At 37.5% G+C, this 72,089-nt stretch overlaps 2 protein-coding genes across 2 annotated transcripts; both read left to right on the forward strand.

Annotated features, from left to right (window-relative positions):
• The first annotated feature begins 4,294 nt into the window (after nucleotides 1-4,294).
• On the forward strand, nucleotides 4,295-44,787 carry LOC149142449 (tetraspanin-18-like). Its single transcript, XM_089449987.1, has 6 exons — nucleotides 4,295-4,725; nucleotides 7,289-7,388; nucleotides 7,552-7,626; nucleotides 7,753-7,857; nucleotides 44,387-44,473; nucleotides 44,567-44,787. Exons 1-6 carry the CDS (start codon nucleotides 4,484-4,486, stop codon nucleotides 44,663-44,665), a joined length of 708 nt encoding a protein of 235 aa, XP_089306113.1. The 5' UTR covers nucleotides 4,295-4,483; the 3' UTR covers nucleotides 44,666-44,787.
• Nucleotides 44,788-65,863: 21,076 nt separating this feature from the next.
• On the forward strand, nucleotides 65,864-68,188 carry LOC149142450 (uncharacterized). Its single transcript, XM_089451485.1, has 2 exons — nucleotides 65,864-67,001; nucleotides 67,395-68,188. The coding sequence occupies exons 1-2, from the start codon at nucleotides 65,864-65,866 to the stop codon at nucleotides 68,186-68,188; spliced, it is 1,932 nt and encodes a 643-aa protein (XP_089307611.1).
• The last annotated feature ends 3,901 nt before the right edge of the window (nucleotides 68,189-72,089 follow it).

A 72,089-nucleotide genomic window follows, 5' to 3' on the forward strand; every position in this document is an offset into this window, starting at 1 on the left:
AAACTATCTCATTCTATCTCTTGCTTTTGCGATGAGCAAGCAATACAATACATCCCTGTTTTCAAATTCCTTTCGCACTGTTGTGCATTCAACATTTACCACAAAAATTACATACTCCACTGCTGTGAAAATTACATAATCTTCTGTTTTACAATGGGGGCCAAAAACAATTACATCACCTGTTTCATATCTCGCATTGCTGTGCGTTTACAAAAATTTTGCTCCACCGAGCACAGCCACCACTCTCACTACCTTCGTCGTGCACAGGCACAAATACACCCATACATAAAAAAAACTACAGCCCTCACTTACATAACAATATATAAAAACATATATATATATATATAAATTAAAACGTGCCCATGCCCATATTAAAAGGGCCTTCACCAAACACTACGTAAAACATATATAAAAATATAAATGGGACGTATGCCCATAACGAAATTTAAGGGCCACACCTAATTCACGTAGAAACATTAAAGGCCATGACTTTTCCTCCACGACAGTCAAACCAAAAAGACAAACACTCCACGCAATGTGATTAATTTGCTGCAGGCCCGTATGCACCTTACGCAATCGACGGCTGAGGACGCGCGAGGAGATCGGACGGCGGAGATTGATATCGGACCAGGTAAGATGCGCCAACGATAATTTGACGTTGGCTTATGTCATGCGGGTGACACACGTCGCCTCCATAGTTTATCGGAGCCCAACAATACGGAAACCACCTTTATGCAAAAGCGGTGCGATATGCCTGAGCGGGTTTGTGGTTTTGTTCTGGCGGTTTTGGGTTGCTGCCGTATTGTCCACGTCCGCCTGCACGGTGTTGCGACCTGCAGTTGGAATTACCATTCCAACAATGACCTCTTCTACATATGCAACACCAGGTCTTTCGTGGCCTCTTCAATCCATTTCTTAAGAATTTTATGACAATCGGGGTTTCCATTTGGAAGATAGTTGATCCTGCCCTCAGTGTGATAATGATATCCAATATCCAGAGGATCTAAAAATCTTCCATATATAGTGTCAACATTTATCCATTGGATTTGGGATTGGATATCACTTGGTAACTCATGACAATTCCATTTTCAATAATCACATCCCAAAACTCTACGAGCTTTAACCTCCGCCTCGATATATTTCCTGTCACAAACCTCTTTATACCACACGAGCTCAACCATATCGCATCGCCTCTGTCTTATTTGCGTTACGCTTGCTCTCAGTTTTTGCAACGCTTTTTAAGGCACAAAGTTGTCATCACCAATTTAAGAACCAATCAGCATGTCAAAAAATTTAAGAACCAATCAGCATGTCCAAAAAGCACATAAAAACAATATAAAATTAATAATTACTCGTAAAAACCAATAGTAATCTAGGCCATCTGCATGATCTTTACCGCGCCATGATTCCTTTTGTTTTCCATGAACCACTTGCCTGTTGATCCTAAACACAGTCGGAGTCTCGTTCATTATAATGTGACCTTAAAATTTATCCAATTTAAATTTCCACGCGGGAAGCCTGTTCATTTCAAATTTCAAATTTCAAATTTGGACCACGTCATCAAATGAATTCAATCCGCAAATCGGGATTTTGCACACCATTTGTGGATTGGATTCATGTGATGACGTGGTCCAAATTTGAAATTTGAAATTTGAAATGAGGCAACCCTGTCAAAAGAAATTTTAATGGCAACCTTGTAAAGGCTGCGTGGTAATGTTAATGGAAATAACCAAAAGTAAGTTATATGCTTCTCGTGGCCATGTTTGTTTCAAGAAGAGAAATATGAGATAAAACATAAAGATAAAAGATTGAAATATGAGAGAAAATATAATGCAAAAAATATAAGATAAAATTAAAAAATATAATGCAAAAAAAAACCAAAATATTAGAAAATATTATGATTATTATATATTTTAATAATTTTAAATTTATTTTCTTTCCAAATTTATTAATTTTAAAAATTGAAGTGACCAAGCCTTGTAATATACATTTAAAAGCACCCTGAAATGAATCTTACAGCATACATTGAAAAAAAAAACACCATTGAAATGTTTACCATCAATTTTATCAAATTAGTTGAATCTTTAGGAGTAGAAGTTGGACCAACCTTCTCACATTATATGAAAAGAAAAATATCAAAATAGTTTGAGAAAATTTATGACCAGAAAATGAATTATAATAGATGGCTCATTCCTATTTTAAGAAAGAATTTAAGGATGAATCACAATAATTGATTTAACTCAAAAATTAAGATGTGACTATTTCGAAATATATTTCTAATAAAAATCATCATTAAACTTTATTACACCACACCACACCACATTTGTCTAAAATCATTAAGCCTTATTACATCATATCAAAAGCATGAATTGCTTATACCATCAATTAGATGAAAACCTGAGAAAGGTGATTAAATATGAAAGCGCTTTCGTTTTCATCGATAGCCTGCCTGATATTCCATAATGAGAAAAACTCGAAGGCCCGCTTTCATTTCCATAATAACCAACATTGATCTTGTTCCATTACACTGAGAGACAATTGCAGGCATTATATTCCAGCTAAACAAACTAAATATCTATATATACATTTTCATCATCAGCTAGAAAAATGATGTTTTATCACCGTGCCTTTTTTAATACAGTAAATCCAAAAGCATGAGCTGTAGCAGGAATTAAGGATCTGCGCTACATGGCTACCAAAATTCGTTCTTAAAACCAGCAAACATATGCTAGACATTTCCGATATTTGCTCAGTGCTGTAAACTGTACAATGAAGTATGCTCAGGCGTAACCGTTTTCTCACAAAAAGATAGCACAGATTGGAGCAGCAGGGAAAATTCTCGCAAACAGTTCGAATTTCATTCTACCCTTTGGTAAGTTGCTCACTGATCCTGAAACTGGCAACTGTAGCTTGCTGTCCTGCACCACAGAATCTTGAAGAGACGAGTTGAAACAAGAATTCAGATTCTGTGCTTCTTTACTACGCCCTACTGTTGCTTTTAAATCATAACAGAGTCCATAATTGCCTTCTAACCCAAGTTTTCTGTCCATTTTCTTTATAAAACCAGTAGAGAAGGGAACCAGTCCTGTAAGTTCATTGGCACTCAAATTCATCTCATAAATCTGCGGCGTGCTGCCAAATTCAGCGGGAATGGTGCCCTCCAACTTATTGTTATCCAGGGCCAAATAGTTGAGATCCTTCAGTGAGCCGATAGAGCTTGGAATCCGGCCAACAAGCCCTGCGGATGACAATCCTAGGCTTCTTAATTTTGGAACTGTGCCCCAGATATCTAGTATGATTCCCCCTAGCTCTGGGTTTCCACTAAGATGCAGATATCGCAACTTAGACAGCTCAGCCAAAAACAGGGGAACGGCGCCAGATAAGTTATTAAAGCTCAGATCAATAAATTCTACGGCCTGCAGATGCACCAGCCTGGTGGGAAGTGCCCCTTGGAATTGATTGTAGCTGAGGTCGATCTTGGAAATCTTGACAGGCAACCTCGCCGAATTCCGTCGGCACGCAGCCCTCCAACCGGTTGCGATTCAAATCCAATATGACCAGCTCTTTAAGACCCCCGATGCTCTCGGGAATTCTACCGCTAAAAGAATTCGAACTCAGAACAAGCTGGCGGAGGTTCTTTAAGTTTCCGATCTCGGCAGGCACGGTGCCCCCCATGCTCGTTCCGGATAAAATAAATCGCCGGAGGCCAGTAAGCATCCCTAATTCCGGCGTAAGAAAACCTTGCAGTGCGTGATTGTCCTGGAAAATAAGCTCCTCGACTCCTCCTCCAGCGAGAGCCGCCTGTCCTTCAATGAATCTATAGAGTTGGAAATAGGCCTTGCCTTAGAAATAGGTTTTAGATTAATTGAGGACAGTGGCGGCGGCTCCTGTTCCCTGTTCGTTGTCAGAGCTCGGGGAGGTGCAAACAAAGGATCTACTGGGAAATCAAAAGAGTCGATAATCTTTACCATACCATGTATGACCATCATACATGGCAACGTCACAGCCACCTCCAAAAAGTCACAGTATACCATACTCCTTTTAAAAGTAGGGTCTCAACAGAGTCGATAATCTTTACCATACCATGTATGACCATCATACATGGCAACGTCACAGCCACCTCCAAAATGTCATGGTATACCATACTCCTTTTAAAAGTATGGTCTCAAAAGAATCGATAATCTTTACCATACCATGTATGACCATCATACATGGCAACGTCACAGCCACCTTTAAAAAGTCACAGTATACCATACTCCTTTTAAAAGTATGGTCTCAGATCTATGGACATAGAGCAGTTATCTCTTGGGCTTCTTCCCGTAGAAGCTAAAGCTCTTAAAATACCTTTACCTGCCTCTGTGTGTATAGAGAAATTATCTCTTGGGCTTCTTCCCGTAGAAGCTAAAGCTCTTAAAATACCTTTACCTGTCTCTGTGTGTAGCCATCATCTAGCTGTGTCACTGTGTGTAGCCATCAACCAACCATGTGTCTGTGCATATGCAGTGCATGCAAACTGTCCATATCCCTTGTGTTGTTGATATGGAAGATCATCAACTCACTGTTTGGCTTAGCGGTGATTTTTCACTCCATATGGTTGTTGATCTCCTGGTTCCTTCACGTTCTGCCCCCCACCCCACCTCATGTTTTCCCTGCACCCAACAATGGCAACTACTTGCTGGTTTCTGTGGAACAAACGGCCACATCTGATAAATGGACTGGACCATGGTGAGTCTTTGTCAGTTTAAACATGAACAGTAGATATATATAGATGGGTTTATTTTGGATGCTTGATTTCAGAAATCTCAGTACTTGTTGGAAGAAAACACCTGTTTTGTATTATATAAAACAGTAAATATGCACATTTACATATTAACATCATATACCAGAAAAATCAGCCTAATATCTGGCTGATCAGGATAATAACTATATGCCACTTTTAACAACATCCCCCAATCCATAATATTGACCAAATATGTGTCTCTGAATTACCCAGAAAGTGCTCATTTTCTAACATTGTCTTCTAAAATTATCTCCATGTACAGAAATCATCAATGTATCTTTGTTTACATATAAACTATATACAAAAAGTAGAGCAAAAAGTATGTTAGAAAATACTTATCTGTATTGTTTTGATGCTCAGGAGACAAATTTGTGAAGTGCTCTACCCAGGCATGAGGATACTCCCTGCTTCTACCATCCTTGTCATCATTTTTATCTGAATGTGCATTCCATCTAGTGTATCCAGTAGCCCCTTCTTTGATATCATGTCTGCATTTTTGTTGTAGTCTCGTGTTGTAGGGTGGAATCTTGGAGTGTAGTCCATAAACTTTCTATTGACTTAACCAACCTTGAAGTGAGTTCTGTTGTATATTGTTTTTTCCCATGATATGGTCAATAATACATCAATCTCCATAGATATGCATTTGTGGGATATCCATGAATTTAGTGAACCATATTAACTCCCACAAAGCAATAGCTTCTGCTTTCATACTCAATCCCTCTCCAGTGTATCCAGAACTCTTGGTCTTCAGAATATTTTATCCAAATACCACATCCCATACCAGTGTATTCAGAATTCTTGGTCTTCAGAATATTTTATCCAAATACCACATCCGCATCTCCTTCCTTGTGAAGCCCCATCAAAAAATCATGTTGGGTATGTATTACCCAGAGCCATCCCCTTGTCTTCCTTATTTTTCTGCAAAGTTCCATTTTCCTGACCAAAATTGATCCATCCATCTATGTAGTCACAAATCATAAATTCTCTCCACTTTTTACTTCCAAAGATAAATTGATTGAGCCATTTCCAAATTTCCCAGCATTGTGTACTCCACCATTTTAAACAGTGAATTATGGTATTGAATTGGATATATGAAATCTTCATAATATTAGTAAAATGCTTCCAAATACTAATAGAACTTGGGCATTGTAGAAATAGATGTCTGTTATTCTTCCTTCATTCCTACATAGGTAGGATATCCTTTTATAAATTGTCCCATGTAAAGTTTTTATTGTACCATGTCAGCCACATTATAAGAAGATTTGTATGCCAGAATTTATAGAACCAACACCTAAGAGATCTATAGTTTATACAAATATTAAAGTAGCAGTCCACTACTTCTATCTCCCCCTCTATCTCCTCCACTTTTTTTTTTCGGTCCATGTAATCTGGTCTCCCCTACGGTGGGTTCCAGACAAAGATGCCTTTGCTATTGAGGTAGTTTATTAACTATGCTAAAACAGGTGATTCAGTGTTCGTACCTAGGATACTATCTTTCCCCAATATAATCCTGTGTGCAGTGCCGAAAAGCCAGTAAATTATTTTATTATTTTATTTTGTTGAAACTGCACCAGATCTTCGATCATTTTTTATTTCCAATAAATCCCTGTCTCATCCCGCAAATAAAATCCTTTTTCTTCCTTATTCTTAAGATATTTGAAGCTAATTATCTTACCCCATATGCCTTCACTGAAAACACCCCTCCATAACAATTTAACCAACCGCGCCCAGCCAAGACTTCTAACATTTATAACTCCCATCCTCCAAGATTTTTCGGTCTGGCAATCTTCTCCAATTTGACGAGATGGTATTTGAAACTTTTTCCAGCCCCAAAAATGCAGTTTTTACACTGGTTATATTTATCTAGGTTTCAAATTTCAAAATATTTTTATAAATGGACTGGACCTTCGTAAGTATTTTTCAGTTTAAATATTAAAAGTGGTGATATAGATGGTTTGGTTTTCAGTTTAAATATTAACAGTGGTTATATAGATGGTTTGGTTTTCAGTTTAAATATTAACAGTGGTTATATAGATGGTTTGGTTTTCAGTTTAAATATTAACAGTGGTTATATAGATGGTTTGGTTTGGATGGTTAATTTCAGAAGTATAAGAAATCTTCTTAGCACTGGTTAGGTTGGATTGGCTCGGCTCTTGGGAAACAGCGTTTTTCTCTGTATTTTTTTTAATAATGTTTATAGTCATTTTTATTTTTCTGATAGATTTTGAAATATTTTGGAAAATATATTTTTTTATATATTTTTGCTATACATGTTTTTTTTTTTTTTTCAGATTTTAAAATATTTTAACAAACAAAACAAAATCACTAAGCTCATATTCATTAAATTTCCCAAATATTTAGAAATCTACACTAAAATTGCCTTCTACGCTATACAATTCTGTCTCTCAATTATTATGGAAGAAAAGCAATATGACCTGCTTTTAGTGAATCTCAGTTTTTCTCTAAACTGGTATAAAATTGATACCGTTGGATTGAATTAAACTGCAGGTGCATTTATGGACTTTTGGTGATTGGCGTTATCGGCTGTAGCATTACTCTGCTCATTCACATCGCAACTAAGAATACAAGCAGCCATTGTACTGTATATGTATCCTGATTTGCCATGTCTGTTGTTATAATATAAGTACATGTATCTTAGTGAGTGTAGGGTTTAACAGTTATTCCCAATTAGAAATCCAAAAAGTCATGTATGAATCTTTCAAGTGACAGATAGCTATTATTAGACAATATTAGTCCTTAACTCGCTACAGGTGGTAGCCATAATTCTGATTATTCTGGAAACACTTATGGTTGTGGAGATATTGTTTGATCATCGCTGGAAAAAGGTAAGGCTTTCCTTCTGATTGTATCAGAGAGGGAACTTGATTTCAACTAAATTTTGTTTGGAAAGATTGCAAAATTGGGAATGAAAGATATGTTGGACTTATTTTGCGTACTGGGTGTTGTAACAGGAAATTCCGACTAACGCAGGCACCGTGTTTGAAGGCGCAAGACAATCCACCGAACACAATGTCAAAATTTGCAGGTGGTTTGGGTTAGGATGGGTGGCCATGCAGGTATTCTTTTTACCATAACAATGGATCATTAAATCAGTGGATAACCTTATACATTTCTTTTACCATAACATTAATAACAAATGTTAAGCACCAATTTATTATCTTTTCTGGTTTATTTATTTATGATGTTATATGAAATAAAAATATATAGATTTAGATTTAATAATGTGAAAATATTGTCTTAGATACAATTATGAAATTAAGGATTTCTAAATTATTTTTCCATTTCAAAGTTAAAGTTGTATGTTTGCTTTTCAAAGTTAAAGTTGTATGTTTGCTACTTTTACTTTGTTGTAACTTTAAGTCACATAATTTCAAAGTTAAAGTTGTATGTTTGCTACTTTTACTTTGTTGTGACTTTAAGTCACATAAATTAAATGACAGATAAAATAGCACATAAATATTTTAAATTTTTTTTGGTTGGTTTATCAGAGTTCTCAAATCATTGTATGAGTAATTGTGGTTTGAGCACTGGCAGACCCAAGGGCATCTAAGCCATTAAAATCAAGTTATTATTATACAAATTCCAAATTATTATTTTAATTTATTTATTTTTAATTAGATTTTGTTAAACTAATAACAATAATAATAATAATAATAATAAGAATTTTTAATGTATGATTTTTTATCTATTTGTTGAGTAAATTTAATAAATTTCATGAATATGAATCATCTTTTATATATATACTAGATTCAATTAAAAATTTATATTAACAGGATTTGAAAATAATTTAAATTTATTTATTATTACTTTATAAGTTTATTAGATAATTTATTCAAATTGCAATATAAATTTAACACAACTACAAATCCTTTATTTATTTTTTTATCATTTTTTTATAATTTTCAATATTTAAAAATTATTTAAAATTTTCTTAGATTATTATTGAATTTGAAAATAATTTTGATTATTATTATTAGATTATTTTTAATATTTAAAAATTTCTCAAATTATTATTATTGAATTTGAAAATAATCATAACATTTTGTTTTGAATATGTTGAAATTTCATATTTATGTTATAGTAATTGTTTAAGTGAAATTTTAATCTTATAAGTGAAATTTTACATTTTGAGTTTTAATGACTTAAAGTTTTATTTTTTGTTTTTAAGTTAAACCTTAAATATAAAAAATTATGAGTTTTATTGTAAAGTTGTTTTATAATATGTAATATTAAGTTTTAGTTGGGTTGGTTTCAAGTTCAAATTTCATAGGGAATGGTTAAGGATGGATGTCACTTTTGATTGAATTAAATTATCCCAAGGGGTTTCCTTGGAGAGTTGAACTTTTTATATTAAATTTTTTGGGATAACTCATTAAAATGGAATATTAGTTTATGTTAAGAGTAGTTAAGGCTCTTCATAAAAAGATATAGATTGTATAGGAAATTGTATTTGTTTGGTAGTATTTGATGGGATGTAGGGGATATGGTGTTGAGATTTATTTGGATGTTTCACTTTACCTAGTCAATTTGTTTTCTTGACTATATATGCTATTAAAAAAATGGTTTTGTTGTGCTCTTGGTTGTTCTTCTCCTTCTCACTAAGGGTTTCAATGCCATAGAATAATGTGCATGAACACCTTCCTACACCACTCTATGCTTTCTCTCACTTAAGGTCTCAATATTGGGGCATAATGTGTAGGAGTGCCTTCCTACACCATCATAAGTATTTGAAGGAATATCTGGGCTAGAATGAGAGTACCCTCACTTATTTTAAAGTTATTTGTATTGGATTGTCACACTAGAACAACTTTATGCAATGGATCTTCAATTGGGTTTACTGCAGACAAAAATGGTACATGAAAACAATCCCTACGAGTGATTTATGTTTACTTTATAAGTTGTGAAAAGGAAATTCTTAGGGACTACCAAAAATAATGTTTATTAACCCAAATAGAGGAGTGCCTTAATCATGATTCCATATTCACAAGGCATATTGTTACAAAATCAACAAACATCAACTCATTACTCTCATTTAATGCAAAAATAATCAAATTGGCAAGACAAGCATAGATGCTTACATTCATTCAACATCAAATATAAGACAAATATGGAAGAAATCATGCATGATTTGTTCAAATTTTATGATTTCACCATTGCAATATTCCTTGATCTTCATTACACAATAAAATCAATAACTTTTGAATTGGAATGATTATACTAGATGGGGACTATAAAAACTTAATCTTTGGCCCTTTATTGCATCTTTCCAAAATCTAAAGCTTGCAAAGATGCTTACATAGGGGATGCCAGATGAATGGAAAGAGTATAGAATCAATATGAAAAAGCCTTCTAATAGGGGTTCAATAAAATTATACAAAAATGTTAGGGTTTATTTCTCAAAAATTTAGCAACCTAGTAGTATAGAATTTGTTGGACCTATTGTCATTGTTGAGTACTCTTCTCTCTCTTAGGCTTAACCTGAAATTAAGGACCATCACTCTCTTCTAATCTTTCAAAAGTAGGGACACATGTGAGAGGATAATCGAAAATGGTTGCTTTGTTACTTTGGCTTCTTTATCACTTAGAAGAACTTCTCCTTTTATTTTCAAAATGTGGTTTGTCTTGTGATAAGAAAAAAATTATGAGTATCTACGAAGGTCTCTATTGTTGATGTGACATCTAAGCAAGTGGGGAGATTTCTTGATGTAGACCTTGCTCAAAATCATTTATCTCATAATCATATGCAACGTAAAGTAGTTGACATTATTCTCATTGACTATATTGTTGCCTTTAAGGATTTTGACAGACTTGTCCAAATTAGCTTTATTGGTGTAATCAATTGTACTTGGGGATATAACAAGGAGTGTAATGATGGTTGAGGTGGAAATCACAAGGTGGAATAGATTGTTGTTTGACACATTTGTTAGTCCACCCACTATTGTCTTTAATAACCCCTTGTACTTGTCTAGAGAGTGGATTCTTAATTTTATCATCCCATAGGCATGCAAGACCATGATTAGTCATAATGTCCAAGTTAGTTATGAAGTTTCCAATGTGTTTATTTGGTGTAAGGATTGTCTATCAGTAATCTACTAACTCAATTTTTTTTTGGCATAGGTATCAACGACCATAGGGAGAAACATTCAAGTCCTAACTCCTAAAAATTCCAATGTTGAAGCTAAGATTTTATTGAGGAATTGGTTGAAAGTATTTGCCACCATATCTCTAAGCTCCCATTTCTTTCTTGTTTCATCCAAATAATTTATTACATGCCTACGGAACATGGCTTTTGATTTTGAGAACACCATCAACTACATAACCATAAACTATGATTTTAATGGTTTTCATTATAGTTAGCAATTTATCATATGCTAATGTCTCTTTGTCCCTTATTCTCTAAGTATACCTTTCTTCTATTAATGGTACCACTTGCTTCTTTTCCTTGTGCCATTTCTTTTGATCCTCTTTCATCTTTCAACCTTTTTTTAGATCGTCTTTCCTTAGTTAGGTTTTGGGCATTGGTGGCTTACAACAAGTTATCATTATTCTTTTTTCTTCATTCCAACCTTTTTATTTGAGGAGTTGTTCAATCTTTTGTTGGAGATCTATTGCATTGCCATCTACAATCCCTTGAGCCAAGGAACTATATGTTAAAAATATGCAACTACGATCGAATTCCACTTTGGACTACTCATTTGATGGAGATGATGATGGCATTTAGTTCCTCTTTTCGAGAGGACCAAAATCAACCTAAAGATCACCTTGTTTAGATAAGAAAAAGTTGGTTTTTGATTTTGTGCACTTACTGTAGGAATTTACAGGGTAAGTTCCACAGAAGAATACCAAAAGGACACCGCTCACAACCAGATCTCAAATCAATACACCAGTATTTTTCACGTGGTTAAAACCCTCAGAGTGCAAGGAGGGAAACAGTCCACGGCCTGTCCCAACGTGGGTACAGACAATTTATTAATCAAAGAATGAAAATTTACATAAGCTTCTCTCATGCACGGATTACCCGAACAATGACCCTCCATGCGCTTTAAATAGAACTCATGGACCAATCGGGTGTCAAGCCACGGATCAAGTGTCGGTAATACCGAGGTGAGAGTGAACCGTCGGATCACTACATATCGTGACCGTCGGATTGTAAGTTACAAAATGTACAACGGTAAAGAAACACACTTTACCTAACTCTAACCTAACTCTATACTAGACCAAGTTGAACTTAACTATATCCTATGTGTCGGAATATCCTAACATCCCCCCTTAAGAACAACTTGGGATAGGATTGAAGGATTTACAAATATGACACAATAGGAGAAGGAAGGAGGCACTAGAGCCTATCCCCCCTTAGTGACAACTTCCTGAACTCCAAGCATATATCGAAGTTTAGTGAACTTCGCCTCTGTGAGAGCCTTTGTGAAGATGTCTGCAACCTGATCATCCGTTGGACAATATTGCACTTCAAGAACATGGTCAAGAATGAGCTTTCTGATGAAGTGCATGTGTAGTTCAATGTGTTTGCTGCGCTGATGCTGGACTGGATCTTTGCATAGCTGAATGGCACTTTGATTATCACACCAAAGTGTGGTTGGATGCTGCTGCTCAAAGCCAAACTCTGATAGGATCTGACGAAGCCACAAGGCTTCCTTACTAGCTTCCACGGCACCACGATACTCTGCTTCTGCTGACGAAAGAGAAATGGCAGCCTGTTTCTTACAAGCCCATGTAATAGGTCCTGAACCAAGAGTGAAGACATAACCGGCAGTAGACTTCCGATCATCAAGGTCACCAGCCCAATCAGAATCAGTGAAACCAACTAACAGAGGAGCTGCTTTGGCACTGTAATGAATCCCAAACTGTATTGTACCTCGAACATAACGAAGTATTCTTTTAGCTGCTTTCCAATGACTTTCACGGGGTTTTTGCATAAAACGAGCAACAAGGCCAACAACAAAGGAAAGATCAGGACGAGTATGGGTTAAATACAAGAGTTTTCCGACAAGTTGACGGTATAAGGTAGCATCAACTTCAGGAGAAGTACAAGAGACTGAAAGTTTGACTCCAGACTGAAAGGGAGAAGGGGCTGGCTTACAGTCTTCCATGTGAAAATGACGAAGAATATCACAAGCATACTTGGACTGGGAAAGGAAAATACCCTCTTGGGATTGCAAGACTTGAAGACCGAGAAAATAGTGTAAGTGTCCTAAGTCTGTCATTTCAAATTTCTTTTTAAGGCTGGACTTCACATGGTTTATAAGGTTGGGATCACTACCAGTAAGAATAAGATCATCAACATAAAGAACAAGGATGATGAGAGAGTTGCCCACTTTCTTGGTGTAGACAGTATTGTCAGAATGACACCTAGAAAAGCCAGATTCTAAAAGAAAGCTATCCATTTTGGCATACCAAGCTCGAGGAGCTTGCTTGAGGCCATAAAGGGATTTCTTAAGGCGACAAACGAGGCTGGAGTCTGTTTGTATGAAGCCAATGGGTTGTTCCATATAGATTTCTTCCTGCAAGTCCCCATGCAAGAAGGCAGATTTAACATCCATTTGATGTACTTCCCATTTTAAAGAGGCAGCAAGGGAAAGAACAAGGCGGATAGAGTTCATTTTGGCAACTGGAGAGAAGGTTTCAGTGTAGTCAATGCCTTCAACCTGTGAAAAGCCCTTAGCAACTAGACGAGCTTTATGTTTGTTAACTTTCCCATCTGGTCCATACTTGGTTCTGTAAACCCATTTGCATCTAACAAGTTTGCGTCCCTTTGGTAGAGGAACAAGATCCCATGTATCATTTGTCATCAATGAATGATATTCTTCATTCATAGCTGTTTCCCAATGTGGATGGCCTGAAGCTTCTGCAAAAGTGTCAGGATCATGATTCACTGGAGCTTGAGCCAGTAAAGAAGAGGCTCTTTCAAACTGAGAACGTGTACGTCGCTGATCTGTAGGATCACCGGCAAGATCACCTGCTGCATCCCGAGTAGCACGGACCCATCTTGGAAGTTGAGGATCCTGAGAAGGTGGGGAAGGATTATCATCCTCGCTTTCATCATCAGAAGAAGAAATGTTCTCAAAGATAGAAGAGATGGGAAGAGGTGGCACATCCGCCGGACTAGGCTCGCAGGCCGATTTATTTTCATCAAATTTTACATCTCTTCTAATGATAACATTTTTGGACTTAAATGGAATAAGTCTATAGCCTTTTACATCTTCAGAATATCCAACAAAAGTGCATTTCTCACTCTTAGGTTCTAAGGCTTTATGCTTTTCATCTGGAATATGGGCCCATGCTTCACTTCCAAACACACGAAAGTGACTTACATCTGGTTTAATGGAACTCCAAGCTTCTTCTGGAGTGATATTCTCTAGAACCTTAGTAGGAGTGCGATTGATTATATAATTTGCACAATTAATTGCTTCGGCCCAAAAACTAAGACTGAGTCCTTTAGATTGCAGCATACAATTAGCCATTTCCTTTAAAGTGCGATTTTTCCTTTCAGCTACACCATTTTGTTGTGGAGTGTATGGAACAGTATGTTGCATTTGAATGCCATTTTCGGTGCAAAAGGTGATGAATGCATTTTTAACATATTCTCCACCATTATCAGTTCTTAGCTTAAGAATTTGATGTCCAGATTGTTTTTCAACGAATGCTTTGAAGGCCAAAAAGGTGGTAAATACTTCGCTCTTGAGTTTTAAGAAGTATACCCAAGTGCGTCTAGAGAAATCATCAATGAAAGTTAAGAAGTACTTGCAGCCAGAGAATGAAGCAACAGGAAGAGGACCACATAAATCACTGTGCACAAGCTGTAAAGGGGCTGAGGCGTGCCAAGAGGCACGTTTGTCAAAACTGTCCCGATGATGTTTTCCGAGTACACATCCGGAACAAACACCATCTTTGCAAGATACCATAGGAAGACCTGTCACCATGTTTTCTTTACAGAGATGCTGAAGGGAGCGATAGTTTAAGTGACCATACCGCTCATGCCAAAGTTTGCTCACTTCATCATTATGAGCAACAAATACTGAGGGAAGATGGGATGACCCAAAGTTGTGAAACTTATACAACCTTTTGGAATCATCAGCAAGACCAGTAGCTAGAATCTGTTTAGGATCTTTTAGATCCTTGATTACAACATCATGAGGTGAAAATTCAACGATTTTACCTTCACCTGAATGAGTTATCTGATAGACAGATAGAAGGTTGCAGGATAAGTTTGGAACACATAATACATCATTGAACTGACCATTGTCTAGATGAACAGTTCCAGTCCCTACAACATTAAGAGATCTATCATCACCAACATATATATTTTTGGTGTTACAATCATTTAAAGAAGAAAACATGGCTTGGTTTTTGGCCATGTGACAAGAGGCTCCAGAATCAATGAGCCACTCATGAGAATGAGAAGAAGAAGAAGATACATTTAATGCATAACTAGACTGAGATGATTGACGATGACATGCAGAAAATGCCGTTCCGGAAGTTGAAGTTGAAGTAGGCTCCAGATGGATGTTATGTTTCTTCATTGCGGCTTCCAAGGCTTCCATCTTCTTAAAGCATTTAGATTCTAAGTGGCCATCTCGATTACAAAAGTTACAATGTCTTTCAGTCTTCTTCCATTTGTTTTTATTGGGCTTATCATATTGCTGAAATGATCTTTCATCTTGAGGCTGAGTTGGTTTAGGACCATTCCTTTGAGGATAAGACTTCTTAGGATTCTTTGAATTTGGATACTGCTGGGCGGCTAACGCTTTTGTGGAAGAGTTTCCAAGATTAAGAAGACCAAGGTGTAAGAGTTTTTCTTGTTCTCTTATTAAGGAATCACAAAAGGAGTCAAAGGAAGGGGGCTTGTAGTCTTTGCCTTGACAAATGAAAGCTTCCCTGGTAGAATGGAAAGTGGAAACAAATACAGAGTAGGCTGGCCCTAACTTAGTGAGGATGGAATAAATAAGGTTACCATCATCTTTCTTAACTTTAACACCTTCCAAGAGATATCTAAGGTTCTTGAATTTTGACAAGAAATCTTCAATGCAAGAAAAATTATTAGGATCCAAAGTAAGCAGCTCATTTTCAAGTTGATGGGATCTAATTTCATTTTTAATCCCAAAAACTTTAGCAAGTTTTTCTAATGCTTCATGAGGAGTTTCAATTTCTGCAATGTGGAATCTAAGATCAGGAGAAACAGACATTCCTATCAAGCCACGTGCTTGATCTTGTCGATTTTCCCATTTTTCGGCCTTGTCTTCATCTTTGGGTTTCTTCTCTTGGTCTGTGGCTATTCTGAAGAGACCTTTACTTCTAAGTAAATCTCCCATGTAGGCGACCCATTGGAAGTAGTTAGTGCTGTCAAGAATGACTTGGCATGGACTTTCCATTTTTGAAAAACAACTGAAGCTGAAGATGCTGAAAGTGAGTGGTCCAATGGATAGATCTCGAAAAAATAGGCGGTTTTAAAAAAAACGGCTCTGAAAAAGGCTTCCGGATGAAGAAGTTATGGCTTTTTGAAAAAAAAATTGTTGACGTTGCCGGCAAAGTGCGCGAATGTGCGGGAATGAAAAAATCCGCCCCCACAAAATGGAGACTTGAACCCAAGACCTCTACTCTCTTAAAAGGTCTTTGAACCAATTGATCTATACAAAAGATTTGAGAGAGAGAGAGAGAGAGAGAGAGAGAGAGAGAGAGAGGGGGGGGGGGGGCCTCGATTTGCGTGCTTGCCTTGGGAAGACTCTTTTCCCCTACAAAACACAAAACACAAAACCCAACACGAATATCCAAAGAAAAACGAACCTTACGGCTCGAAGTTAGCTTTAGCCAAAAAACTAGAAATTTTTAAAAAAAATCTCAAAGTTAGCTTTTAGCCGAAAAACTAAATATTTTCCTCAATGTTTCTGATTTTCCGAGATCACACTAAGGTGCAGGGAAAAGAGCATACGCATGAGAAAAATCCTTTCTTTCTGTTTCTGATTTGCCCAGATCGCACAGAGTCGCAGGGCAAAGAGCATACGCAGAAATGAAAGGTATAGATCCGGGAAAAAAAAAGGCTAAATAAACCGAAACCGAAATAAGCAGAGAGAAAATGACAGTAAACTGCAAAAAAAAAACACTGTATACCTCCCGATCTGAAAAATGACGCAGCTAGGGCTACCGGAAACCTTTTCGCGTGAAACGAAAGGGGTTCCTCACTGAAACAGATGCTCCGAATGCAACAGAGCAGTCCTCTCGGCCCGAAAGCAGTCAGAAACAGCAGATCTAGGAAACGACAGCCGCATGCAGTTCTACCGGCTTCAGATTTGGATCACCAACGGACGCGGCCCTCAAATAGCTCTGATACCATGTAGGAATTTACAGGGTAAGTTCCACAGAAGAATACCAAAAGGACACCGCTCACAACCAGATCTCAAATCAATACACCAGTATTTTTCACGTGGTTAAAACCCTCAGAGTGCAAGGAGGGAAACAGTCCACGGCCTGTCCCAACGTGGGTACAGACAATTTATTAATCAAAGAATGAAAATTTACATAAGCTTCTCTCATGCACGGATTACCCGAACAATGACCCTCCATGCGCTTTAAATAGAACTCATGGACCAATCGGGTGTCAAGCCACGGATCAAGTGTCGGTAATACCGAGGTGAGAGTGAACCGTCGGATCACTACATATCGTGACCGTCGGATTGTAAGTTACAAAATGTACAACGGTAAAGAAACACACTTTACCTAACTCTAACCTAACTCTATACTAGACCAAGTTGAACTTAACTATATCCTATGTGTCGGAATATCCTAACACTTACTCATGGATATTGGATCAGGTCGGCTTCACTCTCATGCACACTTAAATAGGCCGGCCTCAACATCAAATGGACATTGTTGGACACCCCTTACAAACCTATATATACAACTCACCTAGAAGCTCATTTGGACATCATCACATTCAAGCATCTTCTTTTCTTCTATCTGATTTGGTTTGACACATTGGCAAAGGAAAAGGTCTTACAAGGGTCCGAAGTCACATATCTAAAGTTCACACAAAATTAGGGTTTCTGTTCTGGACACACAGACAACACAGGGAAATCTCATCCACAGACGCACGCACGCTAAGGCCAAGATAGAGTCGAGGGAGCTATAGAGGCACACACACTAACCTGAAGGGAGCGTTCAGGGGTTTGACTACAATTGACCATCATCTGAAGTTTTTTGACGCTGTCTGAAGTCTGAATCAAGTTGTCTCTGATATATTTTACCACTATAAATTGGTTTCTAAAGTTGTTGGGTTATATTACTGATCATATTGTATTGGGCTCATTGTACTCTTTGTTGAACTTTTTATGACAACCTAATAAAAGAAGGATTTCAAAGGGTTTTCCCACTAGAGGGGTTTTTCCCTGGTCTTTGACCAAATTTGGTGTCTCTTGTTGATGTGCTGATTGTCTTCTTTGTCGTTGCATATATTGTTTTGTCTTTAATTACTATCGATGAATGGAAAGACTAATTGTAATTGGAAATATTATTAATTGAAGTTTGGAATTGGGCTAAAGTAATTGATACAACATAGAACAATCTAAAAATTAACACTATAAGTGTTGGCATTTCTTAATTTCTCTCTTGTAGCCTCATACTTTAGGGACCTAATCCTTTCATAGGCCTCATATAGTTGCAAGGACAAATTAGTTGTCTTGATTTGATCATATTCTATGGTTGATCTTGTTTAATTCATGTTTTTTTTTTCCATTTATGGTAGCATTCTCACTTTTCAAGAAATTGACTACATTAATCAACTTGTCTCTCTTCCACGCTAGAATGAATCAAAGGTAAAATTAGGGATTTTTGAGAATATATCCCAAAGGATTGCAACTATTCTATATCTTGTTATTCTCAACCTTAGGATTTTATTTTGGCATACAAAAATTAGTTTTGGGTCATTGGATTCATTTCTTCTTGAAATCTTTTTGGGTAAGAAACTCACATATTTGCTGTACAAGACACGTTGGATATTTTTTCTATCAAATATCATCCTTAGTAGTTATGTTAATTATTTTGAATTTGACTTGAGAAACCCTCGCCTTGAGGCCCCATTTTTGAATATGGATTTCAGACCAAGGTTCTAGGATAGTGTTGTAGTGGCTACAACCACCCTCCAAAATTTTTTCCTTAGCCTATTTTGGAGCCTTCCTACCAATATTTCACAACACCTTGTCTTGCTTCGTCAAGTACTCAAGCTTCAGTGTTTTCCATGCACACAGGCAACCTGTCGATCACAACTTGATCCATTTCCCTCACAGGTTGTCCACCTGAACTTGGTCCAACTGTAGGCTGGGCAACATCCCCAAGAAAATTGTGCATTTCTGGAGGGAAACCAGCCTTCCCTCTAGAAATTGTGCAAACATGTCTGGCAGCATGTTGGGCTCCAAGATTGCGCAATCTTCCAGTCAACAATCCCAACAGGAATTGTGCAATTTTCCCCAACAGGGCTGCTCAGCCCAGAATTTGCCAAATCTAGGCAGCAGTCAGCTGCTCTTAGAAATTGCGCAAACCTCCTGGGCAGTCAGCCCAACTCCCAGCAAGAAATGCACATTTTTCTCAAGCAGTTGAGCAGTTCAGTTGACCAATTCCACCCAGGACCAAGGAAACTTGACTTGCATGCATGCATGACTTTCTTTTCCTAGAAGAGCAAAAGGAAACATGCAAAAGGCATCCCATGATTCAAGGAGTTATTTTTAGCAGCCAGGGGTTACATGCAAAGTTGTTTTAGAAACTTCCCTCCAAGTGTTGCTTTTTCCTAGATTCGTGGCATGCGCATCATCATCTTAAACTTATTTATTCGACGCATCAGAGCTCATTATTTCAAATTGATCTTGGAGCTTTGACATCCCACAACACATCCAAGACTCTTCGACACATCCAGCTTAGCTATTCACAGGTAAGTGGCCTCAACTTGTCTTTTTTAGCATTTCTGTTGCTTTTTGTGTATTCGCTTGTGTGAGTGTTGTTTTCTTGATTTCTTTGAATGCTTGCTGTCATTTACATGTATACTAGCATGTCCTAGCTCTATTGTAGTTTTCGTTGCTATCTCACTGTTGTCGCATGCATGAAACTATTTTTCATGAACATTTGTCGAACCGGTGAATCGCCTCACCCACATGCATGTTGATTTGTTTGCTGAATCTTTCATTCATGTTTTGCATGCACTGTTAATCACTTCTACTTTCACTTAGTGTCGCCATGTATTCACTGTCTTATTTTCTTTCAGTTGCCCGTCAGCGAGTTGGGCCAACCTTGGCCTAGACTCTGACTTCATTGAGGCTGCATTGCGCAATTTGGGGAAGGAAAGCTTTTCCTTCCTCTCTATAAATGTGCATTTCTGTCTAGCACTGGCCTCCAAGACTATTTTGTGCATTTCTGGAGGACAATGACAGCTGGCCCAGGAGGGCTTGCAGTCCTTCCCAGCTAGAATTGCGCATTGCGCAATCCCAGCAGCCAACAACCGGTCTAGATTGTACATTGTGCAGATCTAGTAGCCAGTTCTGCCTCCTAGAAAACCCAAACTGCCTTTTGTGCAGTTTTGGTAGCGAGTCACCCAGCCTCCTAGAAGAAATTGCACAATCTTGCCCAACCGTTTCCCAAGTATGTGATGTGTCATTCCCCGGAATTTGCTTTGTTTTCACTGACAGATTTCTTGCCATGCATGTTGCTTGTCTCTAGATCTTTCAGGTGTTCATATGTCTCAATGGCTTCCAAGAGAACAAGATCTCAGGACATTGATGGAAATGTAGCTGGAGCAGCAGTTGAGCAAGTGTCCTCTAGTCTGTCGATCTATGAAGATACAAAGTTGTATCTAGACAAGGACATCAAACTGAAGTGGCAAGGTCAATGAAACATTTGCAGGCACTTTTGGGGAACACCTCAAAGACTGTCAAGTGTACATGAACATTCACAAGTCCGGCTTGTACCAGATTGCATGCAGATATCCCGTGTTCCCATGCGCGGACATGATACACTAGATCGTCTCTCACACTGATCCTGAGACGATGACCTTGAGAAGTGTCAGTGGGATGAAGCTTGTGACCTTTTGGGAACATGATTATGATGAGATGTATCAGATGTCAGAGCTCATGACTGTCATGAAGACTCCATTCAATGTACCCAACAGTAGTGCTAACTCCAGAGACATTATGAAGGATTGGGTAAAGGATCTAACTCGTTTGAGGATGACACCCAACAGATATATAGAACAAAGATACCGAGGAAGTCATACCAATACTTGAACATATTCACTTGTCGACTGTATGGCCAAGCAAGCACATAAACCTTCCCACAGAGTTCGGTGGCTGCACTGGACCAATTGGCTAGAGAAGGAAAACCATGTAACTGGTCTGGCATACTGGCTCATCAGCTGAAGGAACAAGTCATGAAGGCTCGACAGTCACCCGAAGGTATGCATGCAGAGATTTACATGTCTGCCTACATCTTAGATGCATTCTGTGCCTGACAGGAGTTCCCAGGCTTGGAGTGGGCATGGTCACCGACGGAGACTGCTGTGAACACATATTTCAAGTTATTGTCTGAATGCAGCTTCAAAGGAGTAATCACATGACTGTCCGATCATTTTGTCACCCCTCTGTACAAGATGATATTCGAGCAAGATCTACTGTGCATGTCAAAGGAAGCAATGGAGGCATTGATAGGCATTGCAGATTGGTATGCCTCACCGTCTGACACTTTCATCCAAATGGTTAGTGCGGAGAAGCCTCTGCATGTTTTGCCAAAATTTTCCTTGGACGTACTTGTCATGCAGGAAGTAGCATATCACATCTCGACATGATTGATAGTTAGACTGCAACGGAAGAAGAAGGCACCTTGGCCTGCTCTTTTGTTTTGGATTGGGTTATATGAGATTCAAAGTATTAAGAAAGCAGATGTTGAAGTAGTCGAAGTAGAACTAATGAAGAAGTACCCATTCGACCTCTGAAGCTACAACCTGTATGACCCACATTGTATTGTGAAGGATCACTGCACGAGAGTTTAGTTCTACTGGATCCATGGGGCATTTCATTGGGTCGAGGAGGACTCATGCATGTATTACTATAGTTCCTCTAGACCCAATGAATAGGTTGGCTTTGCTGTGGAGTGGTTAGCGAAGCAACATGAAGCAGCTTCTTGGAGAGCACCAACAGCAGCAGTAACAGCAGAGGCAGCAGAGCCGAGCATACCAATGTGTGACAAAGGGAAGAGGAAGATTATCGATTGCATGGAGGAGGAGAAAAGATGCAATTTTTGAGCAGATCCACTTGTAGAATAAGTAGCTATGGCTATAGAGGCAAAGAGGCACCACCGCGACAAGCAAAGCACACGAAGGCAGAGGGATAAGAAGAGAATGGAAGAAGCAGAGAAGGAGTTGCATGAACTGAGGGAGAAACTCTGAAAGGAACAAGAGCTACACAAACAGGAGAGAGAAGCGCAACAACAACAGATACAACAGGGAGTGTAACACATGCAGACAGACGAAGAAGCGCCTATACAAGTAGTTGATTCATCTGAATAGATGGCATAAGGTGAATAGGGTGAACCATCGCAGGAGTGAGACTTCAATCGTGAGATAGAAGAAGCACTTCAACAGTTAAATGTAGACATGGAGCAACATGAGTTGGAACATGACACCGACCTCATGCCTCACCACAAAGAGGCTGACTCACCCGCTTCAATGCATCTAGATGATGAGCAAGTCTCAGATGACCAAGGAGGCACTGAGATCCTTGGTAATCAACCAGAAAGAGATATGTACAACATCTCATTTGACGAATCTCATCATAGAGTTGTGTAGTCTCATAGAGTACCGACTCCGCAGGATCATACATCTCTTGCGCAAGTGGAGGAACTAGTGATCGTCACTGATGTGCACAAACATCTAGCTGCCTTGGCCGATGCAACCAAAGTGTATGCCGAAGCCACTAGCTCAAGTGTTCGCTTTCTGATAGCTGGGAATGAGCAAATGGAGAAGGAACTACAGGTGGCCAAGCAAGGAGGAGACTTGGTGACAATGTCCGCCCGCGCTGAACTAAAGAAGGCAATACTAGATGAGGTAATGTACCTTGACATAGTTATGCGAGCATTGTACTGCAAGTTTGGTACCATGCACAAGGCAGTCATCCATCTCAATGGATGGAATCAACAATGTGCTAGAAGAGCATGCATCTTGACGAACATACATGTTGTTGTTGATGACATGCAAACATGGACGATGAAGTACAAGAGAGCCCCGCTTCACTTGCCAAAGATGATGAGGCCTAATGCAATCAAGATGAAATCACGTATCTGGAGTCAGATCCGGAACTATGAGGATCTCCCACAACTCATCACTAGCATAGAGTCTTCCCATGCATGAGTATTCAAAATCATGGATGTTGTGGTGCGCACACATGTGATCCCATCACTTGGGACTCTCACCCAAGCAAAGAAAAAGAAGCAGGTCCGACTAGAGCTTGACTCGTACTTCAACGAGTTGATGCGCATTGCCACCAGCCCAGACTTTCCTATTAGTGCAGACATCATGCACAAGTATGTTGTTGGTTCGGCCACATTGAAGACAATGATGCACATGCTTTCAGACGAGTTGGACAGAGGAGCCCGAGTAGTGTACCCGGATGCTATGGAGGCAAGGTTCAGGTTTCAGACAGATGTCATCGCGGAACACACAGACACTATCAAGGACTATAGAGCAATTGGACTTCTATAGTTGTCTAAGTTAGAGTGATGTCTAGTTTAGCTTTCTCAAGCCATTTTGTTCACATGGATACATGTGCATTGTAATGTTGAGTCATGTCAAGTGTAAGTCAAGTGTCAATAGTGAATGTAACAGTCATAGAGTAGGTGAAGAGTCATGAGGGTAGTTGAATGGTCACAAAGGGGAATGTCAAGGGTCACCCCACCCTTTGCTATAAATAGTCCCTCATAACTCATTGTAGAGGCTTTTGGTCAGCCAAGCTTCTGATAAGACTATCTTGGAAAGAGCTTGGATAGTATTGTAACGCGCCTTGGCTTCTCCACTACACGGAGCTAGTTCATATCTTTGGAGGAGCAGGCAGATGTGGCTGTAACGTTCCACTGTTGGGGCTAGTAGGTTTACATGGATGTATTGTATGATTGGAACTTACACTTCTTTATATAATAAGAGCCAACACGTTTTCATGCATATGTTGTTATTGTAGTTGGACTGTTCCGGTTGCTGTAGCAATGTATGTTGTTTAACTTACATAGTTGTGTATGAACATTTTTTTATGCAATTATATGAATCTTGTTGCAGATGTGCTGTTGGTTTAACCATCACTTTGGATTGCTGGACTGACCTGCTTTCCTGCTTGTGATGTATCTTCGCTCGTGTGTTCCCTTCCCAGCTGCGTAAACTTACAGGTTGCCAAGGGGCGCACTCATCTCAACCCACCTGTGTTAGGAACCTCTCATGCACCTTCCTTGACCCATTGTAGAAGTCACACCCTTTCTACCAATAGAGTTATCTTACTTGCCTCTGTGCGACATCGCGGTCAAGGCATTGCTCTACGACCCACTGCTGGGACTCTTACACCAAACGATCTGAGGTCTAATTGGGACTTCTTATCAGGGAGATCCCCTTGACATGTTGGCGGGTCCAACACCATAAGCATTTCTGGCGCTAGAAGGAGGGCCTGATGAGAAGATGTGTCCTCTCATCTAGTTTTGAACCATTGCATATCTTTCATGGATTCTTGCACTCTTCTCGCTCTGCGATGTTTTTCGAATCGTGAAGATGTCTCCATCACGGGGGAGTTTTTCAATCTCTTGTCCACTTTCACGAATGATGGTGAAGGCATAGTGGCTTGGCCTGAGTACTTACATGACTTTCTTTCCATGCTTCATGAGGAAGAGGGGTGTTCTAATGAACAAGTCAGCTTGCTGCTTGCACACACACTTCGCGAATCTCCACGTCATTGGCTACTCAGCCTACCGGCTGACACCGTGCACTCACTTGAACACTTCTGTGTTCTCATTGAAGACACGTTCTATCATTTTGATCCATACCATCTTGACTAGAAACTGTTACAACAATGGAAGGCTCCGCATGAATCGGTTATTGATTTTTGGCAGTGCTTCCGTGACTTGCAGTTTCAAGCTTCGAGGAGCCAGATGAAATTTTCCTATCTTTGGGACCGGTTCGAGTATTGCCTTAAGAAATATGCCTGTCCCAAGAGGAAGCTTGAGATCAAGCCTCGCTCAACATTCTTCATTGATGGAGCTGCGTAATATCATGTGGATCTAGGCACTGTCTCGATTGATTGCCCGCCTTCCTCTCATTCAACAGCTCCACCATTGCCAAGTGATACTGAGGATCATGCTCACACACCGGTTCATCTTTCACATCCTCCCAACATCACTTCACTCAATTTTCACATAGATTTGGTTGTGAGTCCTTCGAGTTCTCATATGCATTCTGTTCTACGACCTCTGTCTTCGTACTCGGGTGTTCCTCCAGATGATGTTGTCTTGTGTTCGTCCATTCCAGACTCTTCACTTGTTGTGAATGAGGAACAAGCCATTGATGGAGTTGGTGTTGCACAACCAACATGCATTGTCATTCATGAAGAGTATGAGTGGGAGCTTGAGCATGAACACTAGGTGAAGGATGACTCCCTTCCATCCGAAGCCCCTCTATTCTTTTCTAACATTTTTGGTGAACCTGCCATATATGATTTTGCATGTGTGTCATCATCCACGGATGCACCCATTGTTGATCATTCGCAGGAATCGTCGGATGTTGGTCCATCATTCGATAATGGAGAGGATAATCTATTCATTGAAAATCCACTTCATCTTTCCTCTTTATTTTCTAGAAATATAGAGGATGATTTTGTTCACTTTTCATCTACCCCTCTGTTTGATTCATCTGATCATGAGGATGCCAATGAAATCATTGACTTTTCTGATTGTGGCGGTCGTGATCCATTTGTTTCCATATTTTATCACGATCATGAATCTATCACAATTGATCTTTCGAAGCCATGGGTTTACGATGATCTACTCTACTTGATGATGAAGTTGAAACACTCAAGACTGTCGAGGCACTTCAGCCCAAGCTGATGGTTATGTTAGGTCCTTGCTCTCTTAGGGTCAGTCTCACTTCCGATCATGAAATTGTTCAATCAACCAAGGCTCCTCATAACTCATCTGTATGCATTGGAGATCCATCTCACACACAGATCAAACTTCCTCCACTTGAACTGCACGATTCCATTGCTCATGCATTGGAGGAATCTTACATTGCAAGCATTCATTCGCGACGCAAGTTATCTTTGTTTCTTTCGTTTGCTTGCATGTCACAGTCAAGAGTGTGCTTATGCTTCAAAGTTGCACGCAATGTCACACAACACCATGATAAGTCCACGGATTGCTCATCATGCACTTGTACTCACTTATATCCTGTGGGCACTTTGAAACACGAAGTGTGGCTGTATTCATTGTTATATCTTTGTTGCTTGCTGGTTCACACTACTGGGTTGTTGGTGTACCAAGCCTTCACCAACATGGGTCAACCAATGCACCGATGGCTGCATTGGAAATATCACTTCACGTGATTAGGCCTATGCACCGTTAGTGGAGTAGGAGTAGTGTTTGCTTTCAGTCAGTTTTCTTGCATGATTATTTACTTATTCGCTTTGTTTGCTTGCCTGTTTGCTTACTTTCTTCGCTTTCACTTTTTCTTCTACTCTTGTTTTTATTTTTTGTTTGTTAGTTCGCTTGTTTCGTTCATAGGTTGGTTTCACATGAAACCATGTATGACTCTTGAAATGAGCTGGGTGAAGTACAAGAGGGCTTGTGCAACTATCACTACCTGGTTATCTGCCATCTTGCCTCTGTATGAAGAGCTTGTTACTTTTAGTCTATGATACGTCAAAGGAAAATACGTACTGTTCAAAGTGAGCCTTGGTGAAATCACAATGCTTGCGCGCTAACTAGTGTCACATTCTCTACTCGGTTGATTTTTGGTTAACGCTTGTCAGCTCAGTCAAGTAGAGTAAGGTGAGGGGGAAAAACCTTAAAAGGCATGTCACATATACACTAAACTACTTCTCTACTAGAACAACCTCTTCTTATCTCAATAAGTCAGGATCCCTCTTCTACCTCTGAAGTGAATAAGTGCTATGCACAGCTTAAAAAATATGAAAAGTAAAAAAATTCAAAATGAAAATGAATAAGGAGAAAGAAGAGAAATGCTTCCTGCATAGGGAGGCGATTCAAGTAACTCTGTTGGGGTATTGACTAGGCTCGCTGGCAACGAAGGCATGTTTGTGTTCCTATGTGACTCCACAGGGGTACTGTCCAGACATGTTGACAGTGGAGCAACACTAGAGATGAAACTAAGACTCTCACGACTATATTGCTTGTGCACCTATATACCTCTTGACCCAAATCAAAACCACTGTGTTGCCTTGGCTTGGAATGTGTGTCAATTGACCAACAGTTTGGTAGATGCTACATCTTACAATCAAGCTAGTGTGAAACCATGATAAGCTGAGAACTGAACAATACTTCCGGAGGTGTTAGACTTGCTTTTCATGAACAAGGTCCATTCAGGGAGTTGGAGTTCTACCAGTGTGTCGCCAAGTGTTGTAGCGGCTACAACCACCCTTCAAAATTTTTGCCTTAGTCTATTTTAGAGCCTCCCTACCAACCTTTCACAACACCTTGTATTGCTTCATCAAGTACTCAAGCTTCAGTGTTTTTCATGCACAAAGGCAGCTTGTCGATCACAACTTGATCCATTTCCCTCACAGATTGTCCACCCAGACTTGGTCCAGTTGTAGGCTGAGTAACTTCCCCAAGAAAATTACGCATTTATGGAGGGCCGCCAGCCTTCCCTCTAGAAATTGTGCAATCTTGTCTGGCAGCCTGCTAGGCTCTAAGATTGCACAATTCTACCAGTCAACACTCCCAGCAGGAATTGCGCAAATTTCCCTAGCAGGGCTGCTCAGCCCAAAATTTATGCAAATCTGGGCAGTAGTCAGTTGCTCTGCTCAAAAATTGTGCAAACCTCCTGGGAAGTCAGCCCAGCTCCCAGCAAGAAATGCGCATTTTTCCCAAGCAGTTGAGCAACTGCATGCATGAGCAGTCCGATTGACCAGTTCCACCCGGGACCAAGGAAACTTGACTTGCATGCATGCATGACTTTCTTTTCCCAGAATAGAAAAAGGAAACATGAAAAAGACATCCCATGATTCAGGGAGCTATTTTTAGTAGCTAGGGGTTACATGCAAAGTTGTTTTAGAAACTTCCCTCCAAGTGTCATTTTTTCCTAGATTCGTGGCATGCGCGTCATGAGCCCAAACTTATTTATTCGACGAATCAAATCTCATTCTTTCACATCGAACTTAGAGCTCTGACATTCCACAGTACATCCAGGACTCTTCGACACATCCGGCTCAGCTATTCACGGGTAAGTGGCCTCAACTTGTCTTTTTTAGCATTTCTGCCTCTTTTTGTGTATTCGTTTGTGTGAGTGTTGTCTGCTTGATTTCTTTGAACACTTGCTATCGTTTACATGTATACTAGCTTTTCCTAGCTCTATTTCAGTTTTTGTTGCTATCTCACTACTGTCGCATGCATGAAACTGTTTTGCACGAATGTTCGCCGAACTAGTGAATTGCCTCACCCACATGCATGTTGATCTGTTTGCTGAATCTTTCATTCATGTTTTGCATGCACTGTGAAGCACTTCTGAATTCACTTAGTGTCACCATGCATTCACTATCTTATTTACTTTTAGTTCCTCATTGGCAAGTCGGGCCAACCTTGGCCCGGACTCTGCCTTCATTGAGTCTGCATTGCGCAATGGGGAAGGAAGGCTCTACCTTCCTCTCCAAAAATGTGCATTTCTGCCCAGTACTAACCTCCAGGACTATTTTGCGCATTTTTGGAGGAAAATGACTGCTGGCCTAAGAAATTGCACAATGCAGTCCCTGGGCTTACAGTCCTTCCTAGCTGGAATTGCACATTACGTAATCCCAACAACCAGTAGCCAATCTGGATTGCGCATTGTGCAGATCTAGCAACCAGTCCTACCTCCCAGACTGCCTTTTGCATAGTTCTGGTAGCCAATCACCCAACCTCCCAGAAGAAATTGTGTAATCTTTCCCATCAGTTTCCCAAGTATGTGTTGTGTCATTGCCCGAAATTTGCTTTGTTTTCACTAACAGATTTCTTGCCATGCATGTTGCTTGTCTCCAGATCTTTCAGGTGTTCATATGTCTCAATGGCTTCCAAGAGAACAGGATCTCAGGACACTGATGAAACTACAACTAGAGCAACAATTGAGCAAGACTCCTCTAGTCTGCCGATTTATGAAGATACAAAGTTTTATCTAGACAAGGACATCAAAATGAAGTGGCAAGAGGTAAATGAAATGTTTGCATGCACTTTTGGAGAACACCTTTAAGACTGTCAGGTGTACGTGAATATTCACAAGTCCGGCTTGTACTGAATTGCATGTAGATATCTCGTGTTCCCATGCGCAGACATGATACACTGGATCGTCTCTCACACTGATCCTGAGATGATGACCTTGAGAAGTGTTAGTGGGATGAAGCTTGCAACCTTTTGGGAACAGGATCATGATGAGATGTATCAGATGTTAGAGCCCATGAGTCTCATGGAGACTGCATTCAGCTTACCCAACAGCAGTGCTAACTCCAGAGACATTCTAGAGGATTTGGTAAAGGAGCCAACTTGTTTCAAGATGACACCCAACCAGATCTACAAGACAAAGATACTGAGGAAGGCGTACAAATACTTGATCATACTCACTTGTCAACTATATGGCGAAGGAAGCATGGTAATATTCCCACAGAGTTGGGTGGTTGCACTGGACCAATTGGCTAGAGAAGGAAAACCATGTAATTGGTCTGGCATATTGGCTCATCAGCTGAAGGAACAAGTCACAAAGGCTTGACAGTCACTCGGAGGTATGCATACATATATTTACATGTTTTCCTACATCTTAGATGCAGTCTATGCCCGATAGGAGTCCCCAGGCTTGGAGTGGGCATGGTCACCGACGGAGACTGCTGTGAACACATATTTCAAGTTGTTATCTGAATGCAGCTTCAAAGGAGTAATCACACGGCTGTTTGATCATTTTGTCACCCCTCTATACAAGATGATATTCGAATAGGATCCACCCTACATGTCAAAGGAATCAATGGAGGCATTGCAGATTGGTATGCCTCACCATTCAACACTTTCATCCGACTTTTTAGTGTGGAGAAGCGTCTGCATGTTCTGCCAAAGTTTACCTTGGACACACTTGTCATGTAGGAAGTAGCATATCACATCTCGACAGGATTTACAGTTAGACTGCATCGGAAGAAGAAGGCACCTTGGCTCGCTCTTCCATTGTGGATTGGGTTATATGAGATTCAAAGTATCAAATAAGCGTATGTTGAAGCAGAAATGATGAAGAAGTACCCATTCTACCTCCGAAGCTACAAACCGTATGACACACATTGCATTATGAAGGATCACTGCACAAGAATTCAGTTCAACTAGATCCTTGGGGCATTTCATTAGGCTGAGGAGGACTCATGGAGGTATTGCTACAGTTCCTCCAGACCTAATGAATAGGTCGGCTTCACTGTGGAGTGGTTAGCGAAGAAACATGAAGCAACATCACAGAGAGCACCAATAACAACAGTAGCAGCAGGGGCAGCATAGCCGAGCATACCAGTGCACGACAAAGGGAAGAGGAATATTGTCGATCGCATGGGGGAGGAGAAAAGCGGCAGGTTTTGAGCAGATCCACTTGTAGAACAAGCAGTTATGGCTATAGAGGCAAAGAGGCACTAGCACGACAAGAAAATCGTGCGAAAGCAGAGGGATAAGAAGAGAATGGAAGAAGGAGAGAAGGAGTTGCATGAATTTAGGGAGCAACTCCGAAAGGATTAAGAGCTACGCAAACAGGAGAGGGAAGTGTAGCAACAACAGATACAACAGGGGGCGCAACACGTGCAGACAGACGAAGCAACACCCGTACAAGTAGTTGATTCATCTGAACAACTAGCATCAAGCGAACATGGTGAACCATTGCAGGAGTGAGACTTCACTCATGAGATAGAACAAGCACTTCAATAATTGGATGCAGACATGGAGCAACAAGAGTTGGAACAGGACACTGACCTCATGCCTCACAACAAAGAGGTCGACTCACCCGCTTCAATGCATCCAGATGATGAGAAAGTCTCAGATGACCAAGGAGGCACTAAGATCCTTGGTGATCAGCCAGAAAGAGAGATGTACAACATCTCATTTGACGAATCTCATCATAGAGTTGTGCAGTCTCACAGAGTACTGACTCTGGAGGATCATACATCTCTTGCACAAGTGGAGGAACGAGTGATCGTCACTGATGTGCACAAACATCTAGTTGCCTTGCCTGATGCAACCAGAGTGTATGAAGAATCCACTAGCTCAAGTGTTCACTTTTTGATAGCTAAGAATGAGCGAATGGTGAAGGAACTTTAGGTGGCCAAACAAAGAGGAGACTTTCTAACAATGTTGTTATCCTCTACAATTTCCTAGGCTGAGGAGGAGATCGAAAAAGGTAACCTTGAACCACTTTCACCTCAGTATCTAGCCCTACTGAGCCAGAGAGGGATATATCAAAGTTTTTATCAATGAATATCTTTAAAGAACAAAGTTTTTAGGCTAGATATGCAAGTTTGTTTGTGTATTTGTGAATTTAAGATTTTAAGGTTTGCTGGACTAGGGTTTAGAGCAAGTGATTAGGTCTAGGCTTTAGGAATGCAGAGACAAGTATAGAAAGGAGCTAGGTATCAATAGACTATGGTATACTTGAAATGTTGTCAATGTAGTATATATTAGAAAGTTTTGAAGATACTAATGAGCATATGTAAGTATGAGTTCATTAGCTTTAGAAGAAATAAACACAACTATGAACACCACATAAACAGAGCTTGAAATCAAGAATCCTGTCTATTTAACTGCAAGGTAATTCATAGAAAGAAGACAAAGCATGTGAAGAAAGATGATTTATCCATTAGAAACTGATAGAAAGAGTAAACAAACACCATAGACTCACAAAACTAGAGTTCCTGAAAAATAGCTGCAATTGCTCCTGTATTAGCTGAAAAGATCATAACATACAAGCCTCCTCCACAAAAGTCCAACCCCTCTCTCTGAAAGAGAAATGATACATATAGACTCCATTAGACCACTTCCCCACCTTCAGGAGTCGAATTCCTAGGTGGTGGAACTGATTCCAAGATTCTCTCAACCAACAGGTGAGAGTGAGAAGGTTAAACACAAACACTTCTTGGAGACTTTGTTTTGGATTTTGCTTCCTTAATGAGGCCTATTAAACATCAAAAACAACCTATCATGTGCATTTATTCATTCTTACACCATCTAACCTCGAATCAATTTAAATTACGTCAAGAGTTTTGACTTTAACCAAGTCAAACTGAAAAATAGGAAATTTACATAGTGAATTTTTAAATAAAAAGCACAGAAAATTGCAGAAGCACAGTGCCGACTTTGAGCCCACTTTAAGGTGCCTTCCTGAGGTCAAAATGAATATCTGAAAGAACGCTCAACTATATTTTCAAGTATAGTTTCCATAACACCTTGAATTTTTGAAAATTACCCATGGGAAGGCTTCAAAAATCCAATCTCCCAAGGTCGCTCCAGAAGCGCACCACCTGTCAAAAAGAGGTCCAGAAAGCTGATTTTGGACCACTTTTTGCCTTTTTACTCAAAATTTAGGCCCTCCCTGGAAAATCTAAAGAAATGGGTTTTGAGAGGATGCCAAAGGATTTCCAAAAGTGCAAGCCATTTCTGATTTGAGTGCCTGAGGAAAAAGCGCAGCGCCAAGGCACTACACTTCTATGACTTGCCAAATTTTTGCATAAGGCACCAAAATATAAAAAAAAACAAAATTGTTCAAAATTTCTTAAAAATTGGTCAAAAGCTATAAAATGAGGTATATTAAGCACTCATGGATGCTTCATCAACCATCTATAAGTTACCCTTCTCATTTTGGTCCTTTAGGGCTTCTTTGAGCTTGTTTTCCAACTGTTTGACCTTGACATTGCAAATCATATTCTTGTCCTAGTAGTGATGTGCCATATGGCTTAGTAGTTGGTTTTCTCAATTGGCCTTGTCCAGAATCTTCTCCAAGTGGTCATTTAACTTGTCTAACCAATACTCCCTGTCTTCATTGACCTCTAAGGCAATTCTGTCTTCTAACTCTAGTTCCTCATCCAACAAGATGTGTTTTTTCTCCTCTTTCAATGCTTTCTTAAGCCCTTTGGTTCTTGGCCTATTTTTCTTACCTTGTTCTTGAGTTCCTTCAGGCTCATTGATTTCCAAGACTGCTTTGCCCTTGCCTGCTTGCTGGAATAGTTTAGCTTGCTCCTTTTCCATGATAAGTTGCTTTGCTTTTAACTCACTATTTTCTTGTTCCAAGATTGAAATGACAAACCTTGCCCTTGCCATGTTGCCCATGAGTTCTCTGATATGAGAGTATTTGTCTTTGATAATCTGTTGCATGATTGAGGGTTGATTTTCTACTTCTAAGTCTACTAACTCAAACTCATGCTCAACCAAATCTTTAACCTGCACTGGTGACCCCTGTTTTGCTGATGTAGAAGGCTTGGCCCCTTTCTCACCATGAGAAGTAAACACAAGCCTTTTTCCTCTTTTGTACATCCTAGTCATCTCAGGTCTAGGTGATTTAGGAATCTCCACTAATTTTCTTGAGGACCCAACCTCCATTTGCTGTGTTGGCATGCTTGAATGCTAAACTAAAACAATGGATTCATGCCATTTCAATGTTGCCTCCAAGAAAGAATACCATGTCATGTTCTTCTCTGCAAGTTGATGGAGCACTATAATCTTGATCAAACTATGATGAAAGAAACTAGGATAATGTTCTTTTTCTTTTCACCTGTACCTTCTTTGACATCTTGGAAAGGCTCCTACATAGATAGTTGTACATGTTTAGAGGTTTCTGAGCTGTAAAGTGCATTAGAAGCTGGATGTGATAGGCATATAGTCTAGAGAACCTTCCTTCACATGTGAATAATTTCATGACAACTTTCATCAATGGAGCATATTTCTCCAACATTTATCTAAAATGTATGATATGTGTATGAGTCTCCTGGTATGGTATTTTCAAGAAGGACCTATAATGTACAAGATCTAAGTTCATCCCCTTAAACCAATATTCACCATGATCTAGTATTCCTGTAGCAAGTGAAATAGAAGCCACTAAAAATGTGAACTCCACACTAACAATAATGGCACTTTCTCCTTTCAAATGAGTAGCAACCCAATCTATCAACTATTCATGGAAACCTACTTCACACACCCTTTTGCAAAAATCTAGACAATTCACATCTTCAAAGCACTGTTTGATAAAGGGTGATGCATTGATCTCATTGCAGTTGGCTGGTTCATATCTGAGAATTTTGCCTCCCTTATGGTGTTTCTTCCTTTCTGGTGAAGAATCTCCTTCCATGATAATTGAAATCCTAGCAGCAGGAAAATGAGAAAAAACAGTGAGAGATGAGTGAAAAATGAAACGATGGACAAATGGAGTGGAAAAAATGGAAAGGGAAATTCTAGGAGGTGGATATGGATTGTGAGAAACTTGTGAAAATGAAATGAGGTGGAATGAAGGACAAGAGTATTTGTGAAAAATGAAAAATAAAGTTTCTAGGAAAACTGTCCAAATTCCTTAGGAATGAGCTAGGGTTTCATTTTTGGTGAAGTAATTTGGTGATTTGTAGTTGGCTCAATGGTTCATAATGTATATTAAACATGTGTAGAGGTGTAGAATGATAGTTTTACATGTTTAACATATGAAAACTAGACTAGCCATCATCAACCCTAGTGCATTTCATGAAAAATTCACTAAAAACCCTAATTGAAAAAAATCTTAAGCTTGAATCCATCTTGCTAAATAAAAAGGTAAGAAAGGTGATGTACTTACTTGTAGAGGAGTCTACGTTAGCAAGAAAACAATTTGAAAGCTTGAAATTTCAATTTGGGTGAGTTTCTGGACGATTTTGAGTTGCTCTGGCACAAGTGCAGCGCAGTTTCTAGACGCACAACACCAAATCGCAACGTAGTGTCCAGAAGCGCAGCGCTAGCCTCAGAAGCGCAACGCAGTCTCTGGAAGTGCAACGGCTTGAATTTTTTTCTAATTTTTCCTAGAAACCTGAGTTTTTCTCACGAATAGATGAGAGATTCCGATGCACAAAGGGGAATAAAAGGCAAATAAAGTGAGTTTGACACTTTTTGGCTTTACATAGGCAAGTTAGTTTTCCTTTTGAAAAGAAATGGGCCCCACAAACCTTTCAAAAAACTGATTTTTCACTTTTAAGACTGAGTTACCTTGGAGAGCTTAAACCTGGGCTGCATTTTCACTTTTTGAACACTGAAACTTCTTCTCCTGGAGCCTTTGAAACTGAAATCATGATGAACTTGTGAAAACTCATCAAGTTAATGTCAAAGAGATGCTTGTCATGCTTTATTTAATGTTGGATTTACACATGATGATGATGGACCTTGAAATGATAATGACCTAATGAAAACTTGAAACTGAATGGAATGATGATGATGACTGATAAAATGGAAACCTTCTTTTTATTATGACACCTTCATCTGAATGAGGTAGGTGACCCTTTTATGTGACTTTCCCAAAATACTAAAATCATTCCTAGACTAACTAACCAGTGACCAAATTTTACTCTATAAACCTAGTGACATGTTAAAATTTGCTTTGAGACTCCTGATAGACTTGGTAAAAGCATATTTGATCATTGGTGACAGGCAAACAAGACTGACATTAACATTGGCTCCAGCTGGGGATGACAGCTCCTTGGAGGCATCAAGAACACTGTAGACCAAGTAGCCTTATTCATTGGGCAATGGAGTCAACATGCATAAAACCAAACTTTGACTTAAAACCAATGTTGCAAAAATCATTATCGAGATTAATTTGGCGAGGGGAAAAAATCGGAAAAAATCGGGAAATAATCAGGAAAAAATCGTAAAATACAAAAATATTCATTTTTTTAATATCTAAAGCATCTACAACATAAAATAAATACATTGACACATAAATACAATGAAAGAACTAATATATAAGACGTGTAATATCATTTCTAGTGCTACATCACACATAACATTGAATCATGTCATAAATAGTCAGTCCTGACTCCTGAGTCCCAACTCAGCCTCAAAATATCAACAAAAAATATAATAATATATCTCATATCATGAGTCATAATGTCATATACAATGAAATGAACCAAGAAACTAATACTACTGATTTCCTCTGCCCCTCTTGCGAGAAAATGCAATAGCTTTCCCTCTAGATGTAGATGTCGGTGGAGTTGGCAGTGGACTCTGATAACTAGAGTTCCTGAAAAATAGCTTCAACTGCTCCTGTATTTAGCTGAAAAGATCATAACATACAAGCCTCCTCCACAAAAGTCCAACCACTCTCTCTGAAAGAGAAAAAGTACATATAGAATCCATTAGACCACTTCCCCACCTTCAAGAGTCGAATTCCTAAGTGGTGGAGTTGATTCCAAGATTCTTTGAATCAACAGGTAAGAGTGAGAAGGTTAAACACAAACACTTCTTGGAGACTTTGTTTTGGATTTTTCTTCCCTAATGAGGCCTAATAAACATAAAAAACAACCTATAATGTGCATTTATTCTTGCTTACATCATCTAACCTCGAAAAAAGCTCAATTACATCACGAGTTTTGACTTTGACCAAGTCAAACTAAAAACTAGGAAATTTACATAGTGAAATTTTAAATAAAAAACACAGGAAATTACAAAAGCACGACACCGACTTTGAGACCACTTTAAGGTGCTTTCCTAAGGTCAAAATAAAGATTTGAAAGAATGGTCAACTTGATTTTCACGTCTAGTTTCCATAAAACCTTGAATTTTTGAAAATGATCCATGGAAAGACCTTCAAAAATCAAATCTCCCAAGGTCACTCGAGAAGCGCAACGCTTGTCAAAAAGAGGTCTAGAAAGCTGATTTTTGACCACTTTTTCCCTTTTTTCTCAAAATTTAGGCGCTTTCTGGAAAATATGAAGAAATGGGTTTTGAGAGGATGCCAAGGGCTTTCCAAAAATGCAATCCATTTATGATTTGAGTGCCTGAGGAAAAAGCGCAGCGCCTAACTAGCCAAATTTCTGCATAAGGCACCAAAATATCCAAAAAAACAAAAATGTTTAGAATTTCTTCAAAATTGGTCAAAAGCTATAAAATGAGGTATATTAAGCCCTCATGGATGCTTCAGCAACCATCTCTAAGTTACCCTTCTCATTTTGGTCCTTTAGGGCTTCTTTGAGCTTGTTTTCCAACTGTTTGACCTTGACATTGCAAATCATATTCTTGTCCTGGTAGTGATATGCCATATGCCTTAGTAGGTGGTTTTCTCTATTGGCCTTGTCTAGAAGCTTTTCCAAGTGGTCATTTACCTTGTCTAACCAATACTCCCTATCTTCATTGACCTCTAAGGCAATTCTGTCTTCTAACTCTAGTTCCTCATCCAACAAGATGTATTTTTTCTCCTCTTTCAATGCTTTCTTAAGCCCTTTGGTTCTTGGCCTCTTTTTCTTACCTTGTTCTTGAGTTCCTTCAAGCTCATTGATTTCCAAGGCTACTTTTCCCTTGCCTACTTTCTGCAATAGTTTAGCTTGCTCCTTTTCCATGATAAGTTGCTTTGCTTTTAATTGACTGTTTTCTTGTTCCAAGAATGAAATGACAAACCTTGCCCTTGCCATATTGTCCATGAGTCCTCTAATCTGAGAGTATTTATATTTGATAATCTGTTGCATGCTTGAGGGCTCATTTTCTGCTTCTAATTCTCCTAACTTAAACTCATGCTAAACAATATCTTTATCCTACACTGGTGACCCCTGTTTTGCTGATGTAGAAGGCTTGGCCCCTTTCTCACTATGAGAAGTAAACACAAGCATTTTTCCTCTTTTGTACATCTTAGTCACCTCAAGTCTAGGTTCTTTAGGAATCTCCACTAATTTTCTTGAGGACCCAACCTCCATTTTTTGTGTTGGCATGCTTGAATGCTAAACTGAAACATTAGATTCATGCCATTTCAATGCTGCCTCCAAGAAAGAATCCCATGTCTTGTTCTTCTCTGCAAGTTGATGGAGCACTACAGCCTTGATCAAACTATGATGAAAGAGACTAGGATAGTGTTCTTTGTTTTTAACCAGTACCTTCTCTGACATCTTGGAAAGGCTCCTACGTAGATAGTTGCACATGTTTAGAGGTTTTTGAGTTGTAAAGTGCATTAGAAGCCAAATGTGATAGGCATATAGTATAGAGAACCTTCCTTCGCATGTGAAGAATTTCATGACAACTTTAATCAATGGATCATATTTCTCCAACGAGTATCTAAAAGATATGATATGTGTATGAGTCTCCCTGTATGGTATTTTCAAGAAGGACCTGTAATGTACAAGATCTAAGTTCATCCCCTTAAACCAATATTCACCATGATCTGGTATTCTTGTAGCAAGTGAAATATAAGCCACTGAAAATGTGAACTCCACACTAGCAATAATGACACTTTCTCCTTTCAAATGAGTAGCAACCCAATCTGTCAACTATTCATGGGAACCTACTTCACACACCCTTTTGCAAAAATCTAGACGATTCTCATCTTCAAAGCACTGTTTAATAAAGGGTGATGCATTGATCTCATTGCAGTTGGCTGGTTCGTATCTGAGAATTTTGCCTCCCTTATGGTGTTTCTTCCTTTCTGGTGAAGAATCTCCTTCCATGATAATTGAAATCCTAGCAGCAGGAAAATGAGAAAAAACAGTGAGAGATGAGTGAAAAATGAAATGATGGATAAATGGAGTGGAAAAAATGGCAAGGGAAATTCTAGGAGGTGGATATGGATTGTGAGAAACTTGTGAAAATGAAATCAGGTGGAATGAAGGAAATGAGTATTTGTGAAAAATGAAAAATAGAGTTTCTAGGAAAACTATCCAAATTCCTTAGGAATGAGCTATGGTTTCATTTTTGGTGAAGTAATTTGGTGATTTACGGTTGGTTCAATTGTTCATAATGTATATTAAACATGTGTAGAGGTGTAGAATGATAGTTTTACATGTTTAACATATGAAAAGTAGACCAGCCATCATCAACCCTAACTCATTTCATGAAAAATTCACTAAAAACCAAAATGAAAAAATCTTAAGCTTGAATCCATTTTGCTAAATAAAAAGGTAAGTAAGGTGATGTACTTACTTGTAGAGGAGTCTAGGTTAGCAAGAAAAAAATTTGAAATTTTGAAATTTCAATTTGGGTGAGTTTCTGGACGGTGATACGACATCACACATCTCTCATGTAGATTTCGGTCTCGACAACGAAACTATTTGTTGGCTTTGTGGGGCCTGACCCAGGTTCAGTGTTAGTTAACCAAATAAATCCCTACACTACTGGCCCTTTCGGCATCAGCCCGCGGAGCGCGGACTGAAGTCTCACCTGAAGTAGTATGGGGGATGCTGGAACCAAGTTTCTGCACCCTGAGATGGTCGTGATGTCGGTTTATAACCTCTTTTCCTACTTTCACACAGGTCACTAAGATTTAGGGCTCTATCAGTATACCCTTTATTTCGCCCTTCAGTACCTCCGTGAAGGTGTGTGATTGACCTTCGCGCAACCTTAACCCGTGATCCAGGTACTTCCGCGCTGTTATGACAGCATATTGTATAGGTTCCAAAGTTATCTTAAGTGTTTTAATTATCTTACTAATCAACCACAATTAGTGCCGCGTAAACTGATATCCTTACTTGCGTTCAATTAACCAATATAATCCCATACATTCGCACATCACATGGACATTGTAAATTAAACCTAAAACACAATATAACTAGATGCATTAACAAGAAATAAATACACAAAATTTGCAGAATACTTCTCTTTATTGATATCTTTAGATTAATACAGACTCTATCCACCCTGCGCACACAACTGCAGGGGTCTGCGCGCTCAGTTGCAGACTTCCACCCTAGGCCTCTACGCACTCAGCTGCACAACCTCTACCTAAGCTAAGACCCGAGAATACTTAGACTCCAATGCTTAATTACTTACTTCATTCTTCCTCTTCGCTAAAGACTACTTAGAGCTTACTTACTTAGCTCCTTTTTATACAATCCCATGGTCTGTGGACCATGGGTGGATCTTTATAGCCGAATTTACACTTTACAAAGTAAGGGCGGACAACCCTTTACGACTCTTGACACCTTCATGCTCTGCGAACACAAAATGCGGAGACTTTACAACTTTATTACAAAATTGTCCCAAAACATGGGCTTTTAGCCCCAAAACTGTCCTTGGGGGAACCCGTTCCCAACACTTAGTTTTCACAGATTTCACATTACTTCGATCACCAATTATGCTGCCCCCCAGGACTATTCTTATTTTATTATTATAAATGAAGGTTTATTTTAACTTTATATTTATTAGGTATAAAGAGAGATAACATTACTCAAAGTTCAAATCTTTTTTCCAATGTAAAATTTGAGGAAAGATTTACATCTTGAGGGATTTGATCCTTCTTGGTGCTTACTAAATTCAAAATTAATATGTACCTAAATTGATTCTAATCATTTGTGGCCATGCCAAAAACTTTAAATGATCATAACTATGCAAGATACAATTCACTAAATGAAAAAGACTTATCTGTTTCACCCAACCATTGACCACACCATTCATTTATCTCAACAATGGGTCACACTTGATTTAGGGTTTCGAATACATGGGCATTAACTTGCCCAAATCCTGGTACATGTTTGGTACTATCAATTGGCCAAGGTACCAAACCCGACAACTTCCAACCAACAACGTCACTTCCCCCATCAACCCCTATCTCGACCAATCAAGGATGTTCCAGTCCTGCAAATTTTAGGAGTTCCACTGCTTTCATAGGTCTTCCAGGCACCTTGTTAGGCCTCCACATAGTCAAGGTATCAAACTTGAAAACCTCTAACCGACAGGCTCACATTCCCCATTGCCCTTGACCTAAGCAACACATACCCTTCTCTACACCTAAATTCCCTTGGGTTGTGTTTCCACCTTCTAGGGTGTATTACTTAGATGGACATGAATTTTCTAGTGTCTTGTGGCTTTTAGGTGTTCCACTACCCTCACGGATTTTTTAGGTCCTCTTACATGCTTTCATTCCATACTATCTCCACACTTCACCATCTTTTTTCCAAAATGGATGAACTCAAGTAATCATCATAGTGATAATCCTTGATAGTGCCAAACTGCCCGTTTTCATATGCATGAATTTCTTATGGCACTTGGAACTTAGCCAAGTCACTTAATGGACCTCGTTTATATGAATGTGCCCCTTTTTAATGATTATTAAATCATATGAACCTTTTTTACCCATTCATGGAATCTCAACCCTCCATACTCTTTACATCTTTTAGGTGTGCAGTTGTTATATTTTTATTAACATGTATATGTTATCATAATTATATTTTCAACCCTTCTAGCCTTAAAACACATATATGATCAACAATCTGTTCACCTAGGTATACTAGCGCCAAAACATAGACGTACATGTATACAGACACAACAACCCTTCAAAACACAGACACACACATGCACCTAGACATAACAACCCCTAAAAGAAGTCCCCGACTCACCTTCCTACTTAGTATGTTCTTGCTCACTAGCCTAGCTCCATATATACTTGCTATTTATGTTCCATGGGTCAAGCACAAGTGTTACATGTATTGAAATTTTTTCTTTCCCCCTTGTCTACCTAAATAATGTACTTCTTGAGAGAACAATTGTGATTTTGGATAGGAAAGGTTATTTTGAAATACTTATACTTATGGTGATGTATTTCCTCATGTATTTGGAGTGAACTAGTTTAATTTCGATCTAATAGAAAAATTCTCATTATTGTTTAAAAAATTAGTCAAATCTTTATAGAATTTATTTCTTGATATTTTTCAAAAAAAAAACTGGACTTAATTATAAGGAGCCTATATCCATCTTAACTCTCTATCGAGAGGGATCAAATCTCTTTTCACTCTAAAAGATGTTTGCATATCAAGGGTTATAACGAGCCTATATCTATCTTAGTTCTCTATCGAGAGGGATCAAATCTATTTTCACTCTAAAAGATGTTTGCATCTCAAGGGATTTGATCCCTCTTGCCTCTTGTTAGATCCAAATAGTAACATGGATCTAGGCTGGTTTAATTATAATTATTAATTTTATGTATTTTAATTTTATTTTGATCTAATCAAAATGTTAAACATTACAACATCTCTACCATTGTCTCTCGACAAAAATATTATTTTTATAAACCAATTTTTTAAATATATATATTTTAAATGGTTATAAAACTATATATATATATATATATATATATATAGAGAGAGAGAGAGAGAGAGAGAGAGAGAGAGAGTTTAAACTTATAGAAAAATAAGGTTTTTAATCGTATTCAAGCAAGAATGTGATTCTTTGTTGTTTAAATAATTTTTTTTCAATGCATAAATAGATTCAACACTCTCAAAAACTCCTTGGGTACTTGAATCCTACAAATTAAACAACTCTAACTCAAGTTTTAAAAAATCTCTCGGGGATTTTGGTTACGCCATTTTGTCTATAAGTTTTCAAAAATTTCTTTTGGATTTTGGTTAAGCCATTTCCTAAGTTAGACTACTCCTATATATATATCAGTCTAATCCATCTTAACTCTGTATATACCAAGTGCCAAGATAGATCAAATCTCTTGAGATGTAAACATCTTTTAAAGTGAAAATAAATTTGATCTTTTAGTGCTCTTGATAGATATGGAGTTAAGATGGATCTAGGTTGGTATAATATATATGTAGTTGATATTGAAATATTTTAATATATATGTAGTTGACATTGGAATATTTTATTTATAATTCACATTCTTCACATTACATTTACTTATTTTTATTATTAATATTTTCTAAGAATTACATATCAAATCCATGTTAAGCATTGAAAGAATTACACATATCCCTCATGCATTGAATTAGAAAGTAGTTATTAATGGAATACGAATTCTCTCAAGCTTTCTCTTTCTATATATGTTTCATGTTAAAATATTTTACTGAACTTGGATATTGAAATATTTTATTTATAACATATATTAAACTTTTCTTATATTTCAACTCTATATTAGAAATAAAATAATAAAATAAAGTGAAATTATAAGAATTTTTTTAATTTAAATTACTTTATTTTTCTCGATATAAATAGATATAAAATTATGTTATTTAATATGAACATTTAAATATTTTTTGTTATTAATATATTTTTGTTTTAAATATCACATGTAAACTAAATGTATCATGAATTACACAACATGTAATGTCAATAACACTATTTGCTGTGATCTCCATATTAAGTGAAGAAATTACATTTATTTGAAGTAGTAAAAAAAGTAATTTAATTTTTTTTACTCATCTCCATAAGTAGTGAATAAATTACATTTCTTCTTCATACTAAAATGTATTTTTTTTTTAACTTTTAGTTACTTTATATCTTTATATAAAGTAATGTAAAATTAAGATGCAAATTAAAATTATTATTATTATTTTAATGAGCCTTTCAGCGCAATAATTACATTAGAAGATATTTATCATTTAGAATATTTTCATTTTTGTTCTTTTTCTTTAAAAAATTTAAAAAGAAAAATACTTTATTATTATTATTATTTATTTATATTTAATTTATTTAAATTTATATATTTTCTATATTATTAAATATATATATATATATATATATATATATATATTTTTTTTTTCTTTTAATCAAATGGAGAAAGAAAATCAAACATACATATATATATTATATAGTTAACTTATTATTATTATTATTATTATTCCTTCAACTCAATTTAGAAAGAAAATCAAGTTTATATATATATATATATATATATATATATATGGTTAATTTATTAAATTGTTTGATTATTTAAGCAATATGATGTACTCTGTAATTACAAAAATTACAAAAATTAGTAAAACAAAAAATATTGGCTTTTCGTATTTGCAGATATTATTTATTTATTTTTATTTTATTTTTAGTAGAAATTTGTATAGTTAAATTATTTGAGTGATATAATGTATTCTGTAAAAAAAAATAGTAAAACAAAAATATTTTAATTGAAATATGGAAATATCAATCCGAATGAAAAATATTTTTAAAATGTGATTTTAATTATGTATAGTAACTTATAATATACTTTTTGAAATTGCAGGTTAGTGTTTTTTATTATTTTCAAGAAATAGAAAAATATAAAGTCATGGAAGTTATTTTTAAGTTGATTTTAAGAGGCTTAGCAATTTATTATATAATTAAAAAAATGCATTTTGTGATAAAAAGAATTAAAAAATACATTTAATGATAAAAGGAAAATAGGAAATAATTTTAAATTATTAAAGATGATTATTATTGTTAATATTGCAGGTACACGCACTTCCATTATTATATTTTACGAGGACGGAAGCTAAGTTTGAACAGAATGTTCATAATTTCGCACCGTTATTGATAAAGGTAACCCAATCCAGGCTAACTTCTAAATAACATCTTTTTTATATTAGCGTAGAATGAGAGATAGTGATTTGACTAATTTTTGTGATGGTAAAGGATTCAATGGATACTGAAGCATTTTCAAGCAATTCAGTCCTTTCCTCAAAGGTATCTATGGACCCTAATGACAGTAAAATCTTATGCGAAAGTGTGTAAGTTGTGGTTTAAGAAATATGTTTTCTTTTACATTAAAAGGATCTCTATTGTCACTCCTTTTGTAATAAACATAATATATATGTTAAATTGAATACATGCATATTTCAAAGTTTTTTTTGGTTGGAGTGATATTTATTTTTAATTGGAAAAGTGAAGAACTTAAGTTTATTGTATATACCTATGGTATAGGTTTATGGAGAGGAAATATATCTTGTTAGCAAATTAACTCAAAAAAACTAATTTACGCTGGGTTGTTAATAGTAATTTGTATATATGTATTTTGAAGTAAATTTTTGAAATGTGATTTTCAAAGTAAATTTTGCACACAACTGGGGATTCAATAGATTATATATCATGTCTTTCTTATGTAATATCATGTCTCTCTTATGTAATGGATTGAGTTTGAGAGTAATTTTTGGGGTTTACACTCATTTTGAAGTGTTTGAGTTGTGCCATTGGTATTGGTTGTGATGGTAGAATTTTATTCAATAATATAATTACAAATAATTTAAGATGAGTAAAAATTTCTAAAAATTTAAAAAACTAGTAAAATTGGTTGTGATGGTAGAAATTTATTGAATCATATAATCACAAATAATTTAAGATGAGTAAAAATTTCTAAAAATTTAAAATACTTGTAAAAGTGATCTAAAATATTAAATTTTAGATAAAAATGAGAAAAATATACTTATTATAAGCACTATTATTAAATTTTAAATAAAATAATATGAAAATATACTGGCTTTAAAGCACTTTAAATGATAACATCAAGTCCATTTTATTGAGATCAAATGTTAGATTCACAATTATACCTTTTTTTTGCGGTGGGAGGGTAGGGGGTTGTGAATCAATATGATGAATTTTTTTACTTATTTAAACAAGTTAACATCATAAAACATCAATTTCATAAACTAAACAAGTAACATAAGATATATGTGGAATTCTTACGAGAGAAAATAACAAAACTTATTTATATGAAAGATCTTGTAGGAATCAACCTATTATTACATCAATTTGTAGGCAACACCTACGTGAGACATCAATCCCCTTTGCTATTTTGTAGACACCAAGCTCCAAGAGATATTAATCGCCTTTTTTGCTTTGTAGGCACCAACCTCACCAACCTACTTCACGGACTCTGCTTACTTCTTCACAATATATGTTAGCTACTTATACATTCACCATGTTTGCTTATTTCTTCTACATTCACTAGGTTTGTTAGTTACTTCTTCCTTTACTAGGTCTACCTGTTACTAGCATTTTAAAAACTGACCGGTTTGAACCGGAAATAGTTCAAACCTGCCAGTCCATTAGCCGACTAGGTCAAACCAGTAGAAAAACTGGGTTTAACCCACATTTCCTCCCAAAAATCACATAAACTGGTGCTAACCGGTCGGTTTAGGACAAAACCAACCATTTTATGGTCAAATCGGACGGTTTCGTCCTAAACCAGCGGGTTCACTGCCAAGGCAGTGAAGGAATCACACAACACAGTTTAGGAAGGTTCCAAGGTGTTTTGGAGGGAAAATAAGGGTTGTTTCCCTCCAAAACACCCTCTCCAAGCCTTTAAAAGGAGCTCACCCCCCTCATTTGCCTCACACATCTCATTGGGAGTTTTTGTGAGTTTGACTGGGAGCTTGGAGAGTGTTGAGTTTTAGCTAGAGTAGTGGAACAACAAAGAGTTTGAGCTAAGTAGTAGTAATCATACCTCCAAAAGCCAAGGATTTTGCTTGGGCTCATTGTGATATAATCGATGGCAAAATGATCTGTAAATATTGCCAAAAATCTATTGAAGGAGGGGGTATTAACATGTTCAAGCAACACTTGGTTGGGATAGGAGGCCATGTAAAGCCATGTGGAGTACCAAATGAAGTAACAAGGCATATTAGGACATAATACCTTCAGAAGTTTGAGACTCAAGTCACTGAACTAATAGAGAAGTTTGTGACTCAAGCAGTTGCAAAGTTTGGGAGTCGAGACTCAACCAACTAAGTTTGATCATGATGACTCATAAGAAGTTTCAAGTGATAATGCTGATCACTATTATCATATATGTAGACTTGTAGCAGGCCAATGGCCCCATAGTTTTTAGGCTTTGTTCTTTCACTCTAGAGGCCATTTAGAGCCTCATTGATTATATATTTTGTTGCTGATATGTATTGCACTTGGTGCCATGTTGATATATTCACCTTTACATGGTATATATATGGGAAAACTTTGCATATTTTGTGTCTATTGGTTTGGAATCATGGTTTTAAATCTTAAAAATAGTTTTTTTCATTGAAAAATAATTATCTCATTTGTTTTTTAAAAACCGGTTAATTGAGATCTAACCAGTCTCGGTTTGACCGGTTCTGGTTTGAAACCTAGTTTATTAGGTGCACTGGTCTGGTCATTGGTTTTGGTTTTTAAAACTATGCTTTCTACTATTTCGTTCATCAGATCTACTTCTGCTAAAACTTGTTGTTTTGGCTTCCTCCCAAGAAGAAATTTGCAAAACATGCCACGTATCCAATTTTCCCAAAATGATTTTGAAATTTCTACCACTCGTACCATGAGATCCCTTCTCTGTCTCATCCGAATTTCACAGTTTGAAACATCTCAAAAAAAAGTTATAGCAAAAATGCCAAGTTGACATATTTAAGTATGTTTCAGGAACATCATAACATCGAAATTATAGTGAACCAAGGTCTGTAATTTGTATCACAGGTACAATATGACCTTCTATCTATATCCTCTAAGTGTAACGATTTGAAATATTTGAGAACAAAAGTTATAAAAAAAATTGGAAGCTGACTTGTTTGAAGAAGATTTCAGGAGCTTTTAAGAAGTCTATTTTCTTTAGAGAATATATTTGAAATTATAGTGCACCAAGGTATGAAATTTGAAAAAAAATGTTCATGATAGTCTTATATCAATATCCTCCAAGTGTCATGGTTTGAAACATCCCTGAACAAAATTTATAGCAAAACTTCCAAGCTGACTTGTTTGAAGAAGATTTTAGGAGCATTCAAGAACCCTAAATTTCTTAGAGCATATTTATGAAATTATAGTGCAACAAGGTACGAAATTCGAACCATAGGTATATGCTGATATTGTATCTATATTCTCAAATTTTCATGGTTCAAAACATCCGATAACAAAAGTTATAGAAAAAATGCCAAGATGACTTGTTTGACAAATATTTCAGGGGCATTTGGGAAGCCTAACTTCTTAGACCATATCTCAAAAATTATAGTAATAAAGGTGTTGGGAATAATACTAAGAGGGGGGTGAATCAGTTTTATTAGATCAATAATTTTATTTCCCAAACGGATTTCTATACGCTACTTCAGTTATGTGAACTAGCGTGTACACGCAACTGTGATTAGAGAAACCAATGTATATCTAGAGAACTTGTGATTTAGACAATTTATCATGTGTTGATCTTAAATCAGTGCATTGGTGACTTATTAGACAGTGCAGTAAAAAATAGAATAAAGCATCACACATAAGAAACACACATGAACACCAAGATTTAAGGTGGAAACCTAATGTGGGTGAAAACCACCTGCTGCTGTGATCTCTGTCTTCTTTTAATAATAAGAAAATATGTTTACAATCTTGTACTAGTTCTGACACATACCAGTACGCAGGCACTCACCTGCAGAAGGCTACAACCTTCTCTCGTTGCCCAGCTTCTACTAGCAGGGAGCTGCAACCCCCTAGCTCTTGTACTAGCCAATGTGATTACTAGTACATAGGTGCCAACCTACAGAAGCCTACGACCTTCTTTCTTCTTCCAAGGACCATGTTTTATAAATTTTTAGTCTAGATGCTCCTATATATAAAAATACACATGAAGGCCTCGTTTCATCACATTTTCATATTGGACCCATAAACAACTTTTAAACTAGAACTGCATCAACCAACATTTAGTTGATCTGAACAATCAAATCACTAACATTAGAACACTGTGCTGAACCCAGAAACCTGCACCATCATTTAGAACTAGCTGTAATATCACAAACCATGCATGATATTGTATACACTACTTGGCTGAACCCAAACTGCGTGTATGCGCTACTTCTGTTAATCAAACCTATGTATACCTTCAAAACTATTGCAAACATAAACTTTTGAATCAAGTCTGTACTACCAGCAATATACTGAACATATTCTGTCAACTTACAGAGCTTTACACAGGCAACAACAACGATCACTTCTTCTCACTTATACTTTCAATTAATCAAATACCAACCTCCTTATGCATTCAGTTTTACATTCAGATCTAAGAAGAATTCATTTACAGACAACAATAAAACAACAAAATTTGATCAGATAGGTCAGTCAGATCTGAAAAAGAAGCTTTTCTTTTGTACACGCTATTTTGAAGAGTATAACCTGCATGTACATGCGCTTTTGAAGAGACAAACCAACGTACATATCTGCAAATATCAACTCATAAGTTTGTTGCACTTCTGAACTTCAGACAAATCCAGATCATGACATTTAAAGAATAAACTAGGTGTACACAGTCAGATCTAGCCCAATCAATATCAGATCATCCAATAATAAGTCATTTTAGGTCTCATGATCCTGATCCAATATTGAATTCAAGGTGCACAAAGTATTTCAGATCAAATCACAAACATAGCCCCTGCAACATAAAATATACTTCAGAGAGAAGTATTCCTTAGAAACCCATACATTTGCACACTTGGCCTTATGATCTTCTCCTCCTTATATAGCTTTAGGCCCTTTGTCAATACCTTGGACCAAAACCACTTAGGACCAATACCTTGGACCAAATACCTAGGGTCAATACCACAGACCAAATACCTCAGACCAAATACCTAGGGTCAATACCACAGACCAAATACCTCGGACCAAAACCTTGGTTTTCCAACATGTACGCGCTTTTCTTTCTGTGGGAGTGCATTTATACGTATACACTCTTTTTGTTCTATGGACTAGCGTGTATACGCTATTTTCACTAAGTGGACCTGTGTATACTTCTTAAATTGCTTTTCATCAGCCTTTTCCTTTGCCTTCTTTATTCTGATTAGTGCACTTTAGCTCCACCTTCCTGTTCTTCTATACCACTGCCGTGTTACCTCTGAATATACCTGTTGTACTATGAGTTTCCTTTTACCAAAACTGAATTGTGCTGTGAGGGAGTTGCCATCAAGGACAACACTTGTATCATAATGCCAACAATCTCCCACTTTGGACTCGATGGCAACCATGATGGTGTTGATTACTACAAGCTGTAGAAACTGTTAGAGATAACATGCAACACCATAATACTTTCACCAAAATACTCTGCCCCTTTGACATTAAGGGCAAAGGGTGGACCAAGCAACTGTCCTCCTTTGATATACATTATGTTGTCCATGCTCCCCCTGAGTACATGCCAAGTATGCAAAGATATGATTCAAAGGAATAACATGACTCTATATCTCAACTAAGTGAGTATGACCTCCTTATGACCAGTGACTCATACATACATCAATCACCCAACCAAGTGGGGATACACCACATTTTACTCATCCACCCAACCAAGTGGGGATATACCAATTGTCTATACATGACAGAAATACAATAAATATTACATCATCCATCCCATGCAAAGTGGGGATAAAAATTACATCATTTGTCCAAAAGGACTCATTCAAATGTATGAGAAGTCATATCACACCCTAGACCTTTACATGACTTAAGCAACAAATTGTATAAATATCTGAAGTCATAGCTAGACTCAGCAACCATAATGCCAACAATGTAGAATGTGTGTGAAGGCTAATGCTCCCCTGAACCTGTGGTACTATTTTTCTGTCAAAAAAACATATACGCTTCTTCAGCCACAGAAACCCACGTGTATACGTGACTATACTTCATGAAACCCGCATAGAGTAACCCTCCTTTGAAAAATTTGGATTTAACAAAAGGATGATGCATCAACTACTCCCATCTTTTGTTTGAGATATTCAAATGTTTCTCTGGGCAATGGTTTAGTGAATATATCAGCAACCTATTCTTTGGAGGGAACATACTCTAATTTGACCTTTTGTTCAAGCACTTGTTCTCGTAGAATATGGTACTTGATGGGTATGTGTTTGATCTTGGAGTGTATGACTAGATTTTTTGAAATACTAATGGCACTTGTATTATCACATAGAATGGAGATGGGTGGAGTACACATGATCTGAATGTCTTGCAAAGTTTGCATCATCCAAAGTAGTTGTGTGCAGCAAGATGCAATAGTCACATATTATGCTTCAGCTATAGATAAGGCAATCAAACTTTGTTTCTTGTTGAACCAAGACACTAACTGGGAATCCATATAGAATGCACCACCACTAGTGCTCTTTCAATCATCAACACTTCCTGCCCAATCTGCATTTGTATATGCATGAAGAGTAACGTCTGTATCTTTAGGATACCATAGTCCAAAGTCCTGAGTTCCTTTAAGATATTTGAAAATTCTTTTGACTGCCTGGAGATGTGATTCCTTTGGATTTGATTGGAACCTTCCAACAATTCCTACTACATGCATGATGTTAGGTCTGGTACCTGTTAGACAAAGTAGACTTCCAATCATAGATTTGTAAGTTGGTTGGTTTACTACTGGTGATTCATCATTAGAGCTAAGACTGCATCCTATTACCACTAGAGTACATACTGGTTTAGAATCTTCCATTCCATACTTTTTCAAGATATGCTTGAGATATTTGGTTTGTGAAAGAAAGATACCATCTTTTGTTTTCTGAACTTGTAGACTAAGAAAATAAGTAAGTTCACCAAGTAAGGACATTTCAAATTCTTGCTCCATTACTGAAGCAAAATTTTGACTCATAGATTCTTCATTGCTAACAAAAATGATACGATCAACATAGACAACAATAATTAGCAATTTATTATTTTCAATCTTTGTGTATAAATTGCTATCTGCATAACCTTTTGTAAAACCTTGTTGGTGTGAATATTTGTCAAGGCGGTAATACCAAGCCCTTGGAGCCTGTTTCAAACCATAGAGAGCCTTTTTGAGTCTACATACAAGTTTTGCATCATTTCCAAGAATGAATCCTTCTGGTTGTTCAATATAAACTTCTTCTTCTAAATCTCCATTAAGAAAGGCTGATTTTACATCCATTTGATATACTTTGAATTTTCGAAAACTAGAAAGAGCAAGAAACATCCTTATGGCTTCAAGTCTGGCAACAGGTGCAAAAGTTTCTTCAAAATCTATACCTTCTTGTTGGGCATACCCTTTGCAAACAAGTCTTGCCTTGTTTCTAATAACTTCTCCATTTTCATTCAGTTTATTCTTAAATATCCATTTTGTTCCTATAATATTTTTATCATGAGGTCTAGGAACTAACTCCCAAGTATCATTCTTTTCAATTTGATCTAATTCTTCATCCATGGCCTTGACCCAACATTCATCTTTGTAGGCTTCATTTACATTCTGAGGTTTTGTGGAGGATAGTAATGCTAGATAACTTGAGATTCCTGTAAGCGTTCTTCTTGTCTGTACTCCGACCCTTTTTCTCCTAGAATTTGAGATTCTGGATGATTCTTCTGAACATACCTGGATGGAGTCTTTTCCCTATCTGTTGTATCTTCTTCTGGTGCTTCATTGGTTTCTTCTTCAATATCATTTTGATTTGATGCAGGAAAGCAATCCCCATCTTCCTCATTGTCATATTCCTCTGTTGATTTCATCTGTTTTGGATTTCTATATGCTTCATCAACTACACCATTAATGCTTTCAACAATTTTCTGAAGTCTTTTATTATAACATTTGTATCCTTTACTTCTAGAAGAATAACCAAGAAGAAAACCTTCGTCTGCTCTGGGTTCAAACTTACCAAGTTTTTCATCAGTCCTTTTGATAAAACATTTGCTTCCAAAAACTTTAAAGTATTTTACAGTAGGAGGCTTACCATACCAAAGTTCATGTGGAGTTTGAGTGCTGTTTACTCAAACATTCACTTTGTTAAGAATAGTCATGGCAGCAAATGCAGCTGGAGGAGTTCCAGATTCATCTAGCATAGCTCGAGCCATTTGTTGAACTGTTTTGTTCATCCTTTCTACCACACCATTTTTCTGAGGAGTTCTTGCGGTGGAGAATTGCCCTTTTATTCCATTTTGTTCACAAAAGTCAAAGAATTCATCTCATATGAATTCTCCCCCTCGATCAGATCTGGGACATTTGATTTTTCGATTTGATTCATTTTCAACCAAAGCTTTAAAGGCTTTAAACTTTTCAAATGCTTCATCTTTATGCTTTAAAAGACCTATCCAACACATTCTGGAAAAATCATCAATAAAAAAAATAAAATATTCTTCTCCATGAGGTGACTTTTTCCTTGTTGGTCCACATAAATCAGTATGGATAAGTTCAAGAGGCTTAGTTGCTGACCCTTCCTTTTCAATGAAGTGAACTCTGGTTTTCTTACTGATTTGACATGGTTTTCGTATGGTATTTTCTAGGATGCTGATATCTGGAAGATCATGAACTGCCTTGAGCTTGCATGCTTTTATTATTTGAGAAAATCTTAGATGTCCCAATCTTCTATGCCACAACCAATTTTCATCTGTTTTGCTTAGATAACATTGTTGTTGTCCTCCTTTGAGTATGTATAAGTTGTTTGGAGTTCTTGTACCTTTGATCACAGTCTTTCCTGTATCAAGCTCATGAACAACACATCCGTTTGATCAAAACACCACTTCATTTCCTTGATCACACATTTGACTGACACTCAACAGGTTATGCTTTAAACCATCTACATACATAACATTTCCAGCTTTAACCTTTTCTTTCAAGAAAACAAAACCTTTACCTTTAATGACAGCTGGAGTGTCATTTCCAAATGAGACATTCTTTTCTTTTTCTAAAGCATTATATGAATGAAGTTTCTCTTTATCACCTGTCATGTGTTTGGAGCATCCACTGTCGATGTACCACTGATTTTCTTGTCCTTCTGCATACAAGGCTATACCACATCTTTCTGATTGAGATTCCTTCCTTCTCCATATCTTGGGATTTAATGGCGTTTGCTCCTTTTGAAGTGTTGGGCAAAATTTGCTCCACATTTAGATTCTTCATGACCAAAATTGTTACAAATCGAGCATTCTATTTCATTTTCAAGAGAAGAAAAGTTATTATAGGAACTTTCTTCATTCCTGTTACACTCCTTTGATTTCGTGCTTCTCTAGTCATGATGGTTTTGTAAGCAACACATTGAGCAGCCTTGTGCCCAAAGTTATGACATGAAAAACATTGCCCATTAAAGAAGTTTCTGCAATCATCGAATCTTTTGGCATTGTTTACTTGTTGGTTGTGGCTTCTATTGATATTCATGCTTGGAGTAAATTGAGTATGATTTACCTGATGATTAGTTTTTAGCCTTTGTTGACGATTGACATACTGTTCACTTGTCTTTGCTGCATCAAGATAGCTTCTGGTGGAGGTTGACGACTTCTGTGATTGAGATGATTCTTCAGTATATCCAAGACCAGTCTTTATCAAAGGAGAACTATGAACTTTGATAATTTCATTTAAAGTTTCCGATCCTTTAGCAAATCTAAGATTGAGAGATTTTGTCTTCTCAAGATCTTTTCTTAGACCCACAATTTCATATTCTAGATTTTCATTGTGTTTTTCTCTTTCAGTAAGTTGGTATGTCAAAGTATCTATGATCATATTCTTTTCTTCTAAACATATTTTGAGTTTAGTGATTTCTTCATGAAAGTCTTCCTCTTCTAATGCATCCAAGAAATCATCATTGTCATAAGCCATGAGAAGTCTATAATCTTTTTTAGTTTCATCTTCATCACTATTAGATAAACCATCACTATCTTCATGCGTATAGTAACTCCTTCTATTCACAACCTGTTTCCTATTGCCTTTTGCATATTCCTTCCCTTTTTCATATTTATCTTTATGAGGACATTTGGTAGCATAATGACCAACTCTACCACAAGCAAAGCATTTGAAAGGTAGCTTACCTCTGAACCTTCCAGAACCCCGTTGAAGCTTCTTGACAAAATTTACCTCATCTTCTTCTTCAGAAATGTGTCCTGATTCATTGTTCTCTTCCTTTTCTTTTCCCTTTGCTGATGCTTTAAATGTGGCTTCTCTCATATCTGATGGACCTCCTTTTCTCATTTCAAAGGCAGTTAGGATTCCATGAAGTTGAGTCACAGTGATAGTCTGAAGATCCTGTTTTTCTTCTATGGCAAACACTTTTGACTCAAATTTAGAAGACAAAGATCTCAAAATTTTCTCAACTAAAGTAACTTCCTTTATTTCTTCACCCAGATTCTTCATACAATTAACAATCTCATCTATATGTAAGAAGTAACTGGCTACGCTCTCATCATTATGCATCTTAAGAGTTTCATACTGAATTCTGAGAGTTTGAAGCTTAGCACGTTTTACCTGAGAGTCTCCTTCATAGCTCTGAATGATTTTGTCCCATATTTCTTTGGCTATCTTGAGCTACATGACCTTGACAAATTCTAATTCTGACAGACTTCCCAGTAATGTATTGACAGCTTTGGCATTAGTTTTGTATAACTTCTTACCTGCAGAGTCTGTAGGAATTGCTGCTGGAAATTGATATCCTCCTTCCACAATTTCCCAAACATCGGTTCCAAGCGATTGTAGATAGGCTCTGGTTCTTATTTTCCAATATACTGAGTTTCCCTCATTGAATATTGTTGGTCTGATGGATCCCATACCTTCGTGATTATTCATCTTGAAACATCTACCTTCAAGCGATCAAGCTTCTTCTGAAGGACCTACTCTGATACCAATTGTTGGAAATAATACTGAGAGGGGGGTGAGTCAATATTATTAGATCAATAATTTTATTTCCCAAATAGATTTATATACACTACTTCAGTTAAGTGAACTAGTGTGTACATGCAACTTTGATTAGATAAACCAACGTATATCGAGAGAACTTGTGATTTAGACAATTTATCATGTGTTGATCTTAAACCAGTGCATCAGTGACTTATTAGACAGTGGAGTAAAAAACAAAATAAAGCATCACACATAAGAAACACACATGAACACCAAGATTTAAGGTGGAAACCCAATGTGGGTGAAAACCACCTGCTACTTCTTGTCACTTATACAATCAATCAATCAAATACCAACCTCCTTATGCATTCAATTTTACATTTTGATCTAAGAAGAATTCATTGACGGACAACAGTAAAACAACAAAATTTGATCAGATAGATCAGTCAGATATGAAAAAGAAGCTTTTATTTTGTATACGCTATTTTGAAGAGTATAGCCTGCATGTAGACGTGCTTTTGAAGAGACGAGTTAGCGTACATATCTGCAAATATCAACTCATAACTTTGCTGCACTTTTGAACTTTAGACAAACCTAGATCACAGAATTTAAAGAATAAACTAGGTGTACACAGTCAAATCTAGCCCAATCAATATCAGATCATCTAATAATAAGTCATTTCACGTCTCATGATCCTGATCCAATATTGAATTCAAGGTGCACAAAGTATTTCAGATCAAATCACAAAAATAACCCCTGCAACATAAAATATACTTCAGATAGAAGTATTCCTTAGAAACCCATACATTTGCACACCTGGCCTTATGATCTTCTCCTCCTTATATAGCTTTAGGCCCTTTGTCAATACCTTGGACCAAAACCACTTAGGACTAATACCTTGGACCAAATACCTAGGGTCAATACCATAGACCAAATACCTCGGACCAAATAGCTAAGGTCAATACCACGGACCAAATGCCTCAGACCAAAACCTTGGTTTTCCAACATCTATAGGCTTTTCTTCCTGTGGGAGTGCGTGTATATGTATATGCTCTTTTCGTTCTGTGGACCAGCGTGTATACGCTGTTTTCACTAAGTGGACCTGCGTATACTTCTTAAATTTCTTTTCATCAGCCTTTTCCTTTGCCTTCTTTATTCTGATTAGTAGACTTTAGTTCCATCTTCCTGTTCTTATGTACCACTGCCATGTTACCTCTGAATATACCTGTTGTATTGTGAGTTTCCTTTTACCAAAACTGAATTGTGTTGTGAGTGAGTTGCCATCAAGGACAACACTTGTATCATAATGCCAACAAAAGGTATGAAATTTGAATCACATGTACATGAAGATATTTTATCTGTATCCTCTATGTTTCATGTTGTGAAACATCCTAGAAGAAAATTTATAGCGAAAATTCCCAAATGGATCGTTCACCCCATAAATCACATTTTTGCTTCCATCTTTAAACTCCAAGAATCACCCAAAAAGTTATTCTTCAAATCCTTTTGCAACCGGAGACCTCTTCTTTCTTGCACTGATATTCAAACACACTCATATGCCCTTTACTTATAGTGTTTGTGTGTTCACTTATGGGTATGACTTGTAAAACTAGTTGGGTGAACTTGCTTGTACTTTGGTTGAGTCATCTTACTAAATGTTTCATATCTCCTCATTCCTATGGAATTAGAGAGATTTCCATATACCATTTGAAAGGCCTTAGAATAAGGTTTCCAACCCAAACCCTTTTATTCTTGTTTAACATCCTCTTGATTATTCTTATGAGATTCTTGTTTGAAGATTCTGCTAGCCCATTATCTTGTGGATAATAAGCTGTGGAATGTACTAGTTCTGTACCATAATCTTGAAAAAACTATATCATTCTAAATTATTTGAAGGCTTGAGCATTGTTTGTCACAAGCTTTCTCAAACATACAAACCTTGAGAGAATGTGTTCCTCAATAAATGCTATGATCAACTTCTCATCAACCTTTCATGTTGGAATTGCTTCCACCCATTTTGTGAAGTAATCAGTAGTTATGAGGATATATTTGTGTCGATCACTTGAATTTGGGTGTACTTCTCCAATGAAGTCTAATCCCCATTATTGGAACGAAGCTAGGACTCCAATGGGCTACAACATGAGATATTTCAACTTTTTCTTTCTTGCAAACATTTGGCACTATGAACATGATCTGACAGCAACATTGGTGTCCTTGAAAAGGGAAGGCCAGTAGTACCCAACAATAAAACTCTTGTATGTTGTGGGTTTCCATGCTTGATGACCCCACATATTCCACGGTACAAATATGATATAATCCATTGTGTCTGGTCATAAATAACACAAGTAAGAAGGGCATCAACGAGTTCTTTCAATTACAACTTCCTCCTATGATGCAATACTTAATAACTTTTAAGTTTCAAGGATATAAATTTGGCTTTCGATAGCTCAGGAGGGCATTTTAAGCTTTCCAAGGAAAATAGTTATATCTTGGTACTAGCTAGAACTCTAGAACTTGCCAATACTTTTTTGAGAGGCATCTTGTGTGTTGACTTCTTCTGGTGGAAAACATTCTTGTGCGTCCTCCTGTTGTACTATGGCTCAATTTGACCCATTTGTACACATCCCCAATGCCACATAGTTTGCTTTAGTAAGTAGTCTAGCTAGTCCTTGACCTTTCACAAGTTTTGTGGGTTTGATCTCCATATCGTACTCTTACAACTTAACTATCCACTTTCCCCCTCTTCCATCACTGTTAGGTTGAATGAGGATCTCCTTTACAACTGCTAATGGCACGTATGTGGTCACCTTTGAATGTAATACATATTCCATACAAGCTTTAAAATATTTCATCATAGCATATGCTTTTTTTCTAGAATAATATATTTTAGATCTACATCTCTCAGTGCATGGCTGAAAAATGATATAGGTTGCTCATATCCTTCTTGATTTTTCTATAAGAGGACAACAACTATTGTATATGTTCTGACGCGAAAGAGAAAATATGAAATTCCTTTGAGAAGTCTGGACTTGCTAAGACAGGAGCTTCCATGATAAATTTCTAAATCTGTTGGAATGATGTTTAGGTTTCAGGGGTTCATCTCACGTCGTTGTCCCTTTTTAGCATCTCGAGCACATACATGAGGAGCTCTCTAGAGTTTGCAATGAATTTGCACAAGAATTTTATCTTACCGAAGAATGACTAAACCTATTTTTTGTTTTTGGGTAAATTTTTCTTTGATATAACCTATACTCTTTCTAGATTAATATTGATATCTCCCTTGGGTGTTATGTGTCCCAACAACTCCCCTTCCTGCAGAGAAAATAATGATTTCTTCGGATTAAGAGAAAGGCCAATTTTTTTGCACTTTAGGAACACTTACCTCAAATGATATAAATATTCTTCATCTGATTTAGAGAATATAGTCATGTCATCTAGATAATTGAATATGAATTTGTCTCTCTCCCATGAATATGTTATCCATGGCCCTTCGGAACGTCGCTCCTGCATTCATTAAGCTAAACAACATTTTATCATACATATATGTTCCCCATGTTGTGGTGAATGTTGTCTTCCACTTGTATTCTTCATGCATGGATAACCGATTATATCTAGGAGACCCATCCATCATGGATATCGTAGATGTTCCTACTACTTTTTGCAATAGATGGTTCATCTTCAGCAGTGAGTAATTATATTTCAGCGAGCACTTGTTCAAGTTTATGAAGTCTACACATAACCTTATGTCTCCATTCCTTTTCTGGATAGGAACAAGTTTGGTTACCCACTCTGAGTATCTTAAAGACACAATTATTTTTCCATCCAAAAACTTTCTAACCCCTTTCTCTACTATCGACAATAGAATAGGATTGAATCTTCTAAGCTTCTCCACAAAAGGCTTAGAACCTTCTTTCAAAGGTATTCTATGTTGTATTATAGAAGTGTCATATGCTTTCAAATATTCATAACTCCACATAAATACATCTTTAAATTGTTGAAATGACTCCACCTAGCTTTCCTTACACAATGGCTCCAAGTATTTGGCTAGCTTGACTTTTTGAGGATTTGTCTATGTGCCAAGATTATGCTCTTCCATGTTTTCAGGTACTGATTGGAAAGTATGCTTGGAAGATATATCATTATGGTCAAAGATTTGTACTAGTGGGACTAGCCCTTTGGGATAAAGTTATTATTTATATATATCACTTTGTGGCCCCAGATTTGATTAAGTAAACTTAGATCTCCCTTTGTGATTTTATCTCATGTTGATTTGTTTCAAGGGATTAGTCTTCATGATCTATATTGATGGCTGAAAACTATTCCAATAGTTTTGAAAACCTCTTTAAGTTTTTACCATCATCAAACACTTGCCAATACTTGATATTATTAGGCACAAAAGGTCTATACATCATCTCTTCTTCGTGATTCAATTTTATTTCTGGAGGTGGCTTAAAAGTTCTAGCAACTATTGCTAATGCATCTTCGCGTTGGTTCTCATTTTGACACATGGTTATAATGTTAAACACAACAAAATAATTTTCAATAATTTCCCATACTGCATTACGGTAGGCATTAGGGATTTTTGAGGTGTAAAATGGGCCTCCTAAGAAAAATGTACAACCAAAATAAACTTTGTAAGAACCAATAGGATTCAAGATGATGATGTCAACCATGGGGGATGATTCACCATTTTTGGAGTAAAAAAGTAAAAAGATTAAAAAATAATAAAACTACTTTTTCAACTCATTTTTCAACTTATCTCCCTAAGGTTTTACTAAAATTTCTAGCGGGAGTATCTTTGGATGAAAAATTTAATTCCTCATCCAAAGAGTACCCATGTTGCATACTTTCGATGGACCCTACTTCATGAAAAATTGTTATTGCAATCACATTTTTCATGTATTTCTCATTTTTCGTGTAGCAGGGTCCATCAAAAGTATGCAACATGGGTACTCCTTGGATGAGGAATCAAATTATGCATCCAACGAGTATTTCCACTCTAAATTTGAGTAAACCCATAGGGGGATAAGTTGAAAAAATAGTTTTTTCTTTTTTCCCTCTAAAATCTGATGATTCCATCTAATTTTATTTTATTATTTCCACTATTATTTTATAATTTCCTTAGGAGGCCCATTTTAGACCTCAAAACTCCCCTAATGACCGCATCTTGGGGTGTTTTGTAGTGTATATATTTCTTATCTGTAATACTACCAACTTAGAATCACTTAATGATGTTATGTTTCCTACTCCAATTTTCTTTGTTGTCTCTAACCCTAGAATTAATGCCTCACATTGACAACGTTATTCGTGGCATCAAACTATAGTTTAAATGGCGAGGAGATGTTTTGGACCGTGGGAGGTATTAAGAGAACTCTTGCTAATGTCCCTTCTTTTGAGCATGCTCCATCAAAGAACAATTTCCAAATTGAATGTGGGACCTGTGATTGCTTGATCTTAGCAGGAGTTCATCTACTTCTGCTATTGTCTCTGGGTTCATGAGTAAGTTGTAACAACCCATGGATTCTTCTATGACATATAAAAGTTGATTTTTAGACTTTTCAGCAACACTTACAACATATAGGAATTTAGAATCTTTGTACAATCTCCTCCCCTGATCTCCAAAAATAGGTATGGTTGCATAGGATAAATCCATCTACAAGGTTTTGCCTAATTTTTCAACCCAATATATAGAAAGTAACATGCCATAGGTCGTTGGAATGTCACTCATGACGATGTCCATGACTACACTTTTGATGGGGATTTGCTTGAGCGGTATAACTATGTCTTTGACGAGACCTCAACATTTGACCCTTATAGAATCAAATGAATAAAGGTCATTGTAAGGTTTGGTAATGCATATAGCTAACTCCAATATGACTGATTTGGGCATGAGGTTGTGAGATGCACCTGAGTCCAACATACAATTGTGAAGAAGTTTATCATGGACATTGAGGGTGATGTAGAATGTATGGCTATCATTGTCTTATTCCTCTACATGTGGGCCACATACCACAGTAGGGTTATCTTTTTAATATTCAAGGTATCATTGTGAGAGGATAATTCAACAGGGTTCATGAAATTCTACATGTGAGACTGATAGGTTGGATTTTGAGCTAGTTCTAACAAAGGGACTAGGACCTTTATCTTACTCAACTACTGTTCTAAGTTGAACAACGAGATTGTGTTTTTTCCATTTTCTTTGGTTGGTTCGAGCTGTGTCTTAGGCTATAAGAGCTCTTGTGGTTTCCTTACTACCTCATATGGGTTGGGACTGGAACTTTGATTGGCCTTACTTCTCTGATGCGAGGGTCTATGTGAGTCTTCTAGGTCATCAAGAGATATTGATTGGCACAAGGGGATGGCTTTAGGTTGAGTGAGGGCATAAAAATTTTATTTTGACATCCTTCTTTGGCTGGTCTACCTATTATAGGATCTAGTTTGTATTTCCTCTGCAGTTTGGCCATTATTGTATCCATGAATCATTGATATTGAGTAGTAGGAATTCCATAATCATCCTGTGAGTCGTTGTATTGTTGTAATGCTAGGGGATTTGCATAATCGACTTCTGTGATATAAAATTTTGGGTATTTATCTCCCACCCAATTTATGTCTTCGTCTTGGTTCAACTCATCAGAGAATTCATCGATTTGTGGGTTCAATTCCCTTCTAATTATGGGTTGAATTGGCTAATCATCGAGCCTCTTTTCTCTCTGCATTGATTGTGGGTTAAAAAGGCCTACAAATGAAATTAGGATTATTGGGTGGTGGCACTTAATTTCTACTTGGCCCTTTTGACTTGAGTCTAACTACCTTATTAGATAAGTTCCTTATTAGTCTAGTCATTTCTTTAATCCTTTCTTCTATTGTGTCTTTATTATATGTGGAGTGGTTAGGATCATCCTTTAATTTCTTCTTTCCTTTGTCTTTCCCATTTCACTTTTCTTTCTCTACACCATAGTTCTCATCCCCTGTCTCAATTTTCCTTAATTTTCCAGTAGTAGTTAAGTTTTCTTCTATTTCAATTGTGTCAAATTGCATGTTTGCTAGGGTTGTGGGTTTTCTTTCTCTTAGGATGATGAACAAATCAGGTTCAAAGGCTACAACATAATTTACCATGGAGATAGTGGGTGTAGGTTTTATCTCATTTGGGATACTTTTATAGACCTTGTTAAACCTCATAGTAAACTCCTCTACATTCTCTGAGGGTTTCTTCTTAACTGTTGAAAATTCTATGAGGTAATATTGGAAGTCTTTCTTCGCACCCAACTGTGCACAAAATGGTCTTTCTAATTCATCCCATGAGTTTAGAGAGTGAGGAGGAATGATACATAACCATCCACACACATCTCTTTTCAAGGTTTGTATGAAGAGCCTCGTAAACACACCATCTTCCTTACCATGAAGTTATTAGTAAAATATTGAAAAGCACTAATATGTTCTTCAACTGTCCTATTTTTTTCCTCGTTGAATCTCGGTAGGAGTTTCAGATAATGCTTAGGAATGTCCTGTAAAGTATGAGGTAAGGCTAGGGGTACATAATGGGTTGTTACCTAGCCTAATGGTTGATTGGGCAGGTTATGTCGATTGTAGGGTGGACCTTGTCTTGCCATGATATGCTTTAGAATAATGTTTCTTGCACTAGATGATATTGGGGTTCTGGTTCACTTAGTTGGCGCAGGAGTTGGGTAGGGTATGGATGAGGGTGTAGTTCCCAGTTTGTGAGGAGGGATTTCTGACTTGGGTTGTCCTTATGTTGGGTACGAGGAGGGTGTGTCAATTTGAGGTGTTTATGTTTGACAAAGTGGTGGGATCACGGTGGGAAAATGATGAGGGATAGGCTTAGGTATACTAGTCTTAGAGGAATCTACCTATAGAGCCTTATTTCACTATTTGTAATGGTAAACAAAACGTTCAGGATCCTGGTTACTCTCAGTGTGTCTCCTTTGTACAAGCCAGAATGTGATTGTAAATAATATCTGATCACAAAATAGGGAATATGTGAGGTGTTTTTATGGAATTTAGTTAGATGTTTTGTGGTATAGTGGTGAGTTCTAAAGAAAATATAGTGGAGTTACCAAGTAGGTAAACATAGCTGTTGTATCCTGATTTTTCCTACCCTGAAAATCTAAGGAGCTAATTGTATTCTAATCCAAGATAAATGACTTATTGGTTCATGGACGTTGTAGGACATATAATGTATTAAAGATTTTTTTTTTTGTAACCGAGAGGAACCCAGCAACCCGTCTGAAACGTAACTACCAGTAAACCTCTGGCTAGCTACGATATGTCCTCCTCCTTATAGCCTAGGTCACAATAGGGGGATTTGAACCTGGGTCTCTCGAGTTTCAACAATTTCACATATCTTGGATTACCAATTGAGCTGCCCCTTGGGGACATATTGTATTGTAGATTTTACAAAAGAATATATTAAAAAAAAACTTGTTGGTTTTCTCGACTTTGGGTTTCTAGAATAAAATATCTATGTTAATGTGTATGTTTTCCATTACATATTTTTTTGTTTAAATAAAGAATTTGTTTGTAATAATTATTTATACAAGGTTAAAACCTACATTTGTGAATAAAACAAACACAATGACAATGGAAATTTTTTCACAGAGAAACACTACCATATGATCCACTCAAAAAAAGTGAGAACAAATTAAAAAAAATCATGGCTACATGATAAGCTACATATTGTTTCCATGAGAGAACAATCAAAACCATTGAAGAAAAATTTACATATGACATCAATCCTGCATGGGATGATCTAGAAAGTGCAATTGAGCAATTGGATAACTCTATGAATATTAATGATATAATTATAGAATAGACAATTTCCGCTATGGATTGGAGGTGGCGATTTCAACATCATCAGGGCTCTGGAGGAAAAAAGTGGCGGTAGATCGAAATTAGAAGGGGACAGTATTGGCTTCCGAAATTACATTCAAAACAACCATCTTATGGACATTCATACTTCAAATGGAATCTATACTTGGACCAATAAACGAAGAGGATCTCAGCATATTGCTTCAAGGCTGGATCGCTTTCTTATTTCGGATAATGCTATACACCTTGGAGGGGATTTTCACGCCTCTATCGTGCCTCAAGGAGGATCCGATCACTGGCCCATTATGTTACAATGGACGTGCCCAGGTACAAAAAGCAACAGACCTTTTCGATTTGAGGCTTTTTGGTTCTCAAATCCCAACTTCAAAGCAGTGGTTAAGGAGGCCTGGAAAACCTTCAAACCCTCTGAAGGAGCCAAAATGTTCCAGTTCCAACAGAAATTAAAAAACCTCAAACAAGTTCTCAAAAATTGGAATCGTACTCAGTTCGGCAATATATTTGAGCAACGAAAAAAGCTAGAGCAGCAAATGTGCTCTTTACAACAGAAGATTATCATGGAGGGGCGAACAGAAGACAGGGCGCAACAGGAGCAGATCCTCTGGACTGAAATTGAGACACGCAGACAGCAAGAAGAAACCTTGTGGCGGCAGAAGTCCCGTATTCGATGGCTTAAGGAGGGGGAGAAAAACACGAAGTTTTTCCACAGATCCACAATCCAAAGAAGGATGCATAACAATATCGCATTCATCAATAATAAGCAAGGGGAAAAACTAGAAAAGCATGAAGAAATGGAAAAGGAATTCCAAGCATACTTTCAGGAAATCCTAAGGGAACGACCAGAAAGCAGAGATCAAGCCATTCAAAAAATTACACAGCTCATCCCTAAAATCATTACGGAGGACCACAACAATAAGTTGCTTCAACCCATCTCAATGAAAGAAGTGGAAGATGCCATGGTTCAAATCAAGGATGGTAAGGCACCCGGTCCTGACGGGTTCACTGCTAACTTTTTTCATGAATTTTGGGAGCTTGTTAGCACAGAGGTTTGGGAATTAGTGGAGGAATCACGATCAATGCACTAGATTCTCCCTTCGCTAATTCCCAAAGGGGATGAATCAAATACGCCTGACAAATATAGGCCTATTGCACTGTGTAACGTCATCTACAAACTCATATCCAAAGTTTTGGCCAATAGGCTCAAACCTCTCCTCCCACTTCTCATCTCGCCAGAGCAGACAGGTTATGTAGAAGGGAGACAAATAATGGATGGCATAATTCTCTCAAATGAAGTGATACACTCTCTGAAGCTTCTAAAAAAGCCAGGTATGATTCTGAAGCTTGATCTCTCAAAAGCATTTGATAAACTTAGTTGGAATTATATACATCAGATGTTATTGGCGTTTGGCTTTAATGCAACTTGGACAAGGTGGATCATGAATCTCATCTCTTCACCCAGCTTTTCGATCCTGCTCAATGGTTCTCCCTCAAAGCCCTTCCATCCTTCCCGTGGTATCCATCAGGGGGACCCCCTCTCCCCTTTTCTCTTTGTTTTAATGGCCGAAGGCCTCAGTCGTTTGCTTCACTCAGCTATCTCCTCTCATACCCTGAAAGGCATTTCACTTCATGGTCTTCACCCTTTATCTCACCAACAGTTTGTAGATGACACCATGCTCTTCGGCCATCCTTCTTCTCAAGAAGCCTCTGCCTTCAAAGTTATGCTCTCTCTCTTTTCTGAAGCCTCTGGCACCTCAATCAACGCCGCCAAATCCCAGCTATTCTTCTTTCATACTCCAGCCCCTACTCAAAGAAATATAGCAAGAATTTTGGGATATTCCATTGCAACGCTTCCCTCGAAATACTTGGGAGCTCCTCTCTTGGACTCAGCCATTAAACACGCCTCTTGGAGAACCCTCATAGACAAGCTGGAATCCAGGCTCTCCTCCTGGACTTTTCGCTCGCTCAATATGGCTAGCAGACTTATCCTCATCAAATCCGTTCTCCAGGCAATGCCCCTTTATCTCTTTTCCATTTTAGCTGCTCCTAAATGGGTCCTCAAAAGCATCCGCAATCTGCAGAGAAACTTTCTGTGGGGCTCCTCTGGTCTCAACAGGAAATGGGCACTGGTCAATTGGAATGAGGTCTGCCAACCAAAAGCAGTCGGTGGGTTAGGACTGCGGGATCCCCTCCATAGCAACAATACAATGGGAGCCCGAATATGGTGGAATTGGCTCTCCAAACCACACACACCTTGGGCTCGTCTTTGGCAAGAAAAATATGTGCTAGGAAGTCAATGGAAGGACCTCATCAGAACTTGCCCCACAATTCCAGGCTCCCTGATCTGGAACGCTGCAAATCTCCACAACGCCTTCATACAAGAACACAGTTTTTGGGAAGTTCATTCGGGCACCTCAGCTAGATTTTGGGAGGATTCATGGCAACAGCTCCCAAAACTAGCGTCTCTCTTTCACAAGCCAATGTGGCAAGCATATATGCATCACGTTGATCTTATCTACATTCATCAATTCTGGCAACAACAATCATCTCATGACTTTCAGCGTTGGAAATCAGCAAGCACTTGGCAGGCTAACTGGCAAGGGGAAACCTACACAGAGATCGAGCAGGAGCTAAATCAAAGGAAAATCAAGCACTCGGATCAACAGGACAAGCTTCGCTGGGGTCACATGCCTAAAGGTATGTTTACCACTAAGGAAGCACCCCAATTATGCTACTCACCCACGTAGGAAAACAAAGATAAGCTTTGGGACCAGGTTTGGCAACCAGGAATATGGCCTAAGGTCTCCACTTTCTTATGGCTTCTATGCAAACAACGAATTCTCACATGGGACAAGCTGCAAAAGAGAGGATTCATAGGACCTTCTAGATGTCCTAACTGCAACCTCAACGCAGAAACTGCTTTGCATTTAATGGACACTTGTCCTCTTGCCACTCAATTATGGGAGAAAATTGATCAATGCAACAGAAGATCTGGAAAATGACAGGGAGATATTGCAGAAACCATCAGAAATTGGCCAAAGCAACCCTTCCAAAGCTCTCTGTTAAATTCGCTGTGGAACCTTATCCCAGGTTTCTTTTACTGGATATTATGGAAAGAGAGAAACAACAGAGTCTTCAACAACACCAGCAAACCCATCGACTCTCTATGGCTTCTCCTCAAGCAAAATCTCCAAGAAACTTTGGCAACAAGACAATGGCAACCAGCGGACCTGCCAGAACTCCCTCAGGAACGCCTCATCTTAAAGGCCTGGAACATGGAATTCACCTCTCTGGTCCAAATCAACTCCAGTTCCCCTTCCAGCTCTACCTCTCCACTAAATTGGTCCCCCCCTGCTCCCAATTCGTTCAAATTAAATTTTGATGGCGTAGCTAAAGGAAACCCCGGGCCAGCTGGCTACGGAGGTGTCTTCAGAGATGAAATGGGCACAATCAGATATATCTACCATGGAAATATTGGCAACGATACCAACAATGCAGCGGAACTGGAAGGAATTTGGAAAGGAATCTGCATAGCAGAGCAAGAAAACTTGTATCCTCTTGAGGTTGAAGGAGACTCCCTCATAATAATAGCAGTGGTCATCAGAATACAAGCAGGTTCCCCAACATCTAAAATAGCCACAAGTTGGAGATTACTTAGTAGATTGGAGCAAATGGAGGAAAGGTTGCGGACACCCCGGAGCATCACATTCAAGCACATAAGGCGCACAACCAACAAAGTGGCAGATAGATTGGCCAATCAGGGGGTCAACCAGCAGATTCTCTACTTCTCAGGCCCTCTCAGTGATTCAAATGATGAACAACTCAAAAATGAATGCACCACTCTGGTGCAACAAGACTACTCACTCCAGGCTGAGAGGGGTTGATCAGAGAGCCAGTACGATAAGGATGGTGATGGTGGGCAAGGGGCAGCCCACAGGTGCCATCGGTAATCGCCGTAGTCCAGCTCCTTTCACAATGACTCGAAAATGGCCTCGCATGCCAATGAGGTCGGTCTTCTCGTGTCTATTCGTGTCTATGCTTTGGTTGGAAAATGCCCATAGCTGGCAAAGCAAATGTCGGTCTTGAAACTATGCACGGATCAGTTCTTCTTTATTGTATGGTCAATGTAAGCGTCAGTCTTATTTACTGTATGGTCGATGTAAGCGCAGGTCTGGGTCAGTTTTCAGCTGAACTACAAACAAGCAGGTCTTATTGTCAATTTGTCAAGAGCGTTTTGCTAGAATGCCATTTTAATGGCTAGAACTTTCAAGGCTTCGGCCTTGCTGTATTATCTATTTGTACTAATATAAAAGTAGACTAATTGAGAAAAAAAATGATATAATTATAGAATAATAAAAACTATTGTTCATTGTGGAAAATATGATTAAAAGCAAACTTCTAATGTCGATGATGACCCAATATGAAAAAAACATTAATCTTGTGTTTCAAGTCATAAACCATTCATTCTTCCCTAAAAGCAAATAATATTACAAAATAAAATGAATACTAAATAGATAACAATAAGCAATTGTAAAAATCATTGAGCTAAAAGAAATGAAAAAACACACACAAAACAATGTACCTCCTCCTTACATGTGGAGCATAAATAGGAAAAGTATTTAGAACAAAAGCAATATTCCAAATGCTTATATGGATCTATGATGTGTACAATATGGCCGATCTTGTGTTTCAAGTCATAAACAATTCATTCTTCCCTAAAAGAAAATAATATTACAAAATAAAATAAAATGAATACTAAATAGATAACAATAAGCAATTGTAAAAAACATTGAGCTAAAAGAAATGCAAAAACACACACAAAACAATGTACCTCCTCCTTACATGTGGAGCATAAATAGGAAAAGTATTTAGAACAAAAGAAATATTCCAAATGCTTATATGGATCTATGATGTGTACAATATGGACAACCCTCTTAAACCAAAGGGACTGATATTAACATATATAGGAAAAGCTACATGTAATTAAAATTATAAAAACAACCCATTCCACATTTTTAATTTCTTTAATAAGCCAATTTTTTTCCACTTAACAAAGAAACTTAGCACACCTTATCAAAAGTTTGTCAATAACTACAACTTGTTTTCATACTTGAAATTTCTTTGACTAGAAGTTGAATCTTATATTCCATTGACATTTGACTTAGAAACATAAATCACATGCAAACAAAATACTTCGAAAATGTTGATATGATATTTTGTAATGATATTTACCTAGAATAATCCATTCAGGATCCTTTAGTATTTGAACAACCTACAATCAATATGCAAACAATAAGACATGCCTTCTAGAAAGATAATATAAGTGCTATGAAAGGCATAATACAATGCACTAGATGAACAAAATGTTTATTGATAGAATGCATATAAATAGTCAAACAAGTGATGATTTGGAATATATCAATAAAAATTGTTTGCAACTTGTAACAAATGATCCAAATAAACAATTTGCAAAGTTTAATTGGTTATCAAATTGAATTAAACATAGAGTGATGATACTAGTAAAAATAACATATAACAACCTTGGAACTTATGAATTCCAAAAAAAAAATTAAGAGACAGTATTGGAAAATGTAATACTTCATGAGTTGCAATTTTTAACATAATATTTATGTTGACTCGCAACTTTGATTGAAATAATGGAATAATTGCAAAAGAATTATGTAATTTACATTTGAAATAGACCATAATCATTTTAGGATTCTTTAATATTGATTTTTTTTGTTTTTTGTTTTTGTATTAATTCCCTTGGAAAAAAAATCAAACTTTCTATTAAGGCAATAAAAAGTTACATTTGTATATGCATTTAAGCATTCAATGTACTATATGTTCAAACAAGTAAAACATAGAGTAGGTTTCTGGGCTGAATTAATTCTGAGAGCCCCAGGTCTTGTACCAATAAATATTTCAGAACCTCCTTACCCTTATACCCACAACTGATAGCCACATCTTCCAGCCCGCCTGAAAAAAGACCATAGGGTTTTGAACACTTACAAGTTTTCCATCTACCTCATCCGCTGCACTGACTGCTGAGATGTTCTCAAAAGCCGACCTCTCTGGTTTCTCGTCAGTTCCCCATGCATGTTCTTTGGAGTTTCATATATTTTCCTCTAAAAACCCTAAAACACTTCCTTGGAGACTCCAGTCCTCACCCGAACTTCTCCACGTCCCAGCTGGAAGCCCACCTAGACAAATGAACTTCTCAATATTTTTCTCGGTAACATCCAAACCCCACACCAATAAAATGTCGCTAGACTCAGGGTCCAAATCAACAAAATCCCATTGGTTGACCATTGTTTCCTCCCTTGTATGATGCTTGTGACCTCTGCCGATTGTGATAGTTGTTAATTCCTTCTGCGGGCACGTGTAGCTGAAGACTATCACCAAAACGAATAAATTGTACAGTAAAAAACATTTCCATTCTTCCTCGATCCTATGCTTTCGTTTTCTTCCTGCGCTATTCCGAAAGCACCCAGCCATGGTGACAGGTACAGTCCACCTGTCCACTACTGGATGACTCCTATCACCATGTGCTCCAATATCCATGTTGCACCTTGCATTGATCTCTGTCGAAAGTCTGCAGGGTTTCAAACCCTAAGTCCATCACCACCATCCTTAATATTGATGTGTTACAAAGGAATTACAGAATAAAGAAAAAAAAGCCACATGTGGAATTATAATTTTTCTACTTCTTATTGGACAAAACAAATCATGTATGGTCAAAAATACTTAATGTATGTTACAAAATATTTATATTAGATACATATTGATATGATTATGATATAATTTATTTTGTTCTTGACTTTGTTAGGTAGAATGTCCCTTTTGATTTTAGACATAGAGACTTCCTGCACGTGAGGGAGACGCAATAAAGGTGGATATTGGTTGCCATCTCTTGGATTGAGTTGGGGTAGCAGAAGGGTACCCACTGAAGAAAACGAAAGGAGGTTGGGGCTGAAGGTCTCTAAAAAGGATAAGTGGACATTACCTCTGGAGCTTTTGTTTTAACAACCTCGTTTTTTGGACACCCAAATTTTCTTCCTTATATCCTCACTATTGGTCCATTATCTTAGATTGTCAGTGGATACTCGTCTATTTTCTCACGGTCTCCTACATACTTTCTTCCCAGAGGATTTGCGATTGAATCCATAACTTTCCTTTATTTTTCGATTGGGACTAAAAATCATTCTCTGTCATGTTTTCCCTCCTCACATCCGAAATTTTTCATATAGCTATCATCTTCCTCTGTGCTATATACATTATACATTGTATTATATGGGACCAATTGAGACCATACCGTTGGCGACCATATGCCTCTGTGGACAAAAATTCTTAAAGTTTCTTGCCCCAACTCTGTTCCAGACCCTAGGACTTGTCTAGAAATGACAAATTATACCATACTCTGGAGGAAGTCGATTGGCTCTTTCACCATATCTTGTCCTTGTAAAAATTTTGGGATTAGATGTTGCAACAGATGGTGGACTTCTCTGGGCTGCGTTGTTGTTGTTGTTGCAGGATGAAGGATTAGGGGTATCCACATACTTGCACATTAGGTATCTTCTACACATTCCCTGTTTTCAATTCTTTGGGTTTCTAGGGTCACGAATATTTTCTGACACCTCTTGCTGGACAAATCCACCTTATTCCGACCTCGACTTTTTTCAAATTGTTATGACTTTACTTATGAGAGGTTGGTGGCCGATCTATGAGACATAATTTATGGGGTCTATACTAGGATTGTGATTCTCCTTTGGATAATAGCAATTG

The sequence above is a fragment of the Pinus tabuliformis genome, chromosome X, assembly GCF_031772625.1.
Source record: "Pinus tabuliformis cultivar Carrire ecotype Pingquan chromosome X, CPIR1, whole genome shotgun sequence".
NCBI lineage: Eukaryota > Viridiplantae > Streptophyta > Pinopsida > Pinales > Pinaceae > Pinus > Pinus tabuliformis.

Coding starts and splice junctions, on each gene's coding strand:
- LOC149142449 (XM_089449987.1), top strand. CDS start 4,484: ATGTGTCTGTGCATATGCAGTGCATGCAAACTGTCCATATCCCTTGTG. Junction 4,726..7,288: donor GATAAATGGACTGGACCATG/GTGAGTCTTTGT, acceptor ATTAAACTGCAG/GTGCATTTATGGACTTTTGG. Junction 7,627..7,752: donor TTGATCATCGCTGGAAAAAG/GTAAGGCTTTCC, acceptor GTGTTGTAACAG/GAAATTCCGACTAACGCAGG.
- LOC149142450 (XM_089451485.1), top strand. CDS start 65,864: ATGGCCGAAGGCCTCAGTCGTTTGCTTCACTCAGCTATCTCCTCTCAT. Junction 67,002..67,394: donor CTGGGGTCACATGCCTAAAG/GTATGTTTACCA, acceptor ACCTTATCCCAG/GTTTCTTTTACTGGATATTA.